Source organism: Spermophilus citellus (genome assembly GCF_964194105.1).
Source record: "Spermophilus citellus genome assembly, chromosome: 4".
Taxonomy (NCBI): Eukaryota; Metazoa; Chordata; class Mammalia; order Rodentia; family Sciuridae; genus Spermophilus; species Spermophilus citellus.
Window position 1 is genome coordinate 146,536,473 of NC_138185.1, and position 72,089 is coordinate 146,608,561.

Consider the following 72,089-nt stretch of genomic DNA (forward strand, 5'->3'; position numbering starts at 1 on the left):
TAAATAATATACTTGCAGGAGCACATGAACCTCCAAACTATTGATTGTTTTCCAGTTGAATTAGTGTTTAAATAGTTACCCATTTTTAGACTGTTTCTTAGAGATTTTAGATTTTCTCTTATGTCATTCCTCTTAAATTCTAATGAATATAACAATAGTATCATGTATGGTAACATGTTGTGACTTTCTAAGCTATGTATCAGGCATTTTATGTTTGCAGTCTTGTTATTTATCCACTTTTAAAAATTATTGCATGCCTTAAAGAGAGTAGGTAAAGATTCTTATATCATGTGATAATATAAAACCATTCAATCTGATCAGTGTGGGAAAACAATTTAAACACAACATCTCTTTTCTAAAGATGACTTATTCAGCTAGGAGTATTGAATTAATTTCTTAGCACCAAATATAAGATGTATTTTTAATATTTTTTCAATTTGAAACAAAGTCAAATTTATTTCCATTTACTTAGCACTTTTCAATCCCCTCATTCTTTTAGAAATATGGCATTTGTATTTATTATTTAGTTACACATTTAATTTGTAACTTCAAATAGTGTGGCATATGTAGTTTAAAGGTAGGGTAATGTGTAAGGTTCAGGAAACCTACCAGGTTGCACTTGGACTTTGGAAGTAACAACTTTATGAAATCCTGAAATGCTTAGTCTTCATCATCCAGTGAACTTGTCTGCTCTGGATTAAAAGAGAACGGTATTTAAAAGTATCCATTGGTAAGGGACATATAGGAGAAAACAAATTTGATAGTTATTAGATCCCTCAGAGACTAGTGTAAAAATACACTGGGGATTTTTAAAATATCCTTTTGCCATTACAGAAAATGTGATTATTTTTGTGGCGAGAACACTTGAAATACATCCAGTAAGACATTTTTAAGATGATAATATAAATTTTTAACTATAGTCTCCCTGATGTATAATAAACTTTTTAAATTTATTCCTCTTTTATAACAAAATTTTGTGCTCTTTAATTAAACTATCTTTATCTCAGCCTCTAGTAACCACTTTCTACTCTGTATTTCTATTTGGTTGACTTTTTTCTTTCCACATATAAGTAAGATCACATGCTATTTGTCTTGCTGTGCCTGACTAACCACATTTAACATGATATCTTCCAGGTTCATCCATGTTGTAACAAATGACAAGATTTCACCCATTTAAATTCTAAATATTATTTGACTGTGCATATATACCCACATTTCTTTATTCATTTGTTGATAGACACTGATGTTGATTCTGTATCTTGGCTATTGTCAATAGTGCCAAATAAGCATGGGAGGGCAGAAAAATCTTCAGATATTGTTCTTTGGATACATAGTCAGTAGATAGGTAACTGGACTATGTGCAGCTCTATTTTGAATTTTGAGAAAACCCCCATACTTTTTCCCATTTAGGTTTACTAATTTACATTCCCTCAGTATTTTCCATTAATAGTGTATAAGAGTTCCCTTTTCTCCACTTTATTCTCATCTTTTTGATAGCAGCCTTTGTAACAAGTGTGAAGTGACATCTCATTTGAGTGTATCATGATGATTAATGATAAAAGATTTTTCATATACATTGACTCTTATTTTTATCCTTCTTTTGAGAAATTTCTACTCATATCTACTGCCAATTTTTGAACTATTTTTTTCTTAACATTGAGTTGTTTGGGATTTTTATATATTTTATCAGATGTGTATGTGTTGCCAGTATTTTTTCACACTCTGGAATGTTTTCTTACTTGAATTCTCTGCTTTGCAGAATCTTTTAATTTGGCTCAATCCTTTCTATTTCTGTTTTTTTTTTCTGTTTGTTTTCCTGTGGTCATATTCAAGGAAATATTGGCCAGAGTGATATCATAGCATTTTCTTTATTTTTGTGTTCCAGAAGTTTTAAAGGTTCAGCTATTGCCTCTGATTTTGTGTATCTCTGAAAAACATATTGTACAAAAATGAACATAGACTTACAGAAGTTCATGAGACTGTAAAGACAGTGTCTCACTATTTAAATATTTCTTGATTAATGAGTGTTTAAGTACTTACCATTTTTTGACTGTTTTCATAGGAATATTAAATTTTCTCATCTGTTGCTCCTCTTAAGTTCTAATGATTGTAATGAGATCATCAATATTTTATAGTAGTAACATTCTGCGATTTTCTAAAGTATTTTATCCTTACAGTCTTAATATTTATCTATCTTGAGAAAATGGACCCTAAAAGAAACATTTATTTATATTATATAACATTATAATCAATTTTTAATGTTTATTAATAAATCACAATAATTTAGAGAATAATGCAACATATCTTTCTACAAATCTCGGGTCCAACATTTTCATCAATCAATACATTATTTTGTTTTATCTGTGCTTCTTTAAAAAAAAAGACTTCTGTTTTATTTTATTTTTATTTTTCATTTTATTTTATTTTATTTTATTGTTGGTCATTCAAAACATTACAAAGTTCTTAATATATCATATTTCACAATTTGATTCAAGTGGGTTATGAACTCCCATTTTTACCCCGTATACAGATTGCTGTATCACATCAGTTACACTTCCATTGATTTACATATTGCCATTCTAGTGACTGATGTATTCTGCTGTTTATCCTATTCTCTACTATCCCCCTCTCCCTCCCCTCCCCAATGACCTCGCTGCCACCAGCATCACTCTTGCTTGAATGAAGCTTAACTAACACAAGCATTGGTTCCTGAGGCATATCACAGACTCCTTGTGTTTTGGAACATCCTTAGCACTGTGATGGGGGCCCTTTAAAAAGCAGAATCACAAACAATAACTATAAATACATGGAAAACAGTGCTGTGAACAGACTGTGAAAAGGACACTTGTTACAGGAAAAGAGCTGAAAGAAAACTCAGTGTCACTTTGTGCCACCTTAGCTGGGAGTGCCCACACAGGGTGATTGAAGGATTTTTGTTTTTGTTTCTGCTGTTCTCTGCATGTCCTCAAATCACTCCAAAAGCATAACAGATATTGACTTGGGGTTTCAGATAAATTTCCTGAGAAGGCAAATAAACAAATAAGGAACCCATGAACAACAAACAACAACTGTATTTATTCTATTTCAAACTTCCCTTTTATTTCAACTTTTTTCTACCCATTTATTAAGTATGTGAAAGCATTCATGCTTGAAGTTTAGCAATTCCAGATTTTAAATGAAGCTTTTAATGTTTATTTTTTGTAGTATATTTACTTTTCTATCTGTTTTTTTCTTATTTCAAACACTCTTTCTTTCATCTTTCTAGCTGTTTTCAGGCAAAATAATCCTTTTTCAAAACTTGTCCTGAATTTTATAGTTAGAAGACTTCTTATTAGTATTTTACAGGATTTCATAAAGATTAAACATATATCCAGAGATTCTACTCGAAGTATTAGTTTGACCAAATAATTTATTTATTTATTTATTTATTTTTAATTTATTTTTTTTATTGGTTGTTCACAACATTACAAAGATCTTGACATATCATATTTCATACATTAGATTGAAGTGGGTTATGAACCCCCAATTTTACCCCAAATGCAGATTGCAGAATCACGTCAGTTACACATCCACAATTTTACATAATGCCCTATTAGTAATTGTTGTATTCTGCTACCTTTCCTATCCCCTACTATCCCCCCTCCCCTCCCCTCCCATCTTCTCTCTCTACCCCATCTACTGTAATTCATTTCTTTCCTTGTTTATTTTCCCATTCCCCTCACAACCTCTTATATGTAATTTTGTATAGCAATGAGGGTCTCCCTTCATTTCCATGCAATTTCCCTTTTCTCTCCCTTTCCCTCCCATCACATGTCTCTGTTTAATGTTACTCTTTTCTTCCTACTCTTCCTCCCTGCTCTGTTCATAGTTGCTCTCATTATATCAAAGAAGACATTTGGTATTTGTTTTTTAGGGATTGGCTAGCTTCACTAAGCATAATCTGCTCTAGTGCCATCCATTTCCCTGCAAATTCTATGATTTTGTCATTTTTTATTGCTGCATAGTACTCCGTTGTGTATAGATGCCACATTTTTTTAATCCATTCATCTATTGAAGGGCATCTGGGTTGATTCCACAATCTAGTAATTGTGAATTGTGCTGCTATGAACATCGATGTGGCAGTATCCCTGTAGCATGCTCTTTTAAGGTCTTCAGGGAATAGTCCGAGAAGGGCAATAGCAGGGTCAAATGGTGGTTCCATTCCCATCTTTCCCAGGAATCTCCAAACTGCTTTTCAAATTGGCCGCACCAATTTGCAGTCCCACCAGAAATGTACAAGTGTACCCTTTTCTCCACATCCTCGCCAGCACTTGTTGTTGTCTTACTTCAGAATGGCTGCCAATCTTACTGGAGTGAGATGGTATCTTAGGGTGGTTTTGATTTTTATTTCTCTGACTGCTAGAGATGGTGAGCATTTTTTCATGTACTTGTTGATTCATTGTATGTCATCCTCTGAGAAGTGTCTGTTCAGGTCCTTGGCCCATTTGTTGATTGGGTTATTTGTTATCTTATTGTCTAATTTTTGGAGTTCTTTGTATACTCTGGATATTAGGGCTCTATCTGAAGTGTGAGGAGCAAAAATTTGTTCCCAGGATGTAGGCTCCCTATTTACCTCTCTTATTGTTTCTCTTGCTGAGAGAAAACTTTTAAGTTTAATTAAGTCCCATTTGTTGATTCTTGTTATTAACTCTTGTGCTACGGGTGTCCTATTAAGGAATTTGGAGCCCGACCCCACAATATGTAGATCGGAGGCAACTTTTTCTTCTATCAGACACAGAGTCTCTGGTTTGATATCAAGCTCCTTGATCCATTTTGAGTTAACTTTTGTGCATGGCAAGAGAAAGGGATTCAATTTCATTTTGTTGCATATGGATTTTTAGTTTTCCCAACACCATTTGTTGAAGATGTTATCCTTCCTCCATTGCATGCTTTTAGCCCCTTTATCAAATATAAGATAGTTGTAACTTTGTGAATTAGTCTCTGTGTCCTCTATTCTATACCATTGGCCCACCCGCCTGTTTTGGTACCAGTACCATGCTGTTTTTGTCACTATTGCTCTGTAATATAGTTTGAACTCTGGTATCACTATACCGCCTGATTCACACTTCCTGCTTAGAATTGCTTTTGCTATTCTGGGTCTTTTATTTTTCCATATGAATTTCATGATTGCTTTATCTATTTCTACAAGAAATGCTGTTGGGATTTTGATTGGCATTGCATTAAACCTATAGAGAACTTTTGGTAGTATCACCATTTTGATGATGTTAGTTCTGCCAAAAAGGCAATATCACAACAGATGCTACAGAAATACAGAAGACAATTAGAAATTATTTTGAAAACCTATATTCCAAAAAAATAGAAGATAGTGAAGACATCGATAAATTTCTTAAGTCATATGATTTGCCCAGACTGAGTCAGGAGGATACACACAATTTGAACAGACCAATATCGATGGATGAAATTGAAGAAGCCATCAAAAGACTACCAACCAAGAAAAGCCCAGGACCGGATGGGTATACAGTGGAGTTTTATAAAACCTTTAAAGAAGAATTAATACCAATACTTTTCAAGTTATTTCAGGAAATAGAAAAAGAGGGAGCTCTTCCAAATTCATTCTATGAGGCCAACATCACCCTGATTCCGAAACCAGACAAAGACACCTCAAAGAAAGAAAACTACAGACCAATATCTCTAATGAACCTAGATACAAAAATCCTCAATAAAATTCTGGCGAATTGAATACAAAAACACATCAAAAAAATTGTGCACCATGATCAAGTAGGATTCATCCCTGGGATGCAAGGATGGTTCAACATACGGAAATCAATAAATGTTATTCACCACATCAATAGACTTAAAGATAAGAACCATATGATCATCTCGATAGATGCAGAGAAAGCATTCGACAAAGTACAGCATCCCTTTATGTTCAAAACATTAGAAAAACTAGGATAACAGGAACTTACCTTGACATTGTAAAAGCTATCTATGCTAAGCCTCAGGCTACCATCATTCTGAATGGACAAAAGTTGAAGGCATTCCCTCTAAAATCCGGAACAAGACAGGGATGCCCTCTATCACCACTTCTATTCAATATAGTTCTCAAAACACTGGCCAGAGCAATTAGACAGACGAAAGAAATTAAAGGCATAAAAATTAGAAAAGAAGAACTTAAATTATCACTATTTGCAGATGACATGATTCTATACCTAGCAGACCCAAAAGGGTCTACAAAGAAACTACTAGAACTAATAAATGAATTCAGCAAAGTGGCAGGATATAAAATCAACACGCATAAATCAAAGGCATTTCTGTATATCAGCGACAAAACTTCTAAAACGGAAATGAGGAAAAACACTCCATTCACAATATCCTCAAAAAAAATAAAATACTTGGGAATCAACCTAACAAAAGAGGTGAAAGATTTATACAATGAAAACTACAGAACCCTAAAGAGAGAAGTAGAAGAAGATCTTAGAAGATTGACCAAATAATTTAATATGTTCGAATTATAGAACACTTAAATTCCTTGTTCATTGTTTCTTTCATTGTTCATGACTCTTGTCATGTGCACATACAGACACACAACATGTATAATATGTATATATTACATATATGCTGTATGTATTTACTGTACATATGTATGATAAAACCTTTAAAATACACTACTGTTTGTACAGTCAATAGTCAGTCTATACTTATTTACATGTATCAACTTGACAATTAACAATACGTATTTTTTATTCTTTCATTTAATTTATTGTTTCCTTTCAGGATTAGTGTCTCTTTACTGAAGAACTACTCCTAATACTGATTTAGTACAAATTCTCAGGCAACAAATTTTCTGTCTGAGAAATGTCTTTCTCTTAACTTAAACGATTTTCTTTATCTAATAACAATTATTTGACTTGTTTTGTCATCTTTCAGCAATTTCAAAGTATCATTGTACTCTGATTTCCATGTTTGTTTTATGGGGAAAAGCTGCCCTTACTGTTTATCCTTTCAAGTCAATATGTGCTTCCTTCTATCAGCGGCTTCTAAGAGCCTCTGTATCACTGACTTTTATCTGCTTTACATTCATGTGTTTGGGTCTTCTTTCTCAAAACTTTATTCAACTTATGGACCAAAGACTTGTGGTCCATGTGGTCCATGGCAATGCCCTTTATCACTTTATAGAAGTTCTCTGCAAATATTGCATCTTTCCCATTTTCTCTTTTTCCCACACTACTTGGATGTCAACTATACATAGGTAGGATATTTCCATTGTATCTTACATATTTCTAATACCCTTTCCTTATTTTCCTTTTTATCCAATTTGCATTTAATTTGAAATTTTTTATTCCCTTTATTTCTAGATAACTTTTTTGTAATTTCCTGTGTTTAGTCAATTTAAAGTCATGATGAATTCTTACTTTAAAAATTTTTAATTTATATAATTTTAGTTGAAGATTTCTTGAATTATAATTTTCTGTTGAAATTCTTTTATCTTTTCTGGGGAGATGGAGATTGAACTCAGGGGCACTAGAACAATTATTCCACACCCCAACCCTATTTTGTATTTTATTTAGAGACAGGGTCTCACTGAATTGCTTAGTGCCTTGCCTTTGCTAAGACTGGCTTTGAACTTGTGATCCTCCTGCCTCTGCCTCCTGAGCCACTGGGATTACATGCATGTGCCACATGTCCAATATTTTATCTTTTTTTATACATTATTTTCTGCCATTTGAACACAGTCATTATAGTTAGTTTAATGATATTATTTTCTTTCATACTCTGGATGGTATTGAAATACATACAAATGATTTTTTCTTATATTCAGATAGCATACTAATATTTTCCAGTGTTTTTAATTATACTATTAATACAGTTTTTTAAAAATCATAGGTTGCATAGGCTCTGGATCATGTACTATTTGCAAAATGAGGTTGTTAACCATATTACTATAAGATCTACACACAGGAAGCTAATCTTCTTAATCCAGAGAGTCTCAAGTGTGGGCAAACATTACGTCTAGTAGGTTGGGGTCAGATGTGCTACCCAGCAATCTACAATGCACAGGGCAGTACTGCACAACAAACAATTAGAAAGCCATTGTTCATCCAAAGAAGACTTAGGTTGAAGCTGATTTCCACTCTTCTTAAGACAGAATCCAACTTTGTCTTCTCCAGAGGTATCATGGATAAAAATTAGACCCTAAAGTCTTCTTACAACTTCTGATTGACTTAGTAAGTCTTAAATTCAGAAATCAGGAAAGTGGCATAGGGACTGAAATATAAGGTTTCCATTTTATATGGAAATATCTACTATTTACTAGTGCTAGAGAAACTCTGAGCTATTTTCCTGAGTTTTGCACACAGTTTCAGTTCTGTGATCTTGTAGCCTGAAATAGAAAAATAATTGCTGTGTGCTGCATATTAATAATTGCTATGAGGACAGGATTTCTTTAATTGACCCAGTTTGCGCTCTCTCTCTCTCTCTCTCTCTCTCTCTCTCTCTCTCTCTCTATATATATATATATATATATATATATATATATATATATATATATATATATATAAAACTTGATTCCAAGTTCATAGGCTGCTTTTACCACCCATTCAACTATTTCAAATATAGGATACCTGGTATTACCCTCATCCAAGCAAACAAATAAACAAAAAAAGAAATTGAAGTGGTTTAGTCATCTATAACTAAATAAAGATTGACATACCAAATAGCTAACAGAATTATATTCAGGATGAAATCATTTAAAGGGATCTCAAATTCCTCTCCAAGATTACCCACAACAGTTAGGGAAATCACAACCTTTTCAAATTTAAGAAAAAGTTACTTATTAAGGCTCTATTAAAATTACTTAACTGTATTAATTTTTCTACTTAATGAAATTTTATTTCCCATATTCCTCCAGATTCTTGAGGCTTTTTCGTTAAGGCAAGTAGAAAACATTAATACTCTTCAGTTGAATGCCTTTTATAACCATATTTGAGGATTAAATGGGCGTGAACTTTTTTCCATTGCTTCAAACACTTCAGGAGAATTTTACCTGCCAAACTCTCTTCTTTTCAATTCTTGCCACTTTGAAATGCTTCAACTCCACTAAGCTACGTTTTTTTTCTTGTGGTCTTCAAATGTACCAAACTTATAAAATTGTGTATCCTTGTATTAGTCATCCTTTCTTCCTATAATATCTCAGGTAATTGTGTGGTTACTATTTCAGATCATCTTGTATCAGCTGAAACCCAAGGACCAGCTGGTTTGTGTCAGAATACCTTATTGACAATCAAAAGCAAGCTATTTAGCACCTTCCCAGTCAATCTACAGTGTAGCACTGCTGTTGACATTTTTTTCTGATTTAAAAGTTTCACCTCTATTTCTTCACTTGAATATAACCCTAGGACAACTGGATGTTGTTTATCTCCTTCATATGCCACACAGCCCAAAAATTGAAAGTGATTGGTAACAGTATGCTTACCTAATGACTCATTTGTTCAATGCATAAAGAAATAATTTTTTTCATTTTTATTGGACTTTCTCTGCTGTTGATTTACTCATGTTTCTACTCCATTTAGAACACCCTGTGTTGACATAACAGCTTTATGATGGAGTCTTTCACTTCCTGGTTGCAAAGTGTATATATTACAGGGTTTAGCAAAGGAAAGATGACTGTATGAAAGACAGCAACCACTTTGTCAGCTAGGAAAACCCTGAAGGGGTGGGTATAGATAAAAATGGAAGGTCCAAACATGAGGAACACAATGATAATGTGGGTGGTGCAAGTGGAGATAGCCTTGCTCTTCCCTTCTGAAGAGTGTATCTTTATTCTGCAGAGGATAACAGCATAGGAGGCCAGAGGGCCCAGGAAGCACAGCAGGGTGAGCAGGCCACTGTTGGAGATCATCAGGAGCTCCACCACAAAGATGTCAGTGCAGGCCAGCTTGATGACCTCTGGCACATCACAGAAGAAGTTGTCCAGCTGGTTTGGGCCACAGAAGGGCAAGTGCAGGATAAGGGCCACTTGCACAATGGAGTGGGCAAAGGCCCCAAGCCACAGGGCCAATAGCAATGCATAGCAGATCCTGGGGCTCATGACTGTTGCATAGTGTAGAGGCCGACATATGGCCATGTAGTAGTCAAAGGCCATGACAACAAGGAGGAACATCTCCCCTACACCAAGGAAGTGCAAGAAAAACAGCTGGGTGATGCAGCAATTGTAGGAAATTACTTTCTTCTCAGAGAAGAAGTCCACCAGCATCCTGGGAGATACAATGAAGGAGTAGGAGGCATCCAGGAAGGCCAAGTTTCCCAAGAAGAAATAGAGAGGAGCATTAAGTCTAGCATCTGATCTTATAGTAAGAATGATAAGAATATTGCCAGGGAGGATTACAAGGTAGAACATTGAGACTAGCACAAAGAGCAGGATTTGAGCATTTTGAGATTGGGTCAAACCAAGGAGGATGAATTCTGTCACCACTGTGCTGTTTCCTGTGTCCATCCCTTCCTAATCTGGAGAATCACAAAAAGCAAACTGTTACCTGTTAGGACCAACATTTTCTGCTCAATGGAACCTCTCCTAGTAAAAATAATATTTGCTACATCCCAAATTAGCATAGCTGACAGCAACTTATGCCCCATAATTCCCCTGAACCCTGAGTTTACCCTTCTTTCATTCTACTCATTCTCACCAAGAGTTGGGTCTTCTAACTACACTTTCATTCCCATTTAACCTTGAGTTTCTATATAACTGTGCTTCTGTAGGACTCAAGGATATTTTGCTTACAATGTCTTAGGAATTTACTCACTAACACACAACATAAACTTTAGCAAGATTCTCTGTTTGGGGGTTATTGATGACTAATCTTTGTTGTTAATGGTAATTCACTGTTTCTGATTGTCAGAATATGGGCAAAGTGTGGGTCCCTTCTCCTTATTGACACATAACAAAGTGCTTTTTCAAGTCCTACAGAAGCCCAAGTCCCTGCTTGTTATCTTTGTGTTTGTTTTCAGAATTGCAATGATAATTCTGATATCATGCTCTGCATAGATAGCCTTATGAATTCTCAATCTAAACTGGTCATCAGGCTCTTAAAACAAGATCTGTACCTTTGACCTGACTTAGAAGTATTACCCTGGTTATATACATGACCTGGTGCCAATCCTGTTTAGGCACTATATCCTGTTCCTAAATTCTAATTAGTAGTCTGCTGCAGTCTGTCTGGGCACAAAATAACCAAGCCACCACAAAAGCCTTGTAGATTCCAACAGCGACTCTTTATTCCCGAACTCTCACCAGCACTCTACATGCATGTTCTGGGAAAAATACTCTCCCTCCACCCAGCTCTGCGTACCAATTCTCCCAAAACCTCGCGAGAACTCCACAGGAACTCAAGGAGCTGTCGCCTGAGGCAGCAGGATATGCCCTCTTCCCAGCAGGATCCACCCTAAACCTGGAGCCACCCTAATCCAGCAGGATCCACCCTAAACCTGGAGCCGCCCTAATCCCTGAGCAGGGTCACCTTTCAAAATGCCATGTGTCATTCCTACTTGGCTATGGCTCTCAGCATCTCCCCCCTTCTGATAATTAAAGAACAAGCAATGTGGCTTAGGGACTGTGCCTGTTAAGTTGTCCAATTCAACAGATGGTTCTTACCCGTCATCGGATGAGCTGACCTCTAGGTGTCAGCCTCCTGTCTTAGGTTGGTACCACTGCAATTGGATCATACCCGTCACTGACTACCAATCCAGCATACAGCCATACTTGTGGATATGCCTATGCACCAGTGTGTGGGGGGGGGTGAGGTTCTTTGCCTCACCTCTGTTGGCCCCCAAATTTGGCCTTGGTGCCAGTGGGGGGGGGTGAGGTTCTTTGCCTCACCTCTGTTGGCCCCCAAATTTTTGACCATCACTAGCAGAAGGGAGGAGGATACAGAAATGCCATGACACCAAGCCAATTGATGGTTCTTTTGGAAAAATTACCAGTGACACCATCAGCAAAGATATGCCAGCACTACCACAATTTGCTGCACCAACAGATAGTTCACAATGCATACAAGTGATACATAGTCCAGGCAAGTTCTGCAAGAAGTTCAAAGTGGAGGAATCTATCAATATGTTCATTTCCTCCCAAAATAAATGGACTCCTTGATTGAGCATTACTTGTTGAGTTATTATTCACTGATGTATCAGTTGATACAGTTTACTGTGATAGCTATCATAGAAGCTGTAGTTTGGTTTTATCTTTGTCTTCACTGGCACTGGGATGAAGATAGGAATTCTGACAATGATGCTAAAAAGAAATTATGTAACATTCCAACAGGTACTAAGAAAACAATTTTCTGAACAATTTACATTATCCTGAACAGAATTATTAAATATAATGAAAAGGAAAGGTGAAAGTAAACAAACAGATCTGTTAACCTCCTTTAAAAACAATCCTTAACAGCTGTTTACCTAATTTAAATTAAACTATTTAAATCACATGAATAAAAAAATTCGGTTCCATTTTTCATGAGCGCTCCTCATATATGAAATATGGACATACACACATACAGACATACAACACAAAACAGAAGAGTGCACACATAACATACAACACATAAGACAATATTAAAGGCCTTGTAGCTTTACACAGGTGAAATCTCCATTGCAATGTTTAAAAACTCCACAGTCAAAAAATAAAACTGATCAGAAAAACATTAACCTAGGTCTGTATGAGCTAAAAAAAATAAAATAGAACTTTATGATGTGGGAAAAGGCAATAATAAAATATATATTGAAAAAAGCATCCTGGTTAATCACTGTCACAGATGTAAGAATAGCCAAGCTGGAGCTCTGGATATCAGCTGTTATGGATTTGAGTCAAATCATCTCCTTTTTGGTCTATAGAAATTGCTTTGGTTAGTCTCTCTGGAATCCAAATTGGCTGATGTTCTCCCTGTGGAAATACACAAACAGAACTCTGACTCCAGACAATCACTGGGTAGGAGCTTTCCATTGTCTTGATAGAATATATTTCCAAAGTACATTTTTTGGATACATATGTCTTTCAGCAGCACTAAGTCCTGATGAATCCAAATTTTAAAAGTTTAGAGTAAAAAGCTTTATTTTAAGTTTATCTTTGGGGGATATATACCCCTGTCCAATTCCCTGTTTTTTCTTTAATAAGTACATTTTAATAGTTTGATAAGCTCTTTTAACTATGCCTTATCCCTGTGGATTGTATGGGATTCCTGTTAAGTAAAACATTAACTGATTTTTCTTCAGGGATGATGTTCCAAAATATCCTATATGCATCCTTTGGAAATTTAAAGATCCTTTTAAATTCAAGTCTTCCAAAAGCATTTTGCCTTAGTTTTTATAATTACTTTCATCCTTTTAATTTTTTGATGTGGTTTTAAACCAATTTCCTTCTAGTTTAACGTTTTATAAATTGGCACTTGTCTGTAAATTTTAACACCCTCATCTGAGACTTCTAATTTCTGCACCACCAGAAATTAAAGTTGATGCGATTTTTGAAAAAAATTACTAAAAATCTCCTTGTTCTTTTATTGTATCCAATATTTGACTTTAAACTTCTCTCTTCTACCTTTTTCTATCTTGAATGTCTGTATCTAATAGTTGTCTTAGCTTTTTACATTTTCTATCTGAAATACATTTACTTGACATTTTCAACCATTTTCTATCTTATTTCTATCTTCTATTTTTTTAAGGTTTGTACATTCACCCTTAGTTGCTTTTTTTCCTCCTAGTTTTCTTTTGTTTCCTATTTTGTGGGTTTAAAATTCTTGTCTTCCTACATGTTCTCTATCTTCCTACATCTTTTCTTTTTTTCACCTTTCTGTTCTTCTGTCTTCAAAGTTTTTCATTTCAAATTTCTAATATTCTTTCTCCAAATTGCTTTTATCCTATTATCTTCCCATTTTCATGGGTTTTATTTTAAGTAATGCTTTTAAGATTAACTAGGCTTTGAATGATGCAATCTTTTTTCCACCATGAAGGTATCTCGACCACCTTCAATTTAACCTTTTAAAGCCTTCCAATTATCATGTATACTGTACTTTCAAATGTACTTTTTCACCACCTACAGCTTCACTCTTTTAAACGAGGCTCAGATTCTGTTTAAATTGCTTTAATGTTAGTTTAAATGGCTGCCCTTCAACTAAAGGCTTTTTTTTTTTACTCCATTAAGAAGCTTTGTCTCAATCTGCCATGTACAAATACCTTTTTGTTTTCTTTCTTCCTTTCTCAAGCTTTTAAAGTAAGTCTAGTTTCCTCAAAATCTTTTTAAATGGCATTTTACAACATTTTACTTTACCACACAGAGATTATCTCATCTAGAAACATTTCTTTTTTTTAACCTTTATATTAAAATATATTTTCACATCTTGAATCTTTTTATATCTCTTTTGTAGCCGATAACCCTTTTTAAAAATTTACATTGTGAAACAACGGTTATAAAATTTCTGAATTTAGATAAGTTATTCCACTTTAATAAGATGAAATATTTTTATGTTTTTTATGGTACTATAATAATATAATTGAAACCCAACTGAAACTTCTTATACTCTTTGTATATAAATTACACCTGATAGAATCTTAACACTTAGTATCCTTGTTTCAGCAAAGACACAGACCAAAGCAATATTAAACTTTTTTCCATTTAGCAATTTATGAAAACACACATAATGTTTAAATATATTACCTTATGTAACTTAATAAGTAAGAGTACTTGATTTTATATTTAGTGGTTGATATTTCAACACCTTAGCTTTGTAAATTAATCAGATGCCTGTAAAAACCAAGATCTTAGACAAGTGTAGTAAACAGAATTAGCCATCTCTTTCTTGTTGAAGAAAAATCCTTCTACAGGATACCATGATGGTCCCATTGATATACTTAATAACTCATCTTTAAAAAGCTATGGGCTACATTTTTGTATTGTATCAACATATGTCCTAACTGTTCTTGGTCTTACTGGGGTGCCTCCTTCCTCTAACAATTTCTCTTCCTCCGGGGCAAACAACTTCAAACCTTGAGTCAATCATTTTCCCCAGTTTGCCTGAGAAAGTTCTAGGAACAGGCAACTTGAAATAAAAACAAAATAAATCAAAACAAGAACACATTGTTTTTTGAAATGGTCACCCATAATTTCACTTTCCTTCAGGGGCGAGCAATTTCACTTACCTCCAAGCTTCAGACACTCCCCGTACAGGCCAGCATATCCCGCAGTCTGGCTGGGCACAAAATAACCGAGCCACCACAAAGCCTTGTAGATTCCAACAGCAACTCTTTATTCTCGAACTCTCACCAGCACTCTACATGCATGTTCTGGGAAAAATACTCTCCCTCCACTGGGCTCTGTGTACCAATTCTCCCAAAACCCCGCGAGAACTCCACAGGAATTCAAGGAGCAGGTGCCTGAGGCAGCAGGATACGCCCTATTCCCAGCAGGATCCACCCTAATCCATTCCTACTTGGCTATGGCTCTCAGCAGTAGTCTTTTATTTGCTTACCATATACCTAAAATCTGCTTCTCTGAATGTCGGAATGGTAGCCAAATGATATCCTTCTCACAGATATTTTTTTAATAATACAAAAAGGAATTTGACTATCCTAAGTAATATAATTAAAGCAGAGTGTATTGATATTGGCCATATACAACATATAATATATTCATTTAAAGACAATTAAATTAAAGTTAATTGCAGTTAACTTTTAATCTCCAATGTATTTCCTTCTTTGGTCTCATTAGCAATTGATTAAATGAGTGTGTATACCTCTGTCAAAACTAATTAGGAAAATATTGGTATCTCATTAACTGACACTAATGCATCAAGGCATTAAATGACAAATCATGACTTTGTTTGACTTAATAATTCCCATTTTAGCCAGATGAGGTGGTGTGGTAAATGGTAAATGTGGATTTGTGGCTGATTCACTGAGCAACTTGGTGGACAAGTAAGACTCAGTCCCAGGGACTATATGGGTTCCAGTTCTGGAAGAAGATTCCTGATTGATAAAAGATTTCACTGATGATCCTGGGCAAAAACAAACAAACAAACAAACAAACAAAAAACTATTTTTGGTCTTTGTTTTTAGTCTTGTTTTTAAATTTAGTTTCTTTCCAATTGCCCAGTCTGGCCTTGAAACCACAATCCTCCTGCCTTAGCCTGCCACCAAACCTCACTGGAAAAAAATATTCATTTGGAAATGAGCACCCCTGCGGGAAGTGATTCAAGTGTTCAAAGATTAAGAATAGCTACTCCATTCCTATAGGGGAGTTGTTTACTCATTGCTAAACTGCAGGACTCCCTTCAGAGGAATAGTGAACAGAAGGCTACAAACAAGTACTTAAAGATCCAGTGTAAGGGCCTGAAGAAATATTTGGTAGGAAAAAAAGAGAAGCTTATTTCCTGTGGTGAAGGGATAGTACTTACCTACATTTAACATCTAATGCAATAACACAGCTCCAGAAATGTATAAGCACTTATCCAGATATGGGTGTTGTTGGGAGTTTCCCTGAGGATTCCTTGGGTTTTTCTCATAATGGGTCCATGAATGTAACATGGCAGCAGCGGGCAAATTGCCAATGGGAGGATAAGAGGTTATTTTAAATTTTTTTCAGTTGATTCACCCACCTGGGCTTGTGAACAGCTCATGACCCCCATGAATCCCATGCACCACAGATGATGACCTGACCGTTACTATGATTGTTCCCAGGGGGTTCCTGTTTTAGGATAACTGACTTTCATTTCCCTATATAAGCTGGCAACAGCTTGCAATAAAGTGCTTCATTTTTGTCATTGCTATCTGTTTGTGTGCATTTTAGTCTTGACTGTTCATCTGGTGCCAAAACCCGGGAGGGGGAGTTTCCTCATTCTGAGGACCACCTCTCTCAAGGTTCGCCCTTCTCCTTCACCTTTTTGAGGGCTGCTGCTACATTTCACCCAACATGGGCTCTCCAATAGGTAATTCCTTCTGATAGACAATCAGTGAGTTCCCCTTCCCCTTTTTGGGAGTCCATCTCCAAACGGCTATATGCAAAGGCTTTGCCTGTGATCTTCCAGCAAGGCCCTTGACACTTAGTTTGGAGGAGAGAACGCACCCCACCACAACTTTCACAGTTAAGGTGGACTCTCTGGATGCCCATTTCATAGTTGACAAGTTATAGGAACCCAAGAATAAGTGCTCTCTGACTCTCTTCTTCCAAATTCTCCTTCTCCTCTCCTGGGAAAAGCCCTGATGTCAGGTGGCCTGTGACTCCCCACCTTCAGAAGGTCTCACCGATTGGGCTCTTGGGTGACGACTCATTTGCCCTCTAGCAGACATGCCTAATGTGGTTCATATACAATGAGGTTTTATTTGGTGTCCTGTACTGATACATGCTGCAGTGGGGATGAATACTAAAGTCACTATGCTTGTTTGCAGGTTCTTTTTTATATTATTAGTGGTGTAGAAAGACTGAAAAGATGATTTTTTCCATAATGAAGGATTCTTCTTGTATGGATTTCAGGGAAATAATTCACAACATTGGCCGATTAGTAAAATTTAAGATCTCTGCATTGCCTCAAATCTACAGATGTATCTGGAAACTGGAACTATTTATAGCTATAAACTATATTCCTTGAATTTTAAACTATATTATAAGGTCAGTGTATTGTCAATTTAAACTACATGCAATGAATTTCTGGGCATTAAGCCTTTTCCTGGGAACCTACATAATAACTCCTGAGTCTTTTCAAAGACTTTTTTTATCTCTTTATTTCTTAATGTATAAATGGCTGGATTGAGGAGATGTGTAAAAACAGAATAAACACAGCAAGAAATTTGTCCAACCAGGTGATGTTGAGTGGCCACACATAAATGAAGATACAGGGCACAAAAAAGATCACCACAACTGTGATGTGGGCACTGCAGGTGGACAGGGCTTTAGATGCACCAGTTTTAGATCTCTGGGAAACACTGAGAAGAATATATGTTTAGGATATCAGCAAGAGGATAAAGCAGGTTACAGCCACAAACCCACAGTCAACATTCATTAAAATGTCTAAATTATAAGAATCCATGCAGGCCAGCTTGATCACCAGAGGCATATCACAGAAGAAGCTGTCTGTTTCCCTGGGGCCACAGAAAGGCAACTGCACTATCACAGCCAGATGACTCATGACATGCACAAAGCCAGTGGTCCAGGAAGAAACCACCAGCCCAGTGCACCTTTGCAAGCTCATAATGGTGGAGTAATTAAGTGGTTTGCAGATGGCTACAGAGCGGTCGTAGGCCATGGACACCAGAAGCACCATCTCACTTGCTGCAATGAAATGGGCAAAGAAGATCTGATACATGCAACCTGTAAAGGAAATGGTTTTGCTCTCCCTGAGAAAGTCTGTGATCATCTTAGGAGTGGTGACTGAGAAAAGCCACATATCACAAAGGATAGGTTGGCCAAAAAGAAATACAAAGGGGAATGGAGATGAGGGTCAGTGATGATTAAGGTCACAATGATAATATTTCCAGATACAATGATCATGTAAAGCAACAAAAATATCATGAAGAGTAAGACCTGCATACTCCGTGAGTGGCCAAGTCCCAGAAGCACAAATTCTGAAACTGTGGACTGATTTCCTCCATCCATTTTATTGAGTATGCCCTCTAAAATAACCTGGAGAAAGTAGATTAGCAGTGAGTGGGAGGAGAAAGGAGACTAAATGTCACATTGAAATTCTTCATATCTAACATTAAAAGTTGTGATTGCATGGAGAAACATTGGTTAAATATGAATAGCATCATATCTCCAAAAGAATCTAATTGTGAGCCTGACTTTCTTGTCTGTGAAATGTAATTTTTATTTAAATGATTTGCCTAGAAAGCTCTCTCACAAGAAATGAGTGAGGAAAGCAGAGAAGCAAGGTGAAATCTAAACAATGATTGTGGTTTCACCTGGTATTGTGGTTATGTACACTACTAAATGAAAAAAAGAAACTGAGCCTGAAACTCACAATCATCACATTTTATAAAAAAAATTAAATTATGCTGGGGAAGATAATGGAGAACTGATATTGCAACCCAGTACAAATGATTTGACATACTCTTACTGTTTCTATGTCCTATGTTTAATGATTTTAAGTCCTGATAAAACTTCCTCTTAAAAGATGATAAAATTTAAATTTTACTTCTCTTTCTAAAAGACATCTTCAGCCACCCTTCATGGGAGAAGCTGAATTGAGGGCCATATAATTAAAATTTGGCATATGATTTGGATATAAAACCAAGCATAAAATTTATCAGCATTTAAAATCTATCAGAGGATAGAATGTATTTAGTAAAGTGAATGGCTTAGGAAAAAATATGTTTACTATAGAGTCACATAGAAGTGGATGAACCAAAGTGGATGGAAACTCAAACTTAGATTCAAATATAATGAGCTCTGAATGTTCTAGATATCTTAAGGTTAGCAAAAAAAATTCATTCGCCTTAAATTGTATCAGAGGATGCTAGAAAATCATAGGCTTTGAAACATTAATTTCTTGACCATCAAAAATACAAATCTCTCTCTCTTCTGTTTTTTCTCTCTCTCCTTCTCTTTATGTATCCATCTCTCTCTCTCTATCTCTCTCTCTCTCTCTCTCTCTCTATATATATATATATATATATATACACACACACATACATTTATATGTTTACATATACATATAATAGTTACAACAGATTTTATTGCTTTCTACATAAATATATATATACATATGCATATGCATGTATATGTGTGTATGTATGTATGTGTGTGTGTATATATATACAGATATATATATATATATATAAATTGGGAATAAATTGCATTTGCATACATATGTAAATAAATTGCACCTTTGGAATGTTAGTACTGAATGAATGTAAAATTAAACTTTCAAGAGTAAACACCAATATTGCTTAGCTTGATCTCTTAGCAAATGACAATACTTCCCTAGGGGAAATAACCCATTTTATGCTCAAGCTGGATGGTGGGACCATAATTTTCCTCCGCCATGATTATTTCTTGGCATTGTTTTTCTCATCTTTTTCTAGCCTTTAAAATGTCACCTTCGGACCAAGGAGAGCAGGTGAGTAACAAAATCCATTACCTTAGTGTGACTAATTTTCCCTTCACTTTTACTAAGGACTCAGAAGTACAGATTAAAAAGAGAAAAATTGCAAAATCAAACAAAAATTTGCTAGGGAGAGGAGATATATGATAATAGTCTCATAAGTTGCAAATAGATGTTATATTCTGTCATAGAGATTTACCAAATTTCTAAGGAAAATAAATCAATATTACAACTGATTGATTTATGCCCATTGCAAAATTTGAACAGATTGAACTTTTAACCAAAATTTAGTTTCTTTTTACAGAACATTTTCTGGGCTAAATTTTCAAAAGATATTTCTATACCCCCTGGAATAAATTACGTAGACAGTACTGTCACAAATACTACTGCAAATATGTTTGTGATAGAAATTTGAGATAGAAATTTACTAAAAGATAACTATGCATATTCAAGAGAAACAACTGACCCATAAAAACTCATATAGCTACTTAAAAATAAGTTTTGAAATTATTATTTAAAAAATGTTGGTGAATAATTACACAAAACAGATTTATTGATCAATATTTGCATTTTGCATGTATATATAGGACTTAGATGATTTAATTAATTCTGTGATAACTACAGGTGAAATATGTAGTTATATTCTATAGTTCATAATTATACTCTTTGTTCTTAGGCTGTGAGTTTAAACATATTTTGTAATAACCAGGTTTATAACGATTCTGTGTGTTTTCTTTTTTCTTTATGATAAGAGCTATCATCATATACTATGCATTCTTTGATAATAAAAATAATTTTATCCTCTTAAAAGTCAGGGACTACTTGAACAAGGTTTACTAGAACCTGTTCATGTTAATTCATGGGGAAACGACTATGCTCTCCCTACCTGGATCTGAGAGCATCTCTGAGGAAAGGCATATTACAGTTGTGTTTACTCTTGATAACTCCATAAAAATTCTACTAGAAACAGGTAGGAGGAGAAAATTTGTGGATTCTCTTTTGAAATTTTCAAAAGCTAATGAAGCCATTCTTTCCACCAGGTATAGCACGGATCTTTAAAATAAAGGCATGAAAATATTTTAAGAATTATCTTAAAGAAAATCAAAGAAATGAGATGACTTACAAAACACACTTTTCTCTTAGCGCAGATTCTGTCTTCTGAAGTGTGCTTGTGTTACATCCATTTATGGGTGGAGGTAGTGTCTGCGGAGGTGCTCTCCCTCAGCATGTCCTATATTCACCACCTGAAGCCATCTCTTGGGGAAATTAACCCATTTTATGCTCAGAACACAAGTATGGAAATAATTACCTGGATAACTCTTCAGGTCTTTTTTTATAAGAGTGATACCAAGTGTTGCATACTCTTGAAGTCAGAAAAGGGAGATAAGTAAAAAATCATGCAAATCAGCCCAATGTTAAAAATCAGTGAATATTTTAAACTTTATTCACTGGGACAATAAGCATAATAAGTTTCACATTCTATTCAAATTTTATTTCCAATTGCCAGAGAGGTCATACTATGAAAGGTGTGATAGACAGTGCCGTAACACATGTCAAGATTGTCTGAATTGATAGGGAATCTTGGTTAAATGACCTAATGTAATGTTTATTCTATGATTACATGAGATACTGACTGTTACATATTGTATGCCAAGTTATTAAGCTGTTTTCAGTTTTTTAAAAAAGACTTTGATATGAGTTCTAAATATATTTATTTTGACTTCTTGAATTTAAAACCATATTTATTATAGTACATTGATATATGAGACAGGGCTAATATTTAAGATGTACAAATTAATGAGTGTGGATACATGCATACAGCTGTAAAAAGACCACCACCATCTAAATAGTGGCATGTGCCTTAGCCCCCAAAGCTCAGTTGTTCTTAATCTCCTTCCAGACCTTCCATATATCCTCCCTCACAGGCAACCATCAGTCTACAAAATATCATGTGCTAGGGTTTCATGTAAAAAAACTGGAGTAGCATGCACTCTTTTTAAAAATTTTCTTGCTTGGGTGCTGTGACACATGCCTATAATCTCAGTGGCTCAGGAGGCTAATACAGGAGGATTGTGAGTTCAAAGCTAGTCTCAGCAAAATTGAGGCCCTAAACAACTCAGTGAGACCCTGTCTCTAAATAAAATACAAAATAGGACTGGGGATGTGGCTCAGTGGTTGAGTGCCCTGGATTCAATCCTTGGTAACCCCCCCCATTTTTTTCTTTTATTAATCGTAATTATTTTTATAATCATAATGATATTTATATCAATAGAACATTCCTTTTCATTGCCAAATATTTCGTTGTACTTAAAAGCCATAACTGTTTTCACATTCGTGTCCTGGGGCACATTTGTGTTGTTTCCAGTTTCAGATTATTACAAATAAACCTTCTTTGCTTATCTGTGTACAACTCTGAGTGACTTGAAAACTTTCAAAGTTAATGAGACTTGTTTTATGGCCAAGAATATTATCTAACTTGGCGAGTGTTTATGCATTTCAAAATGGTGTATTCTGAAAAATCAGCACTCTAAGGTTGTTGGTGGGACTGCAAATTAGAACAACCACCTTGGAAAATAGTATGGAAATTCCTCTAAAGACTACAAATGAAACCACCATATGACCCAGTTGTTCCAGTCCTCTATATTTATCTCACAACTAAAATCAGCATATTATAGTGATATAGATTCATCCATGTTTACAGCAGTAAAATTCCCACTAACCATTTCATGGAAACAGTCCAGGTTCCTGTCAAATAAATGGATTTTAAAATGTGGTGTGTATATATATATATACTCACAATGGAGTTTTACTTAATTATAAAGAATAATAAAATTATGCCATTTGCATGTAAATGGATACCAGTGAAGAATATTATGCTAAGTAAAATAAGCAAGACTCAGAAAGTCAAGGAATCACTGAGAAGGATATATCTTGGGGGGTTCTATTGCCACAAGTGAATAATCTGAATCTACTCATTATAAAATATTACGTATTTCATATAAAATATTATGAACATTATGAAACGTTATATAAAACCTTATAAAACATTATATGAACTCTGACAGACTCTACAAATTCTATTATTTATCACCATAAAAATCTCAAGGATAAATTGAGGAATTGTTGAAGATTAATACATAATAAAGAGACATGGTGATGCAGTACAATTTGTGGTTCTAGAGGTTTTACCTTGTTTAAAAGACACTATTTAGTTTGTGTTTAATAAAATTGAATGATTCTATTGATTAGCTATTCATAAAATAGCACTGGGAATTTCCTGATTTGGAAATTATGCTGTCTTAGGAAATGCACCGAACTTGTCAGTAGTAAAATAGCATTGAGTCTTTACCTTACTCTCAAGTTTGCAAACAATTATTATATGTGTCTACTTATAAAATACATGTATTACATATGAGATTACGTATATGCATATATAAATATGCATATATGTGTATCAGTCAGTATTCTATGGAGAAACAGAACAAAAATGATGTGAGTGTATATCTTTTAGAATACTGACTGGTGGAAAATCTGGCTCTGCAGTTGAAAGTAGGTAATAATCTGTAGCTGTTAGTGAAATTAATTATTTTCTTCCCTGGGTGTTTATACTACAGAAATTTTTACACAGGTTTACATGCAGAGAGGGTATAAAGATATTAATCATGAAAATGCTTGTATTATTAGGAAATTGAAGGTACCTTAGTTATTAATTAAGGCACAGTTGGTTAAATTGAGTTTGATTTATATGATGAAAAAATAACAACACTTTGAATCAATGAATTCTCTCTAGAATTACCATATTGATGGGTTTGAGAAGAAAGAAAACTGAATGGCACATATGTAAGTTAAATCACTACATTGGTAAGAATTATTTGAGGGACAATAGTAAACAACTTTTGAGTAAATGATAATATAAATATAAGAATAAATATAAAAGTAAAATATCAAATTCTAGTGCATTTAACTGAGGGTCAATTATGATCTTAGTCTTTTATATACATGTTCAAGCGGTCATGGAAGGTCTATTTATTCCAAATTTAGGGTTTCTGTAGGCAATTTTATCAGCTTTCCTAATCCTGTTTTTTCATAGTATAAATTCCAGGAATCCATGGGGGCTACTTTAGTTTATCTTTGTTCAGGGGAGGAACACTAAAGTAATGTTCCTACTTGTTTTTAGAAAAGTGCATTGTGTAAATCTGTACACAAACATGAATGAAAGATAAAACAAAAGGTGCAATGTCACCCTCATTAGCTGTAATTTCTGTTAAGGAAAAAATGCTTCATTATATCAATTGATATCTGATTCTATTCGGTCATAAAATCCACTTGTTTGCTCTGTTACAAAATAATCTTTTGACTTGTTAGGATCCTCAAAAATGTAAATGTTTATGTACATGCCTGTGGGCTCAGAAGAATTCACATAAACTTGACTCTCTTTACTCATCTATAGAATTGAGCTGAAAGATCCTTGATTTAAAGTATAGAAATTCAGTTTTTCTCGCTTTTCAGTATCTACTAACTTTTTAATATAGTAAATGAGCCAAATTTTCAATCACAATAATTATTATATTAAAAAATCAATTTACTAATGCATAGATGAAATAGATTCCAATGAAAATAATTTTTCTCTCAATAAAAGTATATATATCATAGAAATACAACAATGGGACATTTTTTAAAACTTTAAACATATGATATAAAAATATTTAAAAAGCTACAAGGAACCTCCATTTCAGGCCAACCTATTCTGACAGGTAATTTATGTGGGTTTTCCACAAAACCCTTCATCTCCATGGCTGTTGTTTAGAAGGTGTGTATGGAGCTAGTGTGTTGGGTCCTCAGTCTGTTCACGGCTGATTTCATCTCCTGATTCCTCAGTGTGTAATTAATGGGGTTCAGTCAGGATGTAATGACTGAATAAAACACAGAAAGAAATTTATCCACTGAAAGACTACTGAACGGCCAAGTGTAAATGAAGATGCAGGACGCAAAGAACAGAGTGATCACAGTGATGTGAGCAGAGAGTGTGGACAGAGCTTTAGAGAACCCACCCGAGGCTCCATGTCTCACAGTTACCAGAATGACAATGTAGGAGATGAACAAGAGTGTGAAGCAGATGAAGGACAAGAGGCTACGGTCAGCAATTACCAGCAACTCCAGAACATAGGTCCCAGTGCAGGCAAGCTTTATTATCAGGGGAAGGTCATAAAATATGTCATACACTATATTGGGGCCCAGAAGGGCAGGGTGACAGTGAAGACCACCTGGCTCATGGTGTGCACCAAGCCAACAGCCCAGGACAGCAGCACAGAGCCCACCAACACCCTGTGGCTCATGATGGCTGTGTAGTGAAGAGGCTTGCAGATGGTGATGTACCAATCAACTGCCATAACTATGAGAAGAGTCATCTCACTGCCTCCCAAGAAATGGAGGAAGAACATCTGAGCCATACAGCCCCACAAGGAAATAGTTTTCTTCTCCCTGAGGAAATCTGCCACCATCTTAGGGGTCATGATGGTGGAAAGAGACATGTCCAGAAAGGAGAGGTTTCCAAGGGGGAAGTACATTGGTGTGGAATGAAGGTGAGAGTCACAGATCACAGTGATCACAATGAGAAGATTTCCTGCCATGATTGCTGCATAGGCCAGCAAAAATATGCAAAAGAGAAAATTTCCAGTTCCGGAGTGCTGGTGAGTCCTAACAAAACCAACTCAGATATCATAGAGCTGTTCTTCATATTCACGCAGAAATTTTCAGAAAGCCTCTAAGATGAAAATCATCTGGAAAACAATTGATTTTTAACCAGGGATAGTTTTCAGGGTATGGCCATTTAAGCTGTAAATGTTGGTTTCTATAGGAAGAGAGAAAATGGATATTTACAAATAAATCATTTTAATTAATACAAGTGCCATTAACATTATTGCATATTTTTCAGACAGAGAGGCACAGAATATGAGAAATCTATTTTAAAATTTCATACATCTTGTTTGCATACATAGATTGTATCTAGATATATTTGTTGTTTCTATTATGAGTTCATGCATTTATGCTCTTGTGTTCAATTTGTTTGATGAGGAAAAGGAGTCAAATGGCTAATGGTCAAATAAGTGATTTCAAGTTGGTTAGAGCATAATAATTGAGTTTTTTGAAACCTAAGTGTTCACTTTTTCCCTCTGTCTAATATATTCAGATGGTACATGTGAATTGAGTTACATACCCAACTCAGCAAATCAGTTCAATGTACTTTCTTCTATTGGTGATGCTATATTCCCTCCTCTGTCTTTCATTGTACAAATATAGACCAATAATTTCACTTATTTCTGAAGACTTAAACTGAGTTATCTGTCATATGCACTTGCTCCTCTTTAAATAATTACACTCATCTCCTAGAAACTTTCTGCATAGTAACATTAGTGTTTTTCAGTATTCAGGTCTGTTTTTTGTTACCTTATGGAGCAGGGTGTGATTACTACTTTGTTGTGAGCAAAAGTCCTGACCTCTCCTTCCAGTTCTCTTGCTTATTTTCATGAATCTGTTGTACTTGACTTCTGGCTGGTATTTGCCCTTTTTTGTCCCTTTGTATTCTCTGTGCAGATAATCTCATGGCTACCACCAAGAATTTTCCAAGTAGTGTTTGCTTTTTTCCCTCCTAAACACTGACCTTCTCTTCTCTGCAGCCAGTAAGTACTGTCCCCTGGTGTTTCATACCTGAGCACACTGACTCTAGACTAATACACTGGCTCTTTAATCCTGGCATTTGGATTCTGTTTTTCCACAGCAATCTGATATTGCCAACTCATTTCTATCTTACTTTTTAATTTTGATTTGGATCTTTTGGTCTCTGCTTTCTTTTCTGTTCCTTCTTCTTTCTTTAGAATTACTACTGATACCACCTACAGAGATAAAAAAGCAAACACACATACAAACACAGGTGTAAAGGCACATACTTGTACCATGTGCTGATTCTGAAGCACCAGAACAGAAGCCAGAAATTTATTCTGACTTTTGACTTAATAGTTCATCAAATATTCAGAAAACATTGTTTAGCCTACATCTTTGGAATGAATAATATCTGCAGAAATAGTACTTAAATCTCAGCCTGGGCCTCAGTATTTACAAGGGAAATATACATTTAAATCTTTTGAACATTGATTATTTTTTTTCTGTAAAATTAGTCTAATATGCATTCTTTAAATGCAGACTATTAAGAAGTTATAAAGCTAACATATTGAGCATCTTTGTGTATTTCATTGACTACATATAAGTATGTGCACTGATGAGATTCTATTCTTTAGAATTAGTTTCTTTTTTTGGTAATTATAAGGAAACTCAACCCAAAAGAGACCACAGATGCACTTCACAATAGACAATCTGTAAGGAATAGTGAAGTTTGATAAAAATATTGTGCTCTATTTAATGCCATTGACATAATCACCTCATTGTCAATTTTATCAAGAATCATTTTTATATTCATCATTAGCCCACTCACACAATAATTGAGTCTACATATCAATCTTGACATTATTTTTGAAACTATATAGTCCTCAATCTCAAAAAACTGACAGGTAAAAATCTGGAGACAACACTCAAAAATAACTTTTTAATTTACTATGTAAAACTGGAAAGTCAATAAAAGAAAACAGTACTCATTACTCTAGGTTTTTAAAACTTTTAATAATCATATTTGCATATTTTGTAAGCAAAAACTTTATAAATATTTAAGAAGTATGTTTTAAAAGCATATTTAAAAATCTTCAGATCTCATATTCACCTGTCTATAAGTAGATGGACTGAAATCCTTCATTATTCATCATGAACATTTGTGCATATTATCAGAGATGAAATATTTTCAAAAGTATAAGCATTTTTCACTCATAGATATAGTTAAAATAGAAAAAAAACCAGACCTTCCTAAGTAAAGCCACTGCTAAACCTAAGATGGAAAATTTAAAGTTTTGAGTAGTATGTATTATTCAAACATGAGTAAACTAAAAAAGTGTGACATGCATAAAATTGGGTCAGAAAATGTTTGGCTTTGCTCTGGCAGAAACTACATCTGAGAATGAGGTAAATGACTTATTATGGTGGGACTGGAGGGGGAAGCTCATTCAATGCCTTTCACATGGGTAAAAACTGAACAATTGACTCACTGTTTTCAACTATAATCTCTTTCTTACAAAACAAAAGCTATGGGGTCTCCAGTGCTGTTTGCCTGGGTTCAGTAGCCAGTACATTTTCACAGAAGCACTTATGTAGAACAATTAGTGTATATGGAAATGTGTAAAAGACAAATTTTTTTATTAGAATATGTATTATAAGTTTTATATTGATCATGTGGTTTCACTATGTTACCTTTTCATGAAATTGTTAAGTTATAAACAAATAAGATATACAAAGGTAATATTCATTTTATACTAATAAAATTTTGGGAAAGTGAAAAGTCAAATATACTGGGAAATTATCACTATGAATATTTTTCCTTATTAAAATAATATACTTGTATACTTAATAAAAGAGGCTCCATATTATTAGTGCAAAAAGGCTTCATTTTCAAATATTGATAGAGTTAATAAAGTAAGAAAATAAATGTTTAAAATGCATATATTAGCAGTAGAATTAGACATTTGTATCTATGAAAATATTATATGACCAATTAAGAAAAGAGGTGCAGACTTGAGAAAAATTTTAAAAAATTGATTTGAATTAATTACCTCACATGTATCTATAACTGTTTTTGCAATTAAAATAAATAATGAAGGAAACTAAAAACTCAGATAAGTAAATTACTAATAGAGCAAAATGAGTCAATAATTCTAATCTTTCTTGAGATATTATTAGATTAAATGTTAGATTTATTATAGATGGTAGATAAGCCAAGAAAGCAGTTAATTTACCATTATTTTAGCATGTTGTAAATTATTTTCTCCTTTTGTCTTCTGTAGATTAAACTAATGCAAGTTTATATTATGAAAAATAAAACTAAGAGTATAAAAATGACCCCAAGTTTTGGGAGGCTATTTCTCAGAGAGAGTGTAGAGGCTTTTAAATTCCTATTGCAACCAGATACATTCATCCAGATACTATTGGATCTAACTTGCCTTTTACTCTTTCCCTCATGACCAGAATAATACGGTTTTCATTCAGTTGCAAGCTCTAGGTAAAATATCTCCTCTTTTACTAAAGCCCATAATTCTAAGGTGTTTTTAGCACTGCTATTAAATCTCCCAATTTTTCTGAGGAGTCACTCCTTCAAAGACATGTAGACACAAAGAAATTCTGAAGAAAAATTGGCTATCTTGTTTTTAACTCCAAGAAAATACATGGCAATTGTTTGCAGTTTTTAAGAAGGAGACAGAAAAGATGTACATAAAAAGGCAGACTGGTGACCCACCCCCAGGGGAAAATATGAAAATAAACATGTTGGTTTTCCCTTGAGTTCAGAGCAAGGACTTCTTTCTTATTATTTAAGTGGATCATGAAGTCACCAAGTTTATGAATCATGTGAACTTTCTCTAGAAAGTACTTTCTCTGGAAAGCACTAATTGAAGTTGTTTGATTAATGTACCTTTGGCACATTCACAGAAAATAAACCTGTCATAGATGAGGGACTTGAGGAAATATAATTTTCTTAGTTTTATTTCATAATACGAAGGGTAATAATCAGTATGATAATTGAGTGCTTTATCCAAGTAAAATTAAAATAAAATCTACACTGAGTAAGTCTTATAAAAAACTCACAAACAATTGACCATTTTTAAAATAATTTTTTAATTGTAGATGGACATAACTTCAATTACTTATTTATTTTTATGTGGTGCTGAGGATCAAAAACAGTGCCTCATGCATGCTATGCAAGCTCTCTAAAATTGAGCCACATCCCCAGCTCTAAACATTTTTTTAACATGGAGAAAAATCTCCTTTTACCATGCAAGATAATTGAGGGTGGGTAGAAGTTCATAATCCTAAATAACTTTCATTGGCTGACCCTTATAAATTATTGATAATCAAAAAATTAATAGATGTCAGCAGTGAATCATTCCAAAAATTTGTAACTTTCATAAGTTCTTAACAATTATGCCAAATTTCATAATGCCTTGACAACATTAGAAGAATATCATGGAAGTGACTCTAGTATAACTTTATCATACAACTAAGTAATTAACAGATAAAATTCAAAAGGCTAACACGTACTACAAGATGATTTCATTTGTTAAATAAATTTTCTGTTTATTTTTATATATAATCCCACTGTAATTCTTCAATAATTATAGCTTTCTGGAAAATAATAGAAAGAAATTAAGGTGGAAAACATATTTACAAAAATGCATTCCATGTTCAATTTTAAAACTCAGAGCAGACCCTGCTAACAAATTTCTCACTTTGGTGAAGCCTCAGATTTTTATTGATAACTAATTGGTACACAAAAATATATTCATTTATGGGACACCATGAATGTATTAATACATATATACATTGTGTATTGTTCAAATCAGGATAACCTATATTTTCTCCTCAAACAATTACCATTTACCTGTGGTGAAAACATTAAAATTCTTTTATTATAGCTTTCAGAAATGTATTCTACATTTTTGCTATGCCTACTTACTCTAGTATACAATAGCACATCAGAACTTATGTTTCTTATTTAACTGTAACTTTGTACCAGTTGGCCAAACTTTCCCCATTTCTCCATTCCTGTAACTTCCCCAGACCTTGTTAAGCAACATTCTTAACTCCACTTCTATGAAATCAACATTTTTAAAATTAATATATGAGTGAGATCATGCAGTATTTTTTTTCTATGACTGGCTTATTTGCTTAACATAATATCTTCCAGTACTATTCCTGTTGTGGCAAATCAGAGATTACATTATTTTTATGGCTGATTAGTATTCCATTGTGTATGTCTTCCACCTTCTTTTTATTTATTCTTCCATTAATGGGCACTTAATTTGATTCCATGTCTTTGGTACTGTAAATAGTGCTTTAATGAGCATGGGAGCACAGTTGTCTTGTAATATATTTATTTCATTTCCTTTGGATATATACCAGCTAGGAGGAACCCTGGATCATATAACAGGTTAATTTTTTAATGTTTTGAGGAAACTCCACACTGTTTTCCTTATGGATATGCTCATGAACTATGTGGAAATGTTCCCAGTTCTCTACATCTTCACCAGGACCTATTATTATATTTTGCCTTTTTGATAATAGCCATTCTTACTGAAATGAATGGGTATCTCACTTGACTTGAACTATCTGTATAATAAATATTATATAACTTCAATAAAAAATTAGAAAAGACATACAAAATGAAAACACATCTTGTTTTCATGCATTGGAAGAATCAATATTGTTAAAATGTCCACACTATTCTAAGCAATCTACAGGTTCATTAGAACTCTTTATCAAAATATCAATGGAATCCTTCACAAAACTAGAAAAATGATCCTAAAATGCATATGGAACCCCAATAATTCTAAATAGACAAACACAATGTTGAGAAAAATGACCAAATTTAGATATCACAAAAAAATAATTGACTTTAAAATACATTATTAATTCAAATAGCATGATTTGCACATAAAAATAGATACATAAACCAATGGTTCAAAATTAAGAAACTAAAAGTAAACCCATACACCCACAGCCATCTAGTCTTTGACAAAGGTGTTCAAACACATTGGCAAAAGGACAGTCTCTTCAATTAACAATGGTGTGAAGACTGTATATCCCTTTGCCGAAGAATAAAACTAGACACTGTCTTTCATCATTATATAAGTAAAAATTGGTTAAAGCATTAAATGTAGGACCTAAATCTAAGACAGAAAATGAGGAAGAAAAAAATGGGAAATGCTTCAAAACATTGAAATGAACAGAAATATTTTGAATAAGATCTCTAAAGTACAACAAAAAAAATCAAAAGTACACTGATGAACTCAGCCTAATTCCACTTTTGGATTGGATGCCATTTCATCACAAAGTCATGAGAAATTAATTTCTGTTTTACTATAAATTACTGATATTTCTAAACTTGTTTGGAATTCTTGCCCATGCTCTGAACTCACTAATGCCTGGGATTCCCTGACCAGATAACAACTCTCTTTGAAACTTCAGCATTGCCTCCTAAGTTCTGATGTTGGGATCTGAATTTACTCCCTACCTTAAAATATTATGCCATGTAGATCACTAATCTACTATATGCCTTTGCATTATTCTTGCCAAAATCATGTTAGCTGTAAGTTATCAAGCCAACCCCCTTTTGCAATTTTTTGTGCTTTAAAAACTTTTTCCTGGAGTGCTGGGGGGCTGTTCTCTGGCCGGGTTTTGGGAGAGACAGTCGCTGGCCAGCTTTTGTGTACACAATACAAGGTTGCTGTTATTTGATTTAAAACTGAGTCAGTGGTCTTTTCTTGCATTGTGGTTCAACATAGACAATGGGATTACAGCTAACTGAAAGTCTTTTGCATAGCAACACAATCATTAGAGTGAACATGAAGCAAACCAGAGAGTAACATATATGTTCCTCTTAGTCTTGTTAGAAAGATTTTTACATAGGGTGTCAGCAAAAACTTCTATAGAAGAGCATTATGGTTGGTGGTTTCCTGTTTTCTGTAAATTTCAGGTTTCCAGAAAAACAACAACAACAACAACAAAAAAAAAAACCTGTAAATGCCTCTGTCTAGTCTAAAAAAGATAGAACAAAAAACACTTGTCATGTAAATATTCAAGCCCCTCCTCCCACTGATATAAAGTTCAGGAAATTTCTTGATTCTTTGTCCAGGGAATGTTTTAGGCCATAGTTGCCCTCTGGACCCTTTAGTCAATAACCTGATTCCTGAAAATTCCTCAGATGTCCAGAGTTTCCTGTCCTGTCAAACAAACAATTTCTGGAATAGAATAAATTATTACTAAGCTATAATCTAACAAGGGCTTACATTCAGAATGTATAAGAAACCAAAACAACTCAATCATCATCATCATCATCATCATCATCATCATCATCATCATCCCATTTAAAAATGGGCTATAAATCTTACTAGACATTTGTCAAAAAAAGACATACAAAGGACCAAGAGTCCTACATGAAAATACTCAATATTGTTAATTGTCAGCAAAACTGGTCATACCCAACTACACACTAAAAATCTGTAGTGCTATGAAAAAAATAATATTTTAAATTTTTATTTGCTTTGAATATATATGCCACTTTTTAGTGTCACGTTCATTTTTGAAGAGGTCATTCTGATACCACTGGTTATTGGTGACAAATCTTGTTTCCTCACATGTTGAAGTTTGAACATTAGAGAAACAGGCCGAAGCAAGTATATAAAGCAGGGTTTATTTAAAAAGGGTTAACATAGGCTTCTCCTGGGAGGGAGAAGTGGGCCACAGCTGGTATCCTGGTATCCTAAGAAGCTAGGTGGTCTCCTCTGTTTATATTCCCTAGGCTTCCTTTGTTCTCCTTCCCTCTACCCCTGTAGAGTAATTGACTAGGCCTGGGAAATCCTTGTTGGGATGGCCAAAAGATGGAAACTGGTGGGCTGAAGGGGGAAAGGCAGGATGGTGCAGCAGAGGACACATTAAAAACCTTATCACTCACTGTAGCCAGGGGCAATTCCTGGGACAGGATACTTTGGTAACAGGTTGGAGCACAGACAGTTTCTTGATAAGGGTGGAGGAAGGGCTCTGAAGGAATTAACATTTCAATCCCTGGGGGACTGTCTCCAATTTCCCCAACTCACTCAAAATTGGCCTCCTTGATCCAACCTGACTCGATTTACCTATTGCCTGTCTAATTCTGGCTTCAATTCTAAGAAAGGAAAAAATTCCTTAATAAAGAAATTAGAAATACAGCATATGCAGCAATTGGGTGTCTAGAGTTGATTAACTAAATCAGTTATCAGACATAGCATTTTTCCAAAATAAAGCTAATTTTTTTGTTCATATTTTGTTTGGAGTTATTTATTTGCATTTTTCTTTTATATTGACAAATTGTGGTTGTTTGGGATTGTGGGTTAGAAAGTAAGGTTATGATTCTTTTGTTCAATGTGGAATGATTAAATCAAGCTAATTAATATAAGTACTATTGTAAATATTTAACATATTTTGTGATGAGAACATTCAGAATTCACTCTCATAATGATACTAAAATGTATGAAATCTAAGTATTAGCTATATTCACCAAGCTATGCAATAGATATCAAAATAAAAATGTCTACCATTCCTCTGATCTTCCTGAGGCTGTGTGCTTTTTGGTTTTCAACTCCTCATTTCTCCTACCCTACCAAAGACTTAGTAACCATTATCAAATATTTTGGAATCTACATACAAGTGGCAATAATTACTGTTTGTTTTTCTGTTTGGCTTTTTCAATTAGAATGGAACACAGGTCTGCGGCCAAACTTAAGTACAGTAAAAGGTCAAACTTAAGTACAGTAAAAATACTTTAAAGGAAGAGGATAAGGAAGGAATATATGTAAGTTGGAATTTAGAGGTATATATTCCATCAAATAAAAGATGCAACCCCAGAAAAGGCTCTGGAAGTGTTTTCCCTAATTTTAGTTTTTTACTTGTCTTTAAAAGTGATTATTGTAAAGTTTCAGTAAACTTACTATTCAATTTGTTTCATAAACTCAAGTCCAGGCTTATTAACCAAATTGACCAATAACTTATTTTTCTGGACTTAGTTTCGTCACATTTATTTTATTTTCTGCTTAAGTGGATATAGCTATATCAAACTTAAAAGTATTTAGAATCTTTTACTTTCTTTTTTTTCTTTCTTTCTTTCTTTTATTTTATTTTATTTATTTATTTATTTATTTTTGGTATCAGGGATTGAACCCAGGGGTACTTAATCACTGAGTCACAGTGATAAACCCAACCTAAATCCATCTTAAGATTGGGAGCCATCTCATCACAAAGTCATAAAAAGGTAATTTCTCTTTTACTATAAATTATTGTGATTTCTATATTTGTTTGGAATTCTTGCCCGTGCTCTGAACTCACCCATGCCTATCTTTCCCTGACCAGATAACAACCCTCTCTGAAACCTCAGCAGTACCTCATAAATTCTGATGTTTGAATCTGAATTTACTCCCATTGAAATATCATGCCATGTAGATAATGAACCTACTATCTCATTTGTATTATGCTTGTTAAAATTCTGTTATCTGGAAATTCTCAAGACACCCACCTTTGCAACTTTTTTGCTATAAAACTGTGTTCCTGGAAAGATGGGGTACTGATCTCTAGTCTGGGATTTCTGGTAAGACTGTCACTGGCTGGCCTTTGTGTACACAAATAAGAGCTTGCTTTAATTTGATTTAAAATTTGAGTCAGTGATCTTTTATTAGAGTGGGAAACAACACTCAGCCCTTTTTATATTTTATTTTGAGATGGGGTCTGGATAGGTTGCTTCAGGCCTTGCTAAATTGCTGAGACTGGTTTTGAACTTGTGATCTCCCTGCCTCATCCTCTTGAGCTGCTGGGATTACAGGTGTGCAGGTATAGGCATGCAGAGCATGGTTGCACACACCTGTAATTCCAGTGGCTATGGAGGCTGAGGTCAGAGGATCAAAATTTCAAAGCCACCCTCAGCAATTTAGTAAGGAACTGTTTCAAATAAAAATAATATCAATAATAAAAAAGGCTAATGATGTGGCTTTAAGATTAAATGCTCCCCCCAAAAGTACATTGAAACTCATTCTCAAGTCCCATTTGTATCCTTCCATTTCTGATTTTGAAAATGCATTCACTAGAATTGTCCATTTTGATGTCTTTCCTTCCATACAATATCTCAACATCAATCTTACTTACTTTTGTTTATCAGTCTCCTTCATAGAGCTCTATCTTCTTTCCTATAAGCTATTTCTCACTCTACAATTCCAGTATAGATAGGCCCTTCTGCTTGGAATGCTCTTTTCCTCTTGGAGGAGGCATTGAGGAGTGCTGCAGAGGGTGTCAAACATGACAATGTAGGATATGACCAAGAGAATGAATAAGACCAGGAAGGGAAGCAAAAATGTCTAATTCTGCAGCGTTTTAAATGCCTGGGCTTCACACCCTGAACAGGCCCAGCGGCCCACCGGCGTGGTAGTCACGTCACCCCAATTGGAGTAGGGGTAGAGCAGAGCCGCCTCCCATGCCTGGAAGAGGCCCAGCCACCCACCAGCGTGGAAGTCTCGTCACCCCAATTGGTGTAGGGGCAGAGCAGAGCCACTGCCTGCACCTGCAAGGTAGGCAGACCTGCGACCGACCACCAGAACAGGCCCAGGGGTCTGCAGGCGTGGTAGACACGTCACACCAATTGGAGGGGGGGCAGAGCAGAGCCGCTGCCCGCGCCTGCAAGGTAGGCAGACCTGCGACCAACCAGCAGAACAGACCCAGTGGCCCGCCAGTGTGGTAGACAGATGACCCCAATTGGAGGAGGAGTACAGCCACCACCCGCCCCTGCAAGGGAGACTTTTCAACTATACAAGAGCAATATAAATATATAGGGGGAAAATTTCAAAAACACAACAGTTTCACCAAGCAGAAAGAAACGCTAGCAGTATGAAAAGACAAGGAAAGAAAGGACCACAAGCAATGCAGGTCAACTCAACTTTAGAAAAGGTAATAGCTGCAGCAGATGGAATGTCAGATAAAGAATTCAGGATATACATGCTTCAGATGATCTGGAGTCTCAAGGAAGACATTAGACAGCAAAATCAGACCATGAAAGATCACTTCGACAATGAATTACATAAACAAATCCAAGAAGCAAAAGATCAAATATACAGGGAGATAGAGGTTATAAAAAACAAACAAACAGAAAAACTAGAAATGCAGGAAGCAATAAACCAACTTAAAAACTCAATTGAGAATACTACCAGCAGAGTACAACACTTAGAAGATAGAACATCAGACAATGAAGACAAAGTATTTCAACTTGAAAAGAACATAGACAGTTCAGCAAGACTGTTAAGAAACCATGAGCAGAACATCCATGAAATATGGGATAATATAAAGAGACCAAACTTAAGAGTCATTGGGATACAGGAAGGTATAGAGGTCCAAACCAAAGGAATGAGCAATCTGTTCAATGAAATAATACGAGAAAACTTCCCAGACTTGAAGAATGAGACAGAATCCCAAATCCTGGAAGCCTACAGGACGCCGAATGTGCAAAATCATAAGAGATCCACACCTAGACACATTATAATGAAGATGCCCAACATACAGAATAAGGAGAGAATTTTAAAAGCTACAAGAGAAAGGAAGCAGATTACATTTAGGGGTAAACCAATCAGAATAACAGCTGATCTTTCAACACAGACTCTGAAAGCTAGAAGATCCTGAAATAACATATTTCAAACACTGAAAGAAAATGGGTTCCAACCAAGAATCGTGTATCCAGCTAAATTAAGCTTCAGGATGGAAGATGAAATTAAAACCTTCCACGATAAACAAAAGTTAAAAGAATTTGCAGCTAGAAAACCATCTCTTCAAAACATCCTCAGCAAAACATTACAGGAAGAGGAAATGGAAAATAACAATGAAAACCAACAGTGGGACGTAGGACAGTAAAGGGGGGGAAATAATCAAAGAGGAAAAAAAAAAACATGTTTAGTAACATAAATAAACAAATATGGCTGGAAGAACAACCCATATCTAAATGTTAGTGGCTTAAACTCACCAATTAAGAGACACAGGCTAGTAGAATGGATCACAAAACAAGACCCAACACTATGCTGCCTACAGGAGACGCATTTGATAGGAAAAGACATACATAGACTGAAGGTGAAAGGTTGGGAAAAATCATATCACTCATATGGACTTCGGAAACAAGCAGGAGTGTCCATACTCATATCAAATAAAATAGATTTCAAGCCAAAGTTAATCAAAAGGGATAAAGAGGGACACTACATACTGCTCAAGGGAACCATGCACCAACAAGACATGACAATCATAAATATATATGCCCCAAACAATGGTGCAGCTATGTTCATCAAGCAAACTCTTCTCAAGTTCAAGAGTCTAATAGACCACTATACAATAATCATGGGAGACTTCAACACACCTCTCTCACCACTGGACAGATCCCCCAAAAAAAAGTTGAATAAGGAAACTATAGAACTCAATAACACAATTAATAACCTAGACTTAATTGACATAAATAGAATATACCACCCAACAGCAAGCAGTTACACTTTTTTCTAAGCAGCACATGGATCCTTCTCAAAAAATAGATCATATATTATGTCACAGGGCAACTCTTAGACAATATAAAGGAGTAGAGATAATACCATGCATCTTATCTGATCATAATGGAATGAAACTGAAAATCAACGATAAAAGAAGGAAGGAAAAATCATGCATCACTTGGAGAACAAACAATAGGTTACTGAATGATCAATGGGTTATAGAAGACATCAAGGAGGAAATTAAAAAATTCTTAGAGATAAATGAAAACACAGACACAACATATCAGAATCTATGGGAATAATTGAAAGCAGTTCTAAGAGGAAAATTCATTTCTTGGAGATCATTCCTTAAAAAAGGAAAAAAAACAACAAATAAATTATCTCATACTTCATCTCAAAATCCTAGAAAAAGAAGAGCAAAACAACAGCAAAAGAAGTAGAAGGGAAGAAATAATTAAAATCAGAGCTGAAATTAATGAAATCAAAACAAAAGAAGCAATTGAAAAAATTGACAAAACTAAAACTTGGTTCTTTGAAAAAATAAATAAAATCAATAGACCCTTAGCCATGCTAATGAAGAGAAGAAGAGAGAGAACTCAAATTACTAGCATACGGGATGAAAAAGGCAATATCACAACAGACACTTCAGAAATACAGAAGATAATCAGAAATTATTTTGAATCCTTATACTCCAATAAAATAGAAGATAGTGAAGGCATCAATAAATTTCTTAAGTCATATGATCTGCCCAAATTGAGTCAGGAGGATATAGACAACCTAAACAGACCAATATCAATTGAGGAAATAGAAGAAACCATTAAAAGACTACCAACTAAGAAAAGCCCAGGACCGGATGGGTATACAGCAGAGTTTTACAAAAGCTTTAAAGAGGAACTAATACAAATACTTTTCAAGCTATTTCAGGAAATAGAAAAAGAGGGAAAACTTCCAAATTCATTTTATGAGGCCAACATCACTCTGATTCCTAAACCAGACGAAGACACTTCAAAGAAAGAAAACTACAGACCAATATCTCTAATGAACATAGATGCAAAAATCCTCCATAAAATTCTGGCGAATCAGATTCAAAAACATATAAAAAAAAATTGTGCAACATGATCAAGTAGGATTCATCCCTGGGATGCAAGGCTGGTTCAATATACGGAAATCAATAAATGTTATTCACCATATCAATAGACTTAAAAATAAGAACCATATGATCATCTCGATAGTTGCGGAGAAAGCATTCGACAAAGTACACCATCCCTTTATGTTCAAAACTCTAGAAAAACTAGGGATAACAGGAACGTACCTCAACACTTTAAAAGCAATCTACGCTAAGCCTCAGGCTAGCATCATTCTGAATGGAGAAAAATTGAAGGCATTCCCTCTAAAATCTGGAACAAGACAGGGATGCCCTCTCTCACCACTTCTGTTCAACATAGTTCTCGAAACACTGGCCAGAGCAATTAGACAGACGAAAGAAATTAAAGGCATAAAAATAGGAAAAGAAGAACTTAAATTATCACTATTTGCAGATGACATGATTCTATACCTAGCAGACCCAAAAGGGTCTACAAAGAAACTATTACAGCTAATAAATGAATTCAGCAAAGTGGCAGGATATAAAATCAACACGCATAAATCAAAGGCATTCCTGTATATCAGTGACAAATCCTCTGAAATGAAAATGAGGACAACCACTCTATTCAAAATATCCTCAAAAAAAAAAAATAAATAAAATACTTGGGAATCAACCTAACAAAAGAGGTGAAAGACTTGTACAATGAAAACTACAGATCCCTAAAGAGATAAATAGAAGATCTTAGAAGATGGAAAAATATACCCTGTTCATGGATAGGCAGAACTAACATCATCAAAATGGCGATATTACCCAAAGTTCTCTCTAGGTTTAATGCAATGCCAATCAAAATCCCAATGGCATTTCTTGTAGAAATAGATAAAGAAATCATGAAATTCATATAGAAAAATAAAAGACCCAGAATAGCAAAAACAATGCTAAGCAGGAAGTGTGAATCAGGCGGTATAGTGATACCAGACTTCAAACTATACTACAGAGCAATAGTAACAAAAACAGCATGGTACTGGTACCAAAACAGGCGGGTAGACCAATGGTACAGAATAGAGGACACAGAAACCAATCCACAAAACTACAACTATCTTATATTTGATAAAGGGGCTAAAAGCATGCAATGGAGGAAGGATAGTATCTTCAACAAATGGTGCTGGGAAAATTGGAAATCCATATGCAACAAAATGAAACTGAATCCCTTTCTCTCACCATGCACAAAAGTTAACTCAAAATGGATCAAGGAGCTTGATATCAAATCAGAGACATGGGGATTGATAGAAGAAAAAGTTGACTACGATCTACATACTGTGGGGTTGGGTTCCAAATTCCTCAATAGGACACCCATAGCACAAGATTTAATAACTAGAATCAACAAATGGGACTTACTCAAACTAAAAAGTTTTTTTCTCAGCAAAAGAAACAATAAGAGAGGTAAATAGGGAGCCTACATCCTGGGAACAAATTTTTACTCCTCACACTTCAGATAGAGCCCTAATATCCAGAGTATACAAAGAACTCAAAAAATTAGACAATAAGATAACAAATAACCCAATCAACAAATGGGCCAAGGACCTGAATAGACACTTCTCAGAGGAAGACATACAATCAATCAACAAGTACATGAAAAAATGCTCACCATCGCTAGCAGTCAGAGAAATGCAAATCAAAACCACCCTAAGATACCATCTCACTCCAGTAAGATTGGCAGCCATTCTGAAGTCACACAACAACAAGTGCTGGCAAGGATGTGGGGAAAAGCATACACTTGTTCATTGTTGGTGGGACTGCAAATTGGTGTGGCCAATTTGGAAAGCAGTATGGAGATTTCTTGGAAAGCTGGGAATGGAACCATTTGACCCAGCTATTCCCCTTCTCGGTCTATTCCCTAAAGACCTAAAAAGAGCATGCTACAGGGACACTGCTACATCGATGTTCATAGCAGCACAATTCACAATAGCAAGACTGTGGAACCAACCTAGATGCCCTTCAATAGACGAATGGATAAAAAATATGTGGCATTTATACACAATGGAGTATTACTCTGCATTAAAAAATGACAAAATCATAGAATTTGGAGGGAAATGGATGGCATTAGAGCAGATTATGCTAAGTGAAGCTAGTCAATCCCTAAAAAACGAATGCCAAATGTCTTCTTTGATATAATGAGAGTAACTAAGAACAGAGTAGGGACTAAGAGCATGAGAAGAAGATTAACATTAAACAGGGATGAGAGGTGGGAGGGAAAGGGAGAGAGAAGGGAAATTGCATGGAAATGGAAGGAGACCCTCAGGGTTATACAAAATTACATACAAGAGGAAGTGAGGGGTAAGGGAAAAATAATACAAGGGGGAGAAATGAATTACAGTAGAGGGGTAGAGAGAGAAGAGGGGAGGGGAGGGGGGATAGTAGAGGATAGGAAAGGCAGCAGAATACAACAGACACTAGTATGGCAATATGTAAATCAATGGAATTGTAACTGATGTGATTCTGCAATCTGTATATGGGGTAAAAATGGGAGTTCATAACCCACTTGAATCAAAGTGTGAAATATAATATATCAAGAACTATGTAATGTTTTGAACAACCAACAATAAAAATAAAAAAATTCCTGGTCTTATCCATCTCCTCTTCCAAGTTCACTATACTTAACACAGGTAACTCTGTGATATCATCTTCCACAGGGTAGGACCAGAAATATATCATTAACAGTTTATCTATTGCTTAGAAAACAATGTGGTACACAGTAAATATTTAAAACCAAAAAGTTTCAAAATTGAATTGAATTTTTTAAAAAGTTATGTTTTTTGGTAGAACATGAAAGGGTAAAAGAGACATCATTTTAAATTTTAATTGATTGGATATTCTTAGATAACTATTTGTGCAGTCAAGCAAATGTTTGAATTTTTTTTTAATTTTTTTGGTTAGGGCTTTTCTAAATTGCTGAAGCTGGCTTTGAACTTCTGATTTTCTGCCTTAGCCTCATGAGCCAATAGGATTACAGGTTTGTGCCTCAACAATGAGCAGCTATTTAAAGTATTAATTTCTAAATAAGTTCATATGTTTTATAAGAATGGATAGTTATTTGAACCAGAGAGTAAAAAAAATTCACTAATTTCAATGATGAACTTTACCAAATAACCTCCACAAAGTAAACACAGAGTGATAAAAATCTTTTAAACTTTACACAAGTTTAAAAAACATGATTTTAAAAACAGATGCCAAACACCAACTTCTGTGTTATATTAAAGTGTTCTAGTTTTACATATTAATACATTGAAATGTCATAAAATTTTAACATGGAGACATTATGTTTATATATTGCAAACATTTTAAGACAAGCAGGTACATGAAAAATATATTCATATCTAGGCATTACGTCTGTATTATGAACATTTCAATTTAAATCTTAAAGAAAATACCTTAAAAATTCCAGTAATTTGGAGCGAATGATATTAATAATATTTTATATTGTCATTTTAACTATTTGAACAAGTATACAATAATGAAAATACAAAAGTAGGAGAAGAAATACACAAAAATTAGAGATCACAAGCAATATTTACCTGTCCAGACAGAAAACTATGTTCTGACTGCACAATATGTTAATTGCTCCTTTAAGTTCCTGATTCCTCAGAGTATAAATAATTGGATTAAGAAAGGGGGTAATTAAAATGTAAAACACAGACAGAAACTTATCTACAGAATAACTGTTGAACGGAAAAGCATAGATGAAGATAGCAGGGCCAAAGAAGAGGATCACTACAGTGATGTGAGCAGAGAGTGTGGACACAGCCTTGGAGGAGGTGCTGGAGGAGCGCTGCCAGAGGGTGACGAACATGATGATGTAGGATATGACCAAGAGGATGAAGCAGACCAGGGACAGGAGCCCACTGTCCACAATCACCAGGAGCTCCAGGATATATGTGTCAGTGCAGGCCAGCTTGATGACCAGAGGGAGGTCACAGAAGATGCTGTCCACAACATTGGGACCACAGAAAGGTAAACCCACTGTGAAAACCATTTGACTTGTGGTATGAATGAATCCAACTGCCCATGACAGCACCAGAAACCCAATGAGCATCCTGCGGTTCATGATGATCTGGTAGTGCAAGGGCTTGCATATGGCCACATACCTGTCAATGGCCATAGCTATCAAGAGAGACATCTCACCACCCCCAAAGAAGTGAATAAAGTACATCTGGACCATGCATCTCCACAATGAGATGGTTTTGCATTTTCTGTGGAAGTCTGCAATCACTTTGGGAGTTGAAACAGAGGAAAGAGATAGGTCAAAAAATGAGAGATTTGCCAGAAGGAAGTACATGGGTTAGTGAAGACGGTTATCAAATATTACAGAGATTACAATGAGGAGGTTCCCCACTATAATAGCTACATAGACAAGTATGAAGATGGCAAGAAAAAGTAACTGAAGTTCTTGAGAAATGGAAAGTCCCAGCAGGATGAATTCAGAAATACTTGAATTTTTGTTTAGGATAGCCATTTATCAATTTTCATGAGTTTCTTTGATGTCATCTGGAAGGTGGAAAAAAACATAAAAAATGACAAGGACTAACAAGACACCAAGACTTATCTTTAATTAAACATCTTATTTGTTATTTAGGGAGTCAACCCTTTTGGTAAGGTGATTGCTTGGTAGGTGTTCCTTGGTATTTTGTAGTCTGAGATATTTCACAAGGCAGAAACTGAGTAGAAGCTATGGTGGATACCACTCCACATAGATCAAATTTGTCCTTTGGTTAATATGAGACAAAGTCAGTAGAACATGCTTAAAACTTGTCTGTTTTCATGTTCAGTTCCAGGTAGACTATGAATGAATGCTAAGTTTAGAATAATACAGGAGGCTTTTAAGAAGAATCAGGGAAATACATTTTTATACATGAAATCTTAAAATATTCCTTTTAACTTCCCCCTTTTAAATTTTTTATTATATTTTTAAAGTTTTCCTTTTTCCTGAATTCAAAAATAAAATTACAATTTTCATATAGATATGTTATCTATTTTACCTTCAAATAATGAGAAAACCATTGATTACTACTTTTAGTACTGCTAAATAAAGCTGAATTTTCCACCAGTATAGTTTTATAAGAAGAAAGAAATCGTACAAAAAAAAATTCTACAATATGCACTATGGTTCCATGAAGAGAACTAATAAGTTGCTATCCCCATATTGTTGATATAAAGAAAAACATTGATAGAGTTACAGTAAGTTGAGATCAGACCATATTTCTGTGAAAGATTAAGGTCTTAGACTGAAATACTGTGATTCTCAAAAGTATATTAGCTTATCCCACATATTCCCAGCTCTTTAGTTTGTGTATCCAGTAAAGTAAGTGTATGTTGTCTGTTCTTCTTATGCAATTGTTGTAAAATTGGGTTAAAGACCATTTGTATCTGATATCCCTGTTTAACACGTTTTTCCATGTCATGTTTGCATAGAAAAAACAAAATCATGTTCATTAAGACCAGGATGTAGTGAAGTTGACTCCTATAGTTCTGTTCAAATTTTCTCCCTCAAGGAAGTTAAAGAGTGAGACAAATCATTAAACTTTGCTAAGGTAAATCAAAAACAGAAATAAAGTATATGATGTGTTGTTTGACCCGTGTGATATCTATTGGTACTTGTCCTCTTTGTACCGAGTATTTGCACAATGATTTTAACTTTCTTTAGCTTTTAACATTTTCTGGCATGGATATAAGTAATAAAGATTGTGTTACTAACTGAGGAGGACTCAGCTAAGCTAAATGAATTTTAAAAAATATGAACACGTACATTTAAAAGACGAGGTCAATGAACAATCTATCAGTCCAATTAGTTCAGCGTATTCCTCTTTTGGCCCCTGGTTGCTCTGTTTCCCGAGTCTCATTCTTTTTGTTGCTCAGCTGTATACCTTTATTTTGTCAGGGTCTAGACACAAACCTAATGAAATATCATAAAAATCAAATCAAATGCATGTATGCTTTTATACATTTTTACCTTTAAAACACAGTTTAGATTTTTAGAGTATCATAATTTTAGCTACTAAAATGAACATTTAACCATTTATATTTTTCCATGATAGTTAATATCATGAGGCAAATGTTGTATCATTAAAAATGACCTGCATTCTAACCATTTCTTTAACCATGTTTGTGAAACCACCCTTTAAAGTAGCTTGAGAATTTCTAAAGTAATAGAATTTGAAAACAGAAAGCTTTCAATAGTTCTTTCTCACAGCTGAGAATTTTTACTCTGCTTTGTCCCTTATAGTAAGACAATTGTGTTCTTTGAATTATACCTTCTGCAGTTTTTTTTTATAATTAAGTATGCAAGAAAGTTAATTTGCAGGTGCAAATGAATCTGGCAATGATCAAGTTCTAGACATGATCTTTCATCATATTCTTGGCACCTTAATGGGTTTTTCAAAAATATATTTTTAGTTGTAGGTGGACAAAATATCTTAATTTTTAAATTTATTTTTTGTGTGTGTGTGCGCAGCTGAGGATCAAACTCAGTATCTCACACATGCTAGGCAAGTGCTCTATCACTGAGCTACAACCCCAGCCCATTAACAGGGTTTTAAATATTGGGCATTTTTAGATGGTTGTCATAGGAAAATTAAAGTTCCTTATATATTCTTCTCTATCATTTTGTTAATTTTTAAAAATCTGTGCATTGAAATTACACATAACATTGGGATTCGTTATACCATAGCAATACATATATACAACCCAGTTTAATAAATGTAATGATAGCATCAATACTTTATGTATGGTAACATATTATGATTTTTTTAAGCCATGGATCAGGAATTGTATATTTGTGGTTTTATTATTTATCTCTCTTGAAATGATGTCATCTCTAAAGACAACAAAGTTACTTCCTCTATATCATGTAATTATCCAAAGAATAAAATAATTCAATATAATCAGTATTGCTGAAAAGCCAAACATACATAGATCTCTCTTCTCATAAAGCAAGACTTATTTGGTCTGAATTGATAATTTCTCAATTCGCATATACATTGTTATGATGATTTTCATATTTTATCCTGATTTTAGCAAGATAAAATTCATTTCATTTGAATTTCCTCATTTCATCTCTTCTATAAGTCCTGATTTCAGCATTTTAATCTTTCTTATTTATGGACATATTTAACACTGCACATAGTGTGATAGATGTAGTAAGCAGGTTGAGTCACATAGATGAGGATTTTGTAACTTACCAGTTTGAAGTTGGACTTCAAAGGAGAATCATTATGAAATCCTGGATGCTCAATCTTCATCATCTTTATTTTCTACTCTGGACTTGCAAAAGGCAACAGTATATAAATGTATCCCTTGATAGAAGGTATGAAGGAGGGATCTCATTTGATTGCTATTAGATTCCTCAGAGAATGGCAGTAAGAAAGCAATGGGGATTGTTAAAATAGACCATTGGACATTACAGAAAATGAGACACCACTTCTCCATTATCAAATTGGTAATTCACTAAAGGCAAAAATCAATACTCAGGAGGTGTTGGAAAAGTATCAGTTGAGGCAAATAATAAGACTTTTGTATGGTGGCTATTATTTTCTTTTATTTTTTACAATAAGTATCAATAATTGTTACACTAATAAAAGATAAATGATTTATTCTAGATTATTTTCATTCTAAATTTTATCACAAGTGAATTTTTCACATTTAAACTAATCTTTCTAAAATTTATAAATAAATAACTTATAAATTAATAAGGTATCTTTTCATTACTGTAATTAATTGATTCCTCTTAAATTGTACAATGTTTCCTTTATAATTTATTTTTGTTGTTGTTTTTGGGGGGTTTTTTGTTGTTTTTTTTTATTGGTTGTTCAAAACATTACAAAGCTCATGACATATCATTTTTCATACATTTGATTCAAGTGAGTTATGAACTCCCATTTTTACCCCAAATACAAATTGCAGAATCACATCAGTTACACATTCACAATTTTTACATAATGCCATATTAGTGACTGTTGTATTCTGCTGCCTTTCCTATCCCCTACTATCCTCCCTCCCCTCCCCTCCCATCTTCCCTCTCTACCTCATCTGCTGTTGTTCAATTCTCTCCCTTGTCCCCCCCTTTCCCCTCACAACCTCTTATATGTAATTTTGTGTAACATTGAGGGTCTCCTACCATTTCCATATGCTTTCCCTTCTCTCTCCCTTTCTCTCCCCCATTCGTCTCTGTTTAATGTTAATCTTTTCCTCATGTTCTTACTCCCTGTTCTGTTCTTAGTTGCTCTCTTTATATCAAAGAAGACATTGGGCATTTGTTTTTTTAAGGATTGGCTAGCTTCGCTTAGCATAATCTGTTCTAATGCCATCCATTTCCCTGCAAATTCTATGATTTTGTCATTTTTTAGTGCTGAGTAATACTCCAGTGTGTATAGATGCCACATTTTTTTATCCATTCATCTATTGAAGGGCATCTAGGTTGGTTCCACAGTCTAGCTATTGTGAATTGTGCTGCTATTATCATTGATGTGGCAGTATCCCTATAGTATGCTCTTTTAAGACCCTCAGGGAATAGTCTGATAAGGGCGATAGCTGGGTCAAATGTTAGATCCATTCCCAGCTTTCCCAGGAATCTCCATACTGCTTTCCAAATTGGCCTGACCAATTTGCAGTCCCACCAGCAGTGTACAAGTGTACCCTTTTCCCCACATCCTCACCAGCACTTGTTGTTGTTTGACTTCATAATGGTTGCCAATCTTACTGGAGTGAGATGGTATCTTAGGGTGGTTTTGATTTGCATTTCTCTGACTGCTAGCGATGGTGAGCATTTTTTCATGTACTTGTTGATTGATTGTATGTCCTCCTCTGTGAAGTGTCTGTTCAGGTCCTTGGACCATTTGTTGATTGGGTTATTTGTTATCTTATTGTTTAATTTTTTGAGTTCTTTGTATATTCTGGATATTAGGGCTCTATCTGAAGTGTGTGGGGTAAAAATTTGTTCCCAGGATGTAGGCTGTCTATTTACCTCTCTTATTGTTTCTCTTGCTGGGAAAAAAACTTTTTCGTTTAAGTAAGTCCCATTTGTTTATTCTTGTTATTAACTCTTGTGCTATGGGCGTCCTATTAAGGAATTTGGAGCCCCACCCCACAGTATGTAGATCGTAGTCAACTTTTTCTTCTATCAGACACAGTGTCTCTGATTTGATATCTAGGTCCTTGATCCATTTTGAGTTAACTTTTGTGCATGGCAAGAGAAAGGGATTCAGTTTTATTTTTTTTGCATATGGATTTCCAATTTTCCCAGCACCATTTGTTGAAGATGCTATCCTTCCTCCATTGCATGCTTTTAGCCCCTTTATCAAATATAAGAAAGTTGTACTTTTGTGGATTGGTTTCTGTGTCCTCTATTCTATACCATTGGTCCACCTGCCTGGTTTGGTACCAGTACCATGCTGTTTTTGTTACTATTGCTCTGTAGTACAGTTTGAACTCTGGTATCGCTATACCTCCAGATTCACAGTTCCTGCTTAGAATTGCTTTTGCTATTCTGGGTCTTTTGTTTTTCCATATGAATTTCATGATTGCTTTATCTATTTCTACAAGAAATGCCATTGGGATTTTGATTGGCATTGCATTAAACCTGTAGAGAACTTTGGGTAATATTGCCATTTTGATGATGTTAGTTCTGCCTATCCATGAACAGGGTACATTTTTCCATCTTCTAAGATCTTCTTCTATCTCTCTCTTTAGGGTTCTGTAGTTTTCATTGTATAAAACTTTCACCTCTTTTGTTAGGTTGTTTCCCAAGTATCTTATTTTCTTTGAGAATATTGTGAATGGAGGGTTTTTCCTCATTTTCTCTTAAATTGTGCAATGTTTCCTTTATAATTTTTTAAATTTACAGATAGAGAAGGTTCTTCTTTGAGTTTGTCAATTTTCTTCTATTTTTGCTCTATTTTTATTTCTTTCTTTCTTTTTATTTTAAATATGCTACCATGTATTTCATTCTTTTGTTTTATTTTAATTAGCTACACATTATATTACAATGAACTTGGCAATTCATACATTTGTATCAATTGGGGTATAATTTCTCATCTTTCTGATTGTACAGATTGCAGAATCACCTTGGTCATAGAGTCATCTATGTACATACAGCAATCATAATGTCTATTCTATTCTGCTGCCCTTCCTAACCCCCCTTCCCATCCCCTCCCCTCCCATCACTTCTCTCTATCAAATCTAATGTGACACACTGTTTTTTTTTCTTTTTCTCCTCACAACATCTTACATGTAGTCTGTATAATGATGAGGATCTCCTTCCATCTTCCGTGCAACTCCCCTTCTCACTCCTTTTCCCACTCACCTCTCTTCCCTATTTATTGGTAGTCTTCTTCTCATGCTCTTCCTCCCTATCCCATTTTGAGTCACTGCCCTTCTATCAGAGAAGATATTTGGCATTTGTTTTTTGGGGTTTGGCTAACTTCACTTAGCATAATCTGCTCTAATGCCATCCATTTCCCTGCAAATGCCATGATCTTGTTATTTTTTAGCACTGAGTAATATTCCATTGTGTATAAATGCCACATTTTTAATCCATTCATCTATTGAAGGGCATCTAGGTTGGTTCCACAGTCTAGCTATTGTGAATTTTGCTTCTATAAACATTGATGTGGCTGTGTCCCTGTAGTATGCTCTTTTTAGGTTTTTTGGGTAAAGTTCAAGAAGGGGAATAGCTGAGTCAAATGGTGGTTCCATTCTCAGATTTCCAAGGAATCTCCATACTGCTTTCCAAATCGGCTGCACCAATTTGCAGTCCCACCAGCAATGTATGAGTGTACCTTTTCCCCCACATCCTTGCCAGCACTTACTGTTGTTTGACTTCATAATGGCTGCCATTCTTATTGGAGTTGGATGGTATCTTAGAGTAGTTTTAACTTGCATTTGTCTGATTGCTAGAGTTGGTGAGCATTTTTTTCATTTATTTGTTGATTGATTGTATATCCTCTTCTGAGAACTGTCTGTTAAGATCCTCAGCCCATTTGTTGATTGGGTTATTTGTTTTTGTTGTTGTTGTTGTTGTTGTTTAACTTTTTGAGTTCTTTGTATACTCTAGAGATTAGAGCTCTATCTGATGTTTGAAGGGTAAAAATTTGTTCCCAGGATGTAGGCTCCTTATTCACCTCACATATTATTTCTCTTGCTGAGAAAAAAACTTTTTAGTTTGAATTCATCCTATTTGTTGATTATTGGTTTTAACTCTTGTGCTATAGGTGTCTTGTTAAGGAATTTGGGGCCTGCCCCCACGTGATGAATATTAGGGCCAACTTTATCTTCTATTAGACACAGAGTCTCTGCTTTGATTCCTAGCTCCTTGATCCATCTTGAGTTGACTTTTTTGCATGGTGAGAAAAAGGGATTCAATTTCATTTTATTGCATATGGATTTCCAGTTCTCCCAGCACCATTTTTGAAGATGCTATCCTTTCTCCATTGCATGTTTTTAGCAACTTTGTCTAATATAAGGTAGTTGTAATTTTGTGGATTTTTCTCTGTGTCCTCTATTCTGTACCATTGGTCTACCATCCTGTTTTGGTGCCAGTACCATGCTGTTTTTGTTACTATTGCACTATAGTATAGTTTAAAATCTGGAATTGCAATACCACCACTTTCACTCTTCCTGCTTAGAATTACTTTAGCTATTCTGGGTATATTATTTTTCCAGAATAATTTTATGATTGCTTTTTCTATTTCTGCATGGAATCCCATTGGGATTTTGATGGGAATTGCATTGAATCTGTAAAGTGCTTTTGGTAATGTGGTCATTTTAATAATATTAATTCTGCCTATTCATGAGCAAGGTATATCCATCTTCTAAGGTCTTCCTCTATTTCTTTCTTTAGGGTTCTGTAGTTTTCATTGTATAGCTCTTTCACCTCTTTTGTTAGATTAATTCCCAGGTATGTTTTTTGAGGATATTGTGAATGGGGTAGTTGTCCTCATTTCCATTTCAGAGAATTTGTCACTGATATACAGGAATTCCTTTGATTTATGGGTGTTGATTTTATATCCTGCCACCTTGCTGAATTCATTTACTAGTTCTAGAAGTTTCTTGGTTGAACTTTTATGGTCAGCTAGGTATAGGATCATGTCATCTGCAAAAGTGCTAATTTAAGTTCTTCTTTTCCTATATTTATGCCTTTAATTTATTTCATCTGTCTAATTGCTCTGGCTAGAGTTTCAAGAACTATGTTGAATAGAAGTGGTGAGAGAGGGCTTCCATGTCTTGTTCCAGATTTTAGAGGGAATGCCTTCAGTTTTTCTCCATTTAGAATGATGCTGGCCTGAGGCTTAGCATATATAGCTTTTACCATGTTGAGGTAATAGGTTATACCTAATTTTTCTAGTGTTTTGAACATAAAGGGATGCTGTATTTTATTGAATGCTTTTTCTGCATCCATCAAGATGATTATATGGTTCTTACCTTTAAGTCTATTGATGTGGTGAATTACATTTATTGATTTCCATATATTGAACCAGCCTTGCATCCTGGGGATGAATCCCACTAGGTCATGGTGCACGATCTTTTTGATATGTTTTTGTATCTGATTTGCCAGAATTTTATTGAGGATTTTTGCATCTATATTCATTAGGGATATTAGTCTGAAATTTTCTTTCTTTGAAGTGTCTTTATCTGGTTTCAGAATCAGGGTGATGTTGGCCTCGTAGAATGAATTTGGAAGTACTCCCTCTTTTTCTATTTCTTGAAATAGATTGAAGAGTATTGGTATTAGTTCTTCTTTAAAGGTCTGAAACTCTGTTGTATATCCGTCTGGTCCTGGGCTTTTCTTGGTTGGTAATCTTTTGATGGCTTCTTCTATTTCCTCACTTGATTTTGCTCTGGTTAGGTTGTGTATAACACCCTGACTCAATCTAGGTAGTTCATATGCCTTAAGGAATTTATCAATGCCTTCACTATCCCCTATTTTATTAGAGTATAGGGTTTCAAAATAATTTCTAATTATCTTCTGTATTTCTGAAGTGTCTGTTGTGATGTTGCCTTTTTCATCCCATAAGCTACTAATTTGGGTTCTCTCTCTTCTTCTCTTTGTTAGCATGGCTAGTGGTCTATCAATCTTATTTATTTTTTCAAAGAACCAACTTTTAGTTTTGTCAATTTTTTTGATTGTTTCTTTTGTTTCGATTTCATTGATTTCAACTCTGATTTTAATTATTTCTTGGCTTCTACTGTATTTGCTGCTGATTTGCTCTTCTTTTTCTAGGGCTTTGAGATGTAGTGTGAGGTCATTTATTTGTTGGCTTTTTCTTCTTTTAAGCAATGAACTCCATGAAATGAATTTTCCTCTTATTACTGCTTTCACAGTGTCCCAGAGGTTTCGATATGTTGTGTCTGAGTTTTCATTTACCTCTAAGAATTTTTTTAATTTCCTTTCTGATGACTTCTGTAACCCTTTGTTCATTCAGTAGCATATTTTTTATTCTCCATGTGATGTAGGAATTTTTCTTCCTTATTTTATCATTGATTTCCAATTTCATTCCATTATGATCAGATAAAATCTATGGTAGTGTCTCTACTCCTTTGTATTTACTAAGATTTGCCCTGTGACACAATATATGATCTATTTTTGAGAAGGATCCATATGCTGCTGAGAAAAAAAGTGTATCCACTTGATGTTGGGTGGTATATTCTATATATGTCAATTACGTCTAAGTAATTAATTGCATTATTGAGCTCTATAGTTTCTTTATTCAACTTTTGTTTGGAAGATCTGTCCAATGGTGTTAAAATCTCCCATGATTATTGTGTTGTGGTCTATTTGACTGTTGAACTTGAGAAGAGTTTGTTTGATGAATGTAGCTGCACCATTATTTAGGGCATATATATTAATGATTGTTAAGTCTTGTTGGTGTATGGTTCCCTTGAGCAGTATGTAGTATCCTTCTTTATCCCTTTTGATTAACTTTGGCTTAAAGTCTATTTTATTTTATGCTTCTGAGATCCATGTGAGTGGTATGATTTTCCCAACCTTTCACCTTCAGTCTGTGTATGTCTTTTCCTATCAGATGAATCTTCTGTAGGCAGCATATTGTTGGATCTTTTTTTTAAAATCCAGTCTACTAGCTTATGTCTTTTGATTGGTGTGTTTAAGCCATTAACATTTAGGGTTACCATTGAGATATGGTTTGTACTTTCAGCCATATTTATTTATTTATGTTACTTAAAATGATTTGTTTTTCCTCTTTGATTAGTTTTTCCTTTACTGTACTACCTCCCACTGTTGGTTTTCATTGTTATTTTTCATTTCCTCTTCCTATAATGTTTTGCCTAGGATGTTTTGAAGCACTGGTTTTCTATCTGCAAATTCTTTTAAGTTTTGTTTATTGTGGAAGATTTTTATTTCATCTTCAATCCTGAAGCTTAATTTCACTGGATACATGATTCTTGGTTGGAACCCATTTTTCTTTCAGCATTTGAAATATGTTGTTCCAGGATCTTCTAACTTTCAGAGTCTGTGTTGAAAGATCAGCCATTATCCTGATTGGTTTACCCCTAAATGTAATCTGCTTCCTTTCTCTTGTGGCTTTTAAGATTCTCTCCTTTTTTTGTATGTTGGGCATCTTCATTATAATGTGGCTTGGTGTGGATCTCTTATGATTTTGCATATTCGGCATCCTGTAGGCTTCTAGGATTTGGATTTCTGTTTCATTCTTCAAGTCTGGGAAATTTTCTAGAATTATTTCATTGAACAGATTGCTCATTCCTTTGGTTTGGAACTCTATACCCTCCTCTATTCCAATAACTCTTAATTTTGGTCTCTTTTTGTTATCCCATACTTCTTGGATATTCTGCTCATGGTTTCTTAACATTCTTGCTGAGCTGTCTGTGTTCTTTTCAAGTTGAAATACTTTGTCTTTGTTGTCTGATATTGTATCTTCTAAGTGTTCTACTCTGCTGGTAATACTCTCATTTGAATTTTCAACTTAGTTTATTGTTTCCTTCATTTCCAGGATTTGTGTTATTTTTTATAACCTCTATCTCCCTGTAAAGTTGATCTTCTGCTTCTTGGATTTGTTTATGAATTTATTGTCAAAGTGATCTTTTATTGTCTGATTTTGCTGTCTAATGTCTTTCTTGAGACTCCAGATCATCTGAAGCATGTATATCCTGAACTCTTTATCTGACATTCCATCTGCTGCAGATATTATCTCTTCTAATGTTGAATTGATCTGCATTGTTTGTTGTCCTTTCTTTCTTTGTCTTTTCATACTGCTCATGTTTCTTTCCAGCTTTGTGAAACTGTTGTGTTAAAGATTTCCCCCTTATATATTTAAATTGCTCTTGTATAGCTCCAAAATATCTCTTTTGTGGAGAAAGACAATGTTACCAGTTCCAAATATCAATAGTACATCATATAAGCACAAGTTTTCATTATTAATACATTTACAGTTAGACTCTAATTCTAGAGATATTGGCTTCAATTATTATTTAAAAATATGGTCATTTGTTTCATAAAAACTTAGCATTTCTGGTGGCATATAGAAAACTGAATTTCAGGGGCTGGGGATGTGGCTCAAGTGTTAGAGCACTCGCCTGGCATGCATGCAGCCCGGGTTTGATCCTCACCACCACATACAAACAAAGATGTTGTGTCTGCCGAACAACTAAATAAATAAATATTTTAAAAAATTCCCTATCTCTCTTAAAAAAAAAATGAAAACTGAATTTTAGATGTAGGATGTTATGCTTAGGGGGAAAGGAGTGAGGGTATGAGGTTAATCTAACTTAGCAACTTTGGAGAACTCAAACCAATAGACTGGTAATTTATGGAAGAATGTGTAGATTCAACCTCCTATCTGTATTTAGAAAGTTACCATAAGTATAGATAGTAAAATTTATGAGGTTGTAAGTGGGATAGAGGGAGTAAGTATGAAGAAAAAAAATAACAAGGAAGAAAAGAGAAAAAAGAGAGAGAGAAAAAGAAAATAAGAAAGAAAAAGAAAAAAGGGGGAGGTGGGGCATATGCAATTCCTCTATATAATATTATTCTGGTGATTCAGTTGTTAAAGTCCTATTTCATGCACAGTTCTTGGTTTCACATATGTTGAGGTTGTGAAAGAGAGAGAAGAAAAGATAGGCAAAAAAAAAAAAAAAAAAAAGTCTTTCAGAACTCTGTTTTCCTTTCTTCCAGTAGGTGGCAATGTCTATTCCTAGCTTGAGCCTCTGTGTTCAGGGTGGTGGATGAAGCCAGTGTGAAACGACATGAGCTTCCACCAGTAGCCTCCCTACTCTAGTCTCTGAGATGGAAACCAGGTGCCTGTACAGTTGTTGTTTTGCATTGATAGTTACACCCCTCAAAAGCTTGTGGGAAAAATTTGGAGTTATCGCAGCTAAGGGTAGGGGAGTTGGAAACCAGGTACCTGGATCAACTGCAGAACCATGCTGGTAGCCACGCCCTCGGTTGATGGGTTTTAAGGGTTGATGGGCTTCCTCCTCTAAGCTGGCGTGCAAGGGCAGGGCCAGGCTTCCTCCTCCAGTTTGGCTTGGGCCGGGCTTCCTCCTCCAGAGTATTTCATTCTTAGTCATTTTAATTTATAGAAAATGTCAACATCAGGAAACTTCAATGCTCACATATTGATCTATTCATTTAAATTTTTCTTATATATCTCAGTATTTCTTAATGAATAAAGTCATTTTTATTTGTCATTTCCTAAGATTTTCAATCATAATAGCATTAGACTTACAATAAGTGTAGGGAAAATGAACAACTGAAAAATTGAGTTTTTTAATCCAGAAAATATTTTATTGGTCTTTAAATACTTATTTTCTTTATACTTTACAGAAGTTTTGTCATTATAATTTTCTCATAAACACAATTTGGTATATTTCATATTTTATTGATATAATTTAATGCTATTCCTTAACATAAATTATTTTATCTGCAAATGTAATTATTCATATATTTAAGGGTTAAGTTGAAAAATTATAAAAATCTCTCTCTCCTTCTCTGTGGGGTGGGGATGAGTTCTTACTATGTTGCCCTGGTTGCTCTCCAACTTCTGAGCTCAAGTGATCCTCTTGCCTATAGAGTCGCTAGAATTTCAGGCATATGCTACCATCTTGAGCACATTTTGTCCAATGGGTCATTGCGTTTTTAAGTTATAGATAAAGCAATCTACAAATATTAAAATAACTTTCTTTTTATTTTCTCATTGCTTTATTCAATTAACTGGAAGTTTTAGAAAAAAAATGAATAAATGTGATGATTAATTCTCTATGGCAGACATTGCTAGTTTTCCAAACTTGATTTGTCCTTCTTCCTTGGTAATTGAAACCAATTTCTTTGGAATCAATGAACTATATACTTTGGTGGAGTCTCAAACCCTGTCCACAAAGAGCCAGATTTTATCCACTTAGAACAATCACAGCACTTCCATTTTCTCACAAGATTTCAGGTTACAATGTGCATAGACCATGTGTCAGAGTTGTATTGCTGAGTGCCTCCTTGCCACTCTCCCCTTAGTAACAAACATCTGAATTAATTTATTACCATCTTCCTTGCAAATAGAAATGGCAGATTACATGAAAGCAATATTTTTGAGTGGCTATTTGGTGAAACTTCAGTATAGGACCTGGATTGGTAGAGACTTACAGAGACTTATGTCCTTTATCTCCCTCCAGCTCACAATTCTCTGAGGGCTACTTAGTGAAAGCCAAATCACTGCACATATTTAAAAGGAAAAAATTTTGTTACTAAACTGACAAAATTAGATTATAAAAAGGGTATGTACAGGGTATCCAAAGTTTAGCATCTGATAGCCCTTCCATTTCTAAATTGGAGTGGGAAGAGAAGTAGCTTTACCATAACCTCCTTCTGAAGACATGTAATTACCTTGGGTGTACTATGATATTCCAGAATAATTTCCTTAGATCAAAATTTATAAACTTAATCATATCAGAAAATTGTGTTTGCATTGTAATGTAAAATATCCATAGGTATGGGGATTAGAATATGAACTTTGTGAAGTTATTATTCTGCTTAAAATAGTTTATGTGAAGAGTCAAAAATATGGCAATTCTTTCCACATAAGAACTGGAGACATGGACCTGATACAATTACTTTTTCAGAAGCAGTGTGCTCCAGTGGAGGTGAGAGGTGCAGGAAAGGAGATACTTCTTCCTCCCTTCCTATTTCCATTTATTAATCTTCTCATGACTCCCAATTGTGACTCTTAGGAATCCAGGGTCCGACTAGGCACTGGAAATTCAGTCTTAATGGATTAAAGCATCCTGTAACAGAGCAAAGCTGATAAAATGAAACAATGAAAATAATGGGCTGGAAGACAAATGATTTCAGACATGAAACAGTTCTTTTATTTTTCATTATATCTAGAATATAAATTAAAGATGTGAAATTCCTACAGGCATTTTGTGACATTAAGAATAGAAGATACATGCTATGAGAAAAAAAGAAAAAAAAGGAGTTATCAGTCTTTGATGATTTTCTGGGTCTATAATACAAACACTGGACTTATATGGATTCGTTTCACACTAAGAAATAATTCTAATTTATTTATAACCATAATCTGACTTTATTAATAGCAGAATAACAGGCGTGAATATGATTCTGGTTATGGATGTGTGAGACACAGTCACCTAAAATGTAGGTAATTTGAGTTTCCAATACTGTCTTATATGAGATGGGAGAAAAGCAGTATTTTCCCTTCCAGCATTAGGTCATTGTAAACCATCAAGTTTGAGGACAAAAAACTTCATTTAAAATAAACAAAAACAACAACAACAACAACAAAAACCAAAATGCAGTATTTTTCCACATTTACAAAGTTTTTTGCAGTCTATTAACAAAAATGTGCTGGGACCTCACCCTAAACATTAAGGGCAAAGTATCATATTTTGCACTTCAATCGCTCCACTGTTAAGAAGAAGTTATGATGTCTGGTGGCACTCTTTATGACCCGGAGGCAGTGTATTCCAGTCTTGGAATATTGCTTTTAACCCTTTTATTGGACTGGAGGTCCAGGTTTTACTGGAACTTAATTCAGGAAAGTAATTTTAGAATTCTTATTACACAGTAAAAGTAACCTTACCAGTATAGCCATATGTCTATGGAAAACCTATGATACTAAAGTTATCTTTCCTGAGAAATGCACCACATAAATTTTGACAAATCCTATTAGAAGAATTCCAGTGTAGATCCATAGGATTATGCATCCTGACCACACTATATACAGTAGAGAACTATAGATGATTTGACAATTATCTCCTAGGTTTCTATTATACACTAGTATCCCTACCATTTGACTATAGATTATCATAAGATCAGAGATTTCCAACATGATCTGGGTTCTGTGGCAGTAGTATCCATTAGAGAGCATCACAAACAAGCTGTTAAATAGCCAAGGAGACAGAGTGATTGGGTCAGTTGACATCACCTGCTATGATTATAACAGCCAGAAAGAGAAGATATGCATAATCCCTAATCACCATGAGTGATCTTGCTTTTGGCTCAACAAGCATTCAACTGATTACCAGCAAACACCAACCCATACCACCTGTATGGCAGCATTCCTTGAAGACACTGACAAGCCACCAAAAAATAAGCATGTTACATTAGCCCATTGCATTTTAGTTGAGACAATGATTTATCCTCACAGAAATCAGGGTATGACTCGCTATGCTTCTCTTTCATGTCCATAGTCTTTTTTGTTATAAACAATATCTAAGGTCATATGATAAAAGAGAGTCCTTCTAGTACCACCAAATCAAAGCAGTCTATTTGTAGGAAAGGAAATGCAACAATTGGTCAGTTATCATGAATGCACTTGGCTTTCACATTCTATATAACAGAATATACTGAGTTAACAGCACATTAGAATAGTCATTTATAGACAGAGGTAAAATATCATGTTTTACACAATATCCTATATTAGCATGACATCATCAAGGGCTGGGTGTAGACTCAGTCAGTGATAGTTATATATTACTGTTAACTCAATACGAAGATTCTTTGGGCTTTGGGAAAAGCCCAGTTATTATCACTCTCTATATTCCATTGATGCTTGATCTATTTGTGCCTCTCTCCTGTGGCATATAAATTCTACTTCTCATGCTTTCTCTAGCAGACATATTAAGTGGTGTATAAACTTCAAATTATTGCTTACAATTAATGTTTTCTATTATATATGTTCATATTTTCACATGCGCGCGCGCGCGCACACACACACACACACACACACACACACGACTTCAATAGAGGAAAAACAGTATTACTCTACAGGAAAGTTAGAGTGCAGGAGTGCAGTAGGGATATGAGACAGATTCCACAGAGTGGCATGCATGGAGAACTAGTATGGACTTATGAAGAAGGTAATGAAGCACATGGTATCTAACTTCTTATTCTTCTCAGTTAAGATTAACCATGCTGGGAACCATCTGTGAACTGTGTATGAACCAAATCGGCATAGAAGCCAATGGATAGGAAAGTCTGGTATCTGCGAAGTTCAAGCAGCAATCTTGCTGGCTTGAGACTGCCCACTACATGGGACTGCCTACCCACCTCTGTCAGATTCAGCACAATACCTGAGATGGGGAGACCTGCTGGAGCCACACAACCACATAGCCTCTCAGAGATGGGTGTGGCTTTCCAAGATGACAATCAGCCTGTTTGCTGCAAGACCCTTGCCACATGGAGAAACAAGACTTCTCCTGCTGAAAACTAATCCATGCCTTTGATGTACTCGCCCTTAAATAAAGAGCCAGAGCCATTTTCTGCCATTTTCTGGTTGTTCAGTTCCAGCTCCTATGAGGACTGCAGGATCTATCAGGCACTCTGCTTCCTCTTTGATCTAATTTCTGGCTGAGTCTTAATCTTTATTAATTATTTCAAACTCTTTTTAGCAGGTGTCTTACACTTTCTGAGCAAGAAACTACCCTGGCTGGGTGCAGGCTGCCCCACAATACAACCATAAACGAGAAGGCCATCACATGGCAAGGAAAGAATAAGCAAGAGTCCCCCAACAATTCCCACTATTTCTATGGATAAATAAAGAATTTACCGTGGACAAAAGTTGTGACCCTTACAACACTGAGCCCAGTTTTGGAATCTACTGCATTAACCCATGAAAGATCCCAGTTCACATGGTGCCACCCCATCCAGTATTCTGCTCAGGGTGCCATCCTGAGACCACACTAACCTGAAGAAGTTGCTAAGTAAAACCACCCACCTTTCTCTGCCTCCTATTAAACAACTGAAAATCTTACCCACCAACTCACATCTTCAGGAAGCAGCTGGACAGCCTACTATGAATGGATTGAGCTGTTGAGTTTCATGAGGTCTCTGTACAGTTCTCAGACACAGATGGATACTCCACCTGGGTACACTCATGCAGCTCAGTCATTGCATGGCCATCAGATACTGACAATGCCCCATCCACACTGTTGGGACCACTGAACTCAATGTGTACTTGGATGACCTTATCATACCCACCCCCATGCAAACCTTGAAATCTGAGAACTGCATTGCCTCTATTATTCTACCAGTTGTTACTTGTCTGCTGGGGGCTAAGGAAGTGGACATCACACCACATGAACCTGAAAATTGTTGAGTGGCCCTACCCACAACCATCTCATACAACACACAGAGAGGAATCCATTTTGTATAAGAAATCCACATCTCACCCAGGACCTGATGCTTACTGTTATCACCAACATTGATTACAAAAGGAGAAGCTACATGAACATCACAGTTCTGTTCACACTTTGAACCAAAGTTTATATTGCTTCCCAACTGACATTATCGAAGACATCACCAGCTTAAAGTGTTTTACTACAAAAGTCACTCTATAATATTAGTAAAGGCAAATATCAATATATATAAACAAGAAACATGAAAAAGAAAGATAACATGATACCTGATAATAGTCTAGTTATAGAGCCAAAAGCAAAAGAAATCAGCAAATTGCTTAATACTGGAAAATATTCATTTTAAGAAAAATCAATGAAGTACAAGAGAATATGGAGCGATAATTCAAAGAAGTTAGGAAAATAATTAATGATTTAAAAAAGCTAGTGATCATAAAAAAGAACTACAAACTCTTGGAGCTAAAGAATAAATAAAATAAAATAAAATAAAATAAAAAATAGGGTTGGGAACCTTAACACAAGACTAGGTCAAACAGAATAAAGAATTTCTAAGCTTAAAGAGAGGAGTTTTTTAAAAAAAAATAATAATCTAGGTAGATTAAAACAAACAACCTAGGAGAAAAAACAATTAATGAGAAGAAAGAAAAAGATAACTAAAAAACTCGGAAGATTTTTGAGATATGAAACATGCTATACAAACAATTGCATTATGGAGATTCTAAAACAAGGAAGAGAAGAAATGAAGTGAAAACTTATTTAATAAAATTATATCTAAAATTTCCCTAATTTTGGAAAAGATAGAAATATCCATATCAAAAGAACTTAATGGATCCAGAATAGATTTGACCAAAGTGGTCATCTCCAAGGCTTAGTATACTCAAACTGTCAAAAATAAAAAGCAACAGCAGAAATCTAAAAATAGAGAGTGATCTTTAATGAAATCTTCATTTGACTAAGATGAAATTTATCTGTGGAAACTTTATAGGTCAGGAGAAAATTTTGTGGTAAATTAAAAATTCTGAAAGAAGTAACTGAAACCAAAAATATTATACCCAATAAATCTAACCTTCTGACATCAAGGAGAAATAAATTCTTTCTCACACATGCAGAACTGGAGAGGATTCACCACCAGACTATCCTTACACCAAACTTCAGGACATCCTATTGCTGTCTATAAGAAATAATTCACCAGTAAAAACACACATAAACTAAAACAAAGGGATGTAAAAAGGGATTTTATTTCCATGCAAATGGAAATAAAAAGTTAGCAGGAATAACTGCACTTACAACAATACAGATTTGAAGTCAAAAAATGTCAAAATAGAATGTCTATATAATGATAAGAAGTCAGTACAAAAAAGAAATTATATATATATATATATATATATATATATATATATATATATATACACACACACACACACACACACACACACACACACACAAACATATCTCCAATAATGGAGTATATTTGCAGAATATTTCACCAATAGCTGCAGAATATATTTTCAGATCAGCAACTGGGACTTTCTCCAGCATGGTCAATATGTTTGGTCACAAAACTAATATTAATAAATTAAAAAAATATTGAAATCATATCATATAGCTTCTCTGACCACAATGGATTCTGTCCAAATAGCTAGATATCAACAACACATAATTTACAAATAGTACAAATACATGAAAATTAAGTGACTTGCTCTTGAATGAACAATGACACATGAAGACATTTTTAAAAATTAAGTATTTCCTAAAAAATCAAAATAAAAGGAAGCATAGGATATTAAAACACAAGATAATGCAAAGGTAGTACTAAGAAAAACTTTCAAATAAGCATGTATGCCAAAAAGGTAAAGCATTCAAGTAAACAATCTAGTGTTGAAAAGAAAAAAAAGCCCAAAATTCATAAAAAGAAAATAAATTAACAAAGATCAGAGGAGAGACATATGAGAGACCAAAAAGAATACAAAAGTTATCAAAGTGGAGAGCTGCTTTTAAAATACATTTTAAAAAGGACATTTTTTAGCTAGATGAATCAAGATAGAAAAGATATTACCTAAAAACAAAGATACTAAAACAAATGAAAATAAGCACAAAGGAGAATTATGGACTGCTATGGATGGCTATTTGTCAATAAATCTAAAAATCCAGAAGAAATGTATCAATTTTTACATACATATAACATAGTGATATTGAACTGTAAAGACACAGAAAATGAACTAAGCCAATAATCATAGTGATATTGAAATCTAAAAAAAAAAAAAACAGAAAATGAATAAAGCAAAGATTGAATTAGTAATAGAATTCCAACAAGCAAAATCCTAGGACTGGATGATTTTCCTGCTGAATTATACAAAAACTTAAAAAGAAGAGCTGATATCAACTATCTCAAACTATAAGAAAAATGTAGAAAAAGAGAGAACTCTTTTGAGGTAATTCTATTAAACCAGACTCCCTTGATAGCAATACTAAGAAAAAATGTACATAACAAAAAGGACACTTAGAACAATATCCCTAGTGAACATAGATACAAAAATTTTCAAGAAAATTCCAGTAAACAGGATTCAACAGCACATCTCAATCCATGATGCATTGTTGCCGCAGTCTGGCTGTGCACAAATAACCGGGAGGTCTTGAGCCACTTGTAGGTTCAAACAGGAACTACTTTATTGCCCAAACCCAAAGGGAACTCAACCATTAGATAGAATTGAAACTCCGAGAGAACCAACGGGAACTCAATGGGAACTCCTCGAGATCTCAACGGGAACTCAAAAGTAGCAGGCACTAAGGTAGCAGGAGCCGCCTTATTGCCGGACAGTAGAGGTTTGTATACACAACTGAATATACAGCTTGTTTCAATTTAGCATAATCCAGTTACAGCAATCAGTCATTATCTTAATAATTATACACAGCTTAACTTAATTATCATCATCTTAATGGCTCCCTGGTGTTACTTCTCAACCACTCCTTCTGGCAAAATTGCCAGGTGCTGCCGCAGTCTTGGCTGGGCACAGAATCACGAGCCACCACAGCTTTGTAGATTCAAACAGCAATTCTTTATTCCCGAACTCACACCGGCCTCCACACACGCTCTGGGGCAATCCCAGTTTATGCTGCCGCCCAATTCACCTACTCCACGAGGCTTTTTTCCAAAATACTTTCTGAATCTCAGGAGAACTCAACGGGAACTCAAGGATCGGGCGTGCCTGAGGCAGCAGGAGACACCCTATTCCCTCGCAGGGTACACCTTAAACCCAAATTATCCTAAACCGGGATACTTCCTAAAACCTGCTCAGCTCTAAACCCGGATCCGCCCTGGTCCTTGAGCAAGGTCACCTTACTAAAGCATACATGCAATATCACAGCGAATGTCCTCTAAGCAACATGGGGTATGCTGGCAAGGAAATTTTGATGCATCATTCCTACTTGGCAATGGCCCTCAGCAAGGTGCCATCTTAACTTGGTTGTGTCTCTCAACACATTGTATTTTTCTTGATTATTCATGGTAGAACACACAGAATCCTGTAAATGTATCAATAGACTTAAGGAAAAAGACATATGAGTATCTCATAGATGCAGAAAAGCATTTGGTGAAATTCAATATGATAAAAATAAACCCTCAAAAATATTATATCTACAAAGAATATGTTTCAACACAATAAAGGCTATATTACAAACCCATAATAGCCAACATCATGCTGATTGAAAGAAACACTGAAAACATTTTTTTCTAACATCAGGAAAGAGAAAAGGGTAGAATGGTGGTTCCAGAGGCTGGGGAGAGTAGGGTTAAGAGGAATGGGAAAAGGTTGATAAGGGATAGTATATTACACTTAGATAGAAGCAAGATATTTATTAATTCGTAAATATAGTTTATTAAAAATTATTAATTATATGTGGTCCAGTTTATGCTGCACTCCCCATAAAAGGTTTATCATCTCACTATGAGATCAATATACTGGAAGTAAATAACCTAATGCTATGTTTCTCATTGAGGAAAATGTTCCCTTTACAGAAAATATGGTGATATGCAGAGATAACTTTTGTTGTTACAGTTATTAAGATACTACAAGTACCTTACAGTAAGTAGACATCAAGGAACTGCAAAAGAATTTACAGATCACATGAAATTATGTGGCCCTAAATGACACTAGTGTCAAACTGACAAACTCTGCCTTACTCTAAACAGAGAGGTTTGGTGGTGTAAAGCTGGTATTTAGCCTTCATAAGATTTAGTCTACATTGGATTTATCTAATACATTCCAGGTTTTTAAAAAAGACCATGACATATTCTAAAGACTTCTAATTTACTTCTACAAGATTTATATTGAGAAATGAGGGGAGTGGGCAGAGATTACAGAAAACAAAATTTGCATTCTTTGCCATGATATCTAGTAGTGCTAGGATACCTCTGGATTATTTTCATGATCTTAAGCTATGGTTGAAGAATACTGGAGACTGCAGTTAAATGATTTCTGCATTACCCAAATCCATAATTCCTATGAGAATAGTAATTTCTTATTATGAGAGTAGTTTCTTAAACAGTTCTCTGATAATTTTAATAGATTTACTAGTCTTCATACACTTGAATGCAACCTCAGGAGACCTAGAATCTTACCTGTCTCATCAATGTGCCTAGAATAGTGTAAGAAAATTGGAAGTGCTTAATATAGTTTTTGCTAAATGATAGATTCAGCACATGAATGAGGACATGCTTTAATTAATTCAAACTGCATTTTCTTCTTTTTGTTTTGCTTATTATGTTATTCAGCAAACCACATACTGACTTAACAACTTTATCATGGAAGCTTTTACTTCCTGGTTGCGAAGTGTATAAATTACAGGATTCAGCAAAGGAAAGATGACTGTATGGAAGAGAGCAACCACTTTGTCAGCGGGGAAAGCCCTAAAGGGGCGGGTGTAGATAAAAATGGCAGGTCCAAACATGAGGAACACAATGATAATGTGGGTGGTGCAAGTAGAGATAGCCTTGCTCTTCCCTTCTGAGGAGTGTCCCTTTACTCTGCAGAGGATGACAACATAGGAGACCAGAAGGCCCAGGAAACACAGCAGGGTGAGCAGGCCACTGTTGGAGACCATCAGGAGCTCCACCACAAAGGTGTCAGTGCAGGCCAGCTTGATGACCTGTGGCACATCACAAAAGAAGTTGTCCAGCTGGTTTGGGCCACAGAAAGGCAAGTGCAGGATAAGGGCCACTTGCACAATGGAGTGAGCAAAACCCCCAAGCCACAGAGCCAACAGCAATGCATAGCAGACCCTGGGGCTCATGACTGTTGCATAGTGTAGAGGCCGACATATGGCGATGTAGCGGTCAAAGGCCATGACAACAAGGAGGAACATCTCTCCTGCTCCAAGGAAGTGCAAGAAAAAGAGCTGGGTGATGCAGCCTCTGTAGGAGATCACCTTCTTCTCAGAGAAGAAGTCCACCAGCATCCTGGGAGACACAATGAAGGAGTAGGAGGCATCCAGGAAGGCCAAGTTGCCCAGGAAGAAGTAGAGGGGGGCTGCCAGTCCAGGATCTGATTTTATGGTCAAAATGATAAGAAAATTTCCAGGGAGAATTACAATGTAGAAAAGTGAGACTAGCACAAAGACCAGGAGCTCAGCGTCTTGAGATTGGGTCAAACCAAGGAGGATAAATTCTGTCACCACTGTGCTGTTCCCTCTCTCCATCACTTCTCATTCTACAGAATAAAAGCAAAACAGAGCATCATCTTTAGAAACACTTTTTTGTTTTGTTTCACAGGTCCACCCCAGATAAAAGCAATATTTGCCATAGCCAACACATCCTAGTTAAATACAATTTATACCCCATAAGACTTCTGTGTCCTGGATCAATCCCTCTATCCTTCTTCTAATTTCTCACTAAGCCTCTCTTTTTCTAGTCACATGCACATTTACCTTTTAACCTGTGTTTCTAAATAACTGTCTTCTGTAGGACCCTGGGACATTTTGCTTGGGGTATGTTAGAAATTTCCCATTTAAAGGAAAATTTAGCCATTATCATGGTTGTCCTTTTTGTGGTGTTGTAGGCCTATTATTGTTATTAATGGTTCTTCATCATTTCTAATTGTTAGATTATTTGCCAACTTTGGGTTCCTTCTCTTTATCCTCAAAAAACAGAGTGCTTTTGCACTTGATTTTCTATTCAGGTCCTATGCAAGCCTGAGTTCCTGCTTGCTATCTTTCTGTTTTCTGAATTTATGTATTTTTGCTTTGCAACTCTCTGCTCTGCTTTGTTGTCCTTTGTGCATTCTCCCTCTAAACTGGTCATCAGGATCTCAAGCAAAATCTGTACATGTGACTTGCCTTATGGGGTTCCTTTAATTAAACATGGTCTGGGTGCCAATCCTATATCTTCACTACATCCTGCTCTTAAATTCTAATTAATATTCACCCAGCCTCATTTGCTTAATCTATTTTCCCAAATCTCAGAATGTTAGTCCAATGATTTCCTTCTCACTCATAGATATTGTTTTGTAATACAAAAATTCATCAGAATATATAAAATATTTTGTCTATCCCTACTAATGATATTAAAGCATAGTAGAGTGGGAATTGGCCAGATGGAAATATACTGTAACATATTTATTAGAGAGATAAGAAAAAAATGAAAGTTTTAAATTTATGGTTAATGTACTCTTTTTTATCTTATTAGCAAGTGATAGGCAAAATTATGGGTGCATATTTTTCTATTTCAACTGCAATTTTATTTATCACTTTAACAAATCATGATATTGCTTGTCAAAATATTTTCTCTTTTCTGGCTATAATGTTTTTCTAAATATTTATGCTAGAGAAATTGGGAATTAAGGTGTAGTCCATACGCTGGTTTGCAAAGTACAATATTCATTCTAGGGAGGGGGCACATCATATTTAATTGGAGTTATTAATAATAGTGGACCTTCTTTCTTTGTTACTCTAAGCTATATTTTTGAAAAATCTTGAATTTCCCAATGTGTTATAATTTTTGTGTTAGTATAATTCTACAAATATTTAATAAAATATAAATTCTCACACATTGTTAGACTATTTGTTTCAGTACTGGAGTGAATGACTTAAAAGATTAATCATTACTAATTAAAACTAATTCCTGCCATGTGACATACAAGTAGTACCACTGAGTTTTGATGACATGTAATGCTTACTTTTCAGAAGTTCCACGAATACAGTGTAATGCAATTTGGCAATGAAAAGTAATGAAATACACATGCTACAACATGAATAAAAAGAGAAAGCATTACACTATGTTAAAGGGGACAGTCACAAAAACAATATTTAAAAGTTCCAGAAGTGGAAAATTTAGAGGAAATGTAGAATAATGATTGCCTAGGTTTAGGGGGTGGAATGAAGATTGACACAACATATATGACAACATTTTAGCCTGATGAACCTGTTCTAGAATTATATCATAATTATTCTTTTTTTTAAAGAGAGAGAGAGAGTGAGAGAGGAGAGAGAGAGAGAGAGAGAGAGAGAGAGAGAGAGAGAGAGAGAGAGAATTTTTAATATTTATTTTTTTAGTTCTCGGCGGACACAACATCTTTGTTGGTACGTGGTGCTGAGGATCGAACCCGGGCCGCACGCATGCCAGGCGAGCGCGCTACTGCTTGAGCCACATCCCCAGCTCCATAATTATTCTTGCATGATAAACTATGATTAAATAGTGCATTTTAAATGTTGTGTTTTATGATGTGCTGATAATATCAATATTTTTCAACAGTGTAAGTAAATGTGGGGTGATACTTATGTAAATTTAATATAAATTACTAATGACATCACTATATAGATAGATGGGAAGGGAAAAATGAAGGAAATAATAAAAAATAATCAGATCCAAAAGACCTTAGAGAACTCATGGGACACTTAGGCAATGTATTATATTTTACCACACACCTGTGAGGAAATATCTAAACACTTATTTTATGCGATTAGTAACATTTGTAACTAATAGCTAAATGTTATAGAACAAGTACTCACAACACAGGAGCACATATTTAGACACACAAACACATAATCCCACATGCATTAGCACACACAGAGTGAGTCTAAAAAATCTGAAATATGACATAATGCCTTTGACATCCTTAGAAGTAGCTAGGGAGCTGCCTTCTCTGTACGTACTTACACCTCCACATCCACACTTCACACTGTCTGCAGAATCTGTTCCCAGGGCAGTGAACTTGGGAGCTCCCCTCCTGTACTTACATCTGGAGCATCCACTGCTCACCTGAGTTGATCACCTGTGCTTCTTGAGGTTCAGGATTCTAAGACACAGGTAGCTCTCACTCTTCCTTTGTTTACTTTCCATTGTCTGTATCCATTCCCTGTCACCCAACAGATGGAATTCCATACCATCCCAAGTCTTTGGTCCACTTCCTGTCCTCTTCTAGTCTCATTTCTTTTTCTGAGGTTCTCAAATCACACTCATCAGAGACTGAGGAGAGCTATGTATGAGATGAAATTCCTCTGTTTGAGCCTGGAGAACAGGCTCAAGCAATGGGTGTCACAAGTGAAAGTGAATGTTTAGGCAGGGAGGACAAAGAAGTTATGTTAGTGTGGGCTAAGGTGGAGCCTGAAGGTGTTTACACCTCTAGCCTTTCTTGACATTTCACCTGCTACAAAACTCATCTGGCACTGCAGATGCACAGGCAGAGGGGAGCTCATATCCTCACTCTTTCTCAGAATTCAGTTGCACAAGCATCTGCAGGCCAGATTGTGCATAACTAGGTAGCTATTAGCCCATCTCCTAGAGCCAGGAGCTTGAAGACAGAATCACTATCCTAGCACCTCTCTCCTTCATCATTCCCAATTAATTTTCTTTTGCTTCTTTTTCTTTCCTCATCCTTCTGCTAATTCTATCGTCATATATTCATAAGTATTCTTTCACATTGCTTTCAATTTTGTTGTTTTTTTCCCTGTAATTTTCCCTCTATTCTCTTCTTTTCCTCATTTGCTCTCTTGCTTATTCTTTTCTCCTCCTCCCATTTGACCACATTATTTGAGACTGAAGTATTTTCCACTGTCTTTTCTACATACATAATTTCACTACATTCAATGCTCATTTTCCCAACAATTCTGAAGTAGTGGATTGTTTACCTTTGGTTAAGTGAGGTGGGGATCAATTATTTGCATTAAAATCAAATTAAGATCTAGTTGGTGAAACTTCCTAATCTACTAGAATTTTCACTTTTTATTCATTTAGGTATGGCAGAAACTTTATTTAAAGGTCAAGGTAGAAAGTGCTATACACCTGAATTTAAAGCTCACCATTACTCTGTACCTGCAACAATATTCTCAGTGAATTTCAAGGCAGCAGATATCCCAGACAAATATATTATATTTTTCTAGTTCTTCCTTCTTTTCATTTATTTTAAATATAAAGGAAAACAGAAAAATTCACCTTATAAGGAATTCACTGCTACTCCAAGACTTCCCAGGGACTGAATGGGAACTTAATAGATCTTTTCAGAAGTTGTCCTTAAATATATGTTCTCATGTTGGAACATTATGAATTTTGAAATCCACTCTTTTAATTTATGATGCAATAGAGAATGTACATTGGGATTTTATAACTAACTACTTTAACCCTGTATAGTACTGCCAATGGGAATTAGTGGATGTTGACTACAAACAGACCAAAAGGAAAAAAAAAAGAGAGAGGGAACATTTTAATGTTATGTAGTCAAAGCATGTGCCAGTGAAAGCCCAATTGGATCATGTTAGGTTTTTGAATTTGACATTTTATCAGTTGTACAGATATTGGAATGACACTTGTGTTTATTAGGCAAAATAAAAACAGTAAGCCTATAGAGGTTATTCTAGATCTTATACAATTCATGGGTGTAATAAGAAGTCATTCGTCTTTAAGAAATTATGTTGTAGGATTAAGCCAATAATCAGTATGTTATTATTTGTATGATTTTGGGCACAAAAGTGTCAGGTAGAATATATTATGCTCAAAAAATATTTTTCAGGAATTATTGTTCTTAAATAAAATACCTTCATGATGGCTTATAGACCAGTTGATCTAGGCCTATATCCTCTAAAATAAAAGAATGAATAATATATTGTTATTTTTTTTATTTATACTTACTTATTGTTTGGCCCAGTAGTTCATGTGTTCCTTTCCATTCATCAATTAAAGAATTTTACGTAGAAAAAAATTATTAAAACCTCCTGTTTCAATTTTTCTTACCTATTAAAATAAAACTTGGCATTGCTTAGTCATTAAACTTAAAGGAAGGCATTTTAATTTTATATTTTATTGTATATCAATATAATACATGGTCAAGCATATTTTTATTCAAATTTAGACCCATAATTTATACTCATATTAGCCAGAGTACAATAGGACATGATGAAAAGTGAACAAAAGATGGAAAAATGTTATTAATATTTGTAGCAATTTATTTCCTTTTTGAGTCTGTGCTACAAACATATAAATTTGAATGCATGTCATTAATCTTGTATAAAAGTTATTCAGAATGGCTATAAATGAAATAATAGAGGAAAGAACTGAAAAGACACATGAAAATGTAGAAGAAAAGGTGAAGAGAAAAAGTAACTGTGCCCACAACTGTAGACATACCCATGAAGTCATGGTGGCACATACAAGAAAAGGGGGAGAAGGAGGGAAGGGGAAGAGAAAGAAAGTAAGGAAGACAGAAAGTGACTGAAATCCTTGGAAAGACAAACTCTTTTGTTTTAATTTTAATTCATTTTTTAAATTTTACATTTTTAAATATAATTATAGACTTTCCTGGCATTTTGCCTCTCAGCATTTATCACAATGCTTTAGCATTAGTCAAAAGGAGTAGCAGATCTAAACTTGTCCACAATACTCTATTGACTTCCCTGATGAGAACGTTTTTCTCTGAGGCAATCGTACAGCATTAAAAAAAAAAAAAAAAATACATGTTTGTGTTTGGGTTAAGGTGTTTTTCCTTTTAAAATTTAATTACACTTTTATTGATTTTATTATTTTTTACATAATTTTAATTATTTTTGAACTGATACATAAAATATAAAATTGTACATATTAATTGGACATCAATG

The 72,089-nt window shown here is 34.9% G+C and overlaps 2 protein-coding genes and 3 pseudogenes across 5 annotated transcripts; all 5 read right to left on the bottom strand.

Moving 5' to 3' along the window:
* Window positions 1–9,565: 9,565 nt before the first annotated feature.
* Window positions 9,566–10,492, bottom strand: LOC308646223 (olfactory receptor 4N5-like; the record flags this gene model as incomplete). The annotated part of the gene is made up of 1 exon (XM_081288886.1): window positions 9,566–10,492. One exon carries the CDS (start codon window positions 10,490–10,492, stop codon window positions 9,566–9,568), a length of 927 nt encoding a protein of 308 aa, XP_081145012.1.
* Window positions 10,493–17,690: 7,198 nt separating this feature from the next.
* Window positions 17,691–18,628, bottom strand: LOC308646208 (olfactory receptor 4K3-like; annotated as a pseudogene). The gene has a single exon. The product of its transcript is annotated as an olfactory receptor 4K3-like (transcript).
* Window positions 18,629–24,878: 6,250 nt separating this feature from the next.
* Window positions 24,879–25,812, bottom strand: LOC308646211 (olfactory receptor 4L1-like; annotated as a pseudogene). Its single transcript has one exon. The product of its transcript is annotated as an olfactory receptor 4L1-like (transcript).
* A 17,100-nt stretch (window positions 25,813–42,912) lies between these two features.
* LOC308648233 (olfactory receptor 4K13-like) lies at window positions 42,913–43,854 on the bottom strand (annotated as a pseudogene). Its single transcript has one exon. The product of its transcript is annotated as an olfactory receptor 4K13-like (transcript).
* A 21,923-nt stretch (window positions 43,855–65,777) lies between these two features.
* LOC308646222 (olfactory receptor 4N5) lies at window positions 65,778–66,704 on the bottom strand (the record flags this gene model as incomplete). The annotated part of the gene is made up of 1 exon (XM_081288885.1): window positions 65,778–66,704. The coding sequence occupies one exon, from the start codon at window positions 66,702–66,704 to the stop codon at window positions 65,778–65,780; it is 927 nt and encodes a 308-aa protein (XP_081145011.1).
* Window positions 66,705–72,089: the final 5,385 nt, after the last annotated feature.